Raw genomic sequence first — 60000 nt, 5'->3', positions numbered from 1 at the left:
TAAAGTGTTACCTAATCTTGTTTTCCCTTTGAATTTATTTTTTCAAAAGGATTTAAAAAGCAATTTTGATTCCCAAGTAAATGCATCTTGATTAAAAACATTTAGAATTTGTCCTGCAAGAACAGACTGAAGAAGAGCATTGTTTTTCGCAGCGTAGCGATGATCGACGTAACAAACGGCTGTAATTAAAGGCTTCTTAAGCTGAAAGGTCAGCCTGCGGTTTAATCAGATCTCTCGAGTTTCATTGGAGAGGACAGGTACGGAGCGCAGCTCTCAAACACACAACGGCTCTGTTGTTACGGGCCTCTATGTTCTGCCAGCTCCGTCTCAGAGAAGTCATGCCAGCTCTACATCAGATGAACTGAGGAAGGATTGTGAGTGAGTGTAAGGAGGGACGTTAATCCTTCAGAGACTCGCACACACACAGCTCTTCTTACACTGACGTGCACGTCATGAATAAGACTTTGTGCCCAGCGGACACAATGCCGGCTCTACAATCGGTGGTGTGGGGGTTGAAATCTGGGTCACAGATAAATGAGAAACGGGGCCCCGAGCGGCTCCTCCTCCTCCAGCGGTCTCCCCTGCTTTTGTTTGTTTTGATTGTGTTCCCGGCCGTCGGTGGGGGTTTCAGCAGGAGGAGAGAGGGGCTTCAGTGTCGAGTTAGTCGGGTTCCTGCTCGCTGTTTTCACAGAAAAAGCCAAAGAGAGCCTCTGGCATCTGCGGTACAGCTCTCCACGGACTTCCAGCACACAGACGTTTCGAATTAAAACACACACGGAATCAAGCGTGCAGCATTAAACATTACAGTTCTCCACTGAGAAAGTGAGGTTGTGGAATGAGTCTGAAGCAACAGAAACACAGTGCTGAATATACAAATATCTTACTCTTAAATCAAGATGCATTTATGACTTCAGATATTAAGTCTTGTATTCTGGGGGGGGGGGGGGGGGTATCTGCCAATGGAGTAAGAAAAATAAACTTAATTCAAAAATTCGCAAATATTTATTCTTGTTCTAAGCAAAAGCTCACTTAATTTTGACACATTTTTAAAGTAATTTTGTTTCTCCAGTAAATGTATCTTGATTGTTGTTTATATATTTGTACTGGAAAACAACAACAACAACAAAAAAATACTAAGCAAGAAAATCTGTCACTTTATTTTAAGGTCCGATTCTCGCTATTAACAAACCATTACTACTGTATGACTTTTGCTTTAATAAACTAGTGTAATTTGCTGCTTATTAATAGTTAATAAGGTAGTTGTGAAGTTTAGGTATTGGGTAGGATTAGGGATGTAGAATATGATCATGCAGAATATGTGCTTTATTAGTATTAATAAACAGGCAATATGTTAATAATAGGCATGCTAATAAGCAACTAGTTAATAGTGATAATTGGTCATTTATATGTGTGTGTGTGTGTGTGTGTGTGTGTGTGTGTGTGTATACTATACATACACATGCATACAGTGCACAGACACAAGTGGAAATTTCTCCAATTGACAGCAAAAATACTTACATAGATACTACATTTTGGATTAATGAGTACTATAAAGTTGTTATGAAAGGATTTTGCACCAATGATTTCATCTACCAACAATATGTGCTGCTGATCATTGCTGTAGCTTTTATTGATTTAATTAATTTATCTAGTCAAACCTGGTAGGAAAACTGTGTTCATGGGATTTGGACATAAATATCCCTGTTTTTCAGATAAATTAACTTAAGACAAGTCTCCATCATACATTTCAGCAAGACTTTTATTTTCTTAATTATTCCAAAATGTATAAATAAATTCATTTTCTGTACAAACGCTTTAAGAATATTAAACCAGAAGCACACTCTTTGCAAGTACACAAACATAACTACGAGTTTCCGTCCGTTCAGATGCATTAACATTCAAGTAGCTGCTATAAACATCAACAGCTTAATTATCTTTAACTAACTTGCTCTGCAAGATTCTCTTCAGATGCAATGACAGTAATTGACCTAAAAGAGAAGACGGACCACAGAAGAAGACTATGTTTTATGTTTCAGTCAGTGTTTGCATTCACATACTTGCGTAGAGTGTGCTTCTGCTCTTTGTAACATTACTAATAATTCATTATATGCAAAAACTAAAGATCGGTAACTTTTTACTTTAAGCCTTACGGTATAATGCATTATAAAGGTATTCATAATGTACATTGTACTGCGTTAGATCTTTTCATAAATAACTGTAACCAAAGTTAAAATGCATTGTACTTTCTAATGGTGTAACAATGCATTTTAATGCATTATAACTGTGGTTGCAATTATTCAAGAGATGCATTACAAGGCTTAATGTAACTATATTTATAATGCATTATATATATATGATTTATTTAAGTTATGTATAAATTGATTGTGTATGTATGGAGAAGTTTGTTTCTAGATTCAATATAAAGACAGTCGTCAGGCACTTGGTGTTGATTTCCAGCATACATGAACACTAGAGATACTCGAGTCAAATGTGATGGTGTGCATGCTGTCAAACGCTCATATCCAAGACCTGATAGTTCAGAGGACGAGGTCAAACCAATAAAACTGGCGTGTGAGAGAGAACGAGAGCGTTTAACAGCTTCTGAAGGGCCTCTCCACCTAAATGAAGCACTTGATCCACAAACCGGCTCCTTTATGTGCTTGCGCACTGCAAATATTTGAAGTAAGATGCGAGTACAATGACTGGCCGCTGTGCAAACCCTCGACATGCGTCCACTGTTTGCCTTGAGACACTTCAAGTGGTACTGAGATGAAACAACACGGAAGAAAGACAGAGTCCGGGTTCGTTAACTGATGAAAGCTGATGATGAGGACAAACACTGCTGTGCAGCTGCTTCAAAAAGGACTAAATGTGACCCTGGAGCACAAACGCAGTCATAAGTAGCACAGGTATATTTGTAGCAATAGACAACAATACATTGTATGGGTCACAATTATACATTTTTCTTTTATGCCAAAATCATTAGGATATTAAGTAAAGATCATGTTCCATGAAGATATTTTGTAAGTTTCCTACCATAAATATATCAAAACTTATTTTTTTATTAGTAATATGCATTGCCAAGAACTTCATTTGGACATCTTTAAAGATGAGTTTCTCAATATTTAGATTTTTTTGCACCCTCAGATTCCAGATTTTCAAATAGTTGCATCGATGTAACAAACCACACATCAATAGAAAGCTCATGTATTTAAAAAAATGCAGACTGGTTTTGTGGTCCAGGGTCACAAATGTTCAATCCGCCACACTTTAAAGTGTGAACGCCCAAGCGAATGCAATGCACAGCAAAACCACGTGTTGAGAAAGAGTCAAAGCGCTTGTAAACGACATCAACGCATCAGTTGGTTTCGCCTCGTAATCCTCGTCCTCGTATGCATCGTCTGTGCCATCGTGGTCCACGGAGACGCTGTTGTCTCCTATCGAACACAGTTTGACCATATTCTGTTTGACCACCTCACAAAACGGCCTCTCCAGACCGTCGCAGACGCATTGGTTCAGCAGCACCCCATTGGGCTTTAACAGCAGCTCCTCGATGGTGGACCTGCACCGGGACGAACACTTCCTCCCGTTAAACAGCTGTCCGCAGTGGGAGAGATATGCGGTGAGGGATGACTGACAGCTGGCTCGTCTTCACATCGCTGGCGCGCTTCGGTGCACCCGATCCCATCGGCATCACCCGGATGCGTCCGCGGCAGACAGGGCTCGACGGCTCGTTTGGCCCGCAGGCACTCGGGGTCGACCCCGCAGTCACAGGTCTCTAGAAACGGGCCGTTCGCGGTCTGGTTGAGGCGGATGAGCGCGCTGATGCAGTGGCTCGGACACTGGCGTCTGCTTCCGCGGATGATCCCATCGCATGCCGTCAAATACTGGTTATAGGCGAGCTCACAATCGCGTTCTTCATGACATCGCATCAGCGCCTGCCAGCAAACCATCTGCGCCTCCAGCATCATCACAAACGAGAGGAATGCGACGGGAACGATGCTGCTCTCCATTTTGCCCGCGAACTCAGATTAGGTGCATGCTTGCATCGATCCGTGAAAGCACAACATGGTGCGTCACAGAAAAGCATGCATTTACTCCACAATGAAGCTTTTCAGATCGAAAGTTCAGCAGTTATCCGTGCAATCAGTTCAGTTCGCTGCTATCCGGTTGCATCCTGAGTGCATTTCAAATGTTAATCCTCTTTATGCCTAAGAATCCTCCTGCGTTTGGGGTTTGCATGTTATTTGGAGTGTGTTTTCTGCTCTCGGAGTCCTGTTGCATGCTGCATGTCTTTGTCCCTCCGGCTCTTTCACGCTCGAGACCCCTCCTCCCCCAAAACTCCCTCCACTCCTCTCTTCATTACGCATTCTGTTGTTCTACTGGTCGCGTACGGGGGATTGCATAGTTACACCATTTTTGGCAAAGCTCACCTCCTGTACAGGATAAATAAAATGTTTATGAATTTCATGAAGCCGGCGAGCTGTGTGGTCTCTCTTTCTGCATTAAATTACAAAACCCCATCAGCGCAAGAGAGAGAGAGAAAAAAAGAGATGCATTCCTCTACTAGAAGCTCAACATCTGCAAACCGCTTCGTCAATTTAGAGCGCAGAAAAACAAATCTGTTTCTCTTTAGCACGAACCCAAGAACAAGCCCCTGTATAAACCGGTGGGTTTCGAGCCTCCTTTGGGGTGTTTTAATCGCGCCCTGATGGAAAAGAAAAGAGCCACAAAAGTGTTTTCTGGACCGTTTCACCCTCTTTGTGTCCGACTGGCCATGCAGCAGCCCGGAGGCCCATCAATAGAGAGACTTTCCACAACAATATATTTTACTGCCCTGTCCTTTCATAGCGCACTTGAGATCAGCGATTCTCTACTTTTCAAATGGAAACAGCTCTGATTGGAGCGAAAAAACTATGCAAAACTGCAACCATCCACATAGTCTTGTAGACTGGGGCTAGTTGTCACACAAAGTGTGAGCCACAAGTCCAGCAGCAAATGCTTGTTATCTACGTTAAAATTTGTGTCTAGTGTAGAAATGTCTTAATCTCCAAATTACAATATTCTTGTAAAGATACACCATACCAGAATCAGTGAGGTGAAATACACTAAAGCACACATGGGTAGTTGACATGATAAACTGCATCTAAAATGGTTTTAAAAACATCTGTTTATAATTGTTGTATGAATGCTGCTATGCATGCATTTTTTAATGAGAGAATGCATGCTAATTAAATTGTCATTTGACCCTCTAACACTAACACACTCTAGTCTATCTATAAAAAAGTTGGTTTGTTGGTGTTGATTGCTTCTGTTGTCCTCATTTGTAAGTTGCTTTGGATAAAAGTGCCTAGTAAATGACTAAATGTAATGTAATGCATGACTGCTGAAAAGTGATTAAATTGTTAAGCACCTTAAGGCAAGACGCCCCAGGTGAGTAGGTTAAAAAAAATGTCAAAACAACCTTTAATTGTAATTGTTTTATAATTGAAATCTACAAAGAGATAAATAGATAAAATTACAGATAAACACAAGTCTATTTTGAATGTTTTCTTATTACTAGCCTGAAACAACACGTTACGAAAAGCCAAATAAATCAAGTCACCATCAGTGCATGAAAAAAAAGGTTTGCCTTAAAGAAACGGCATTTACCTAAACTCAACAACTGTTTGCAAAATGCTCATTTGTTGTCAACTACCCACCTATATAAAGCTGAAAGTGTGTTGGTGACTCGTGTCCAGTGTCTCCATCTAGCGGTCAGAAACAGTACTGCGGCGGCTGCACTGCGAGAACATCACACACAGGCTGAAATTACATCACAATCTTTGTACAAATATATTTATTACAGTTTCAACAGTCAAAAATCAGCAAGGTCTGGAAATTACAGAGGAATAATTACATAAATGCCTCACATTGGTAATTACGTTACTTATGCAGTCCAGAGCGGAAACATCTATCAAGGGCATAAGTACAGTAAAACAAACGACAAAAAACTTTCTTGCCATTAATAAAGACAAAAAATATAGAATAATCTAACGGGTTAAATAAGATTAACAGGAAAGTCAGTTTAACCCTTCACATTTATTGGCTACCAGCTCTGTCCTGTAGATCAGAGATGGAAATATTGCTTTATGTTTACAGCTTATATTCAAAAACCAAATCCCTGCATGGCTTCACTCGAACGAACACAGAATCAGAATAAAACCCTTCATCCAGACGCGCACCTCAGCAGCACAGCATTTCAAATCATTGTTTTGAGTCTCCATAAGAGGGAACAACCAGAAAGAAAAAGGTCGACATCTGCATCACGACGACACCGAACCACCTGCACAAAACGGCACCACTCAATGAAAGGTCAAAGGTCAAGGGTCAAATGTGATGGTGTGTGTGCGCATGTTTAGGGGCATCTGGGTTCTACCTCCATTCCTGCTCCCATAAGCCCTTCAAGACTCCTCAAAGTCATAAACACCTTCAGACCGGAGCAGGGATGGCTTGGATGGGATCTCCGGAAACACGTCACATTTCACCCCAAAGTCAAGAAATTACACTTGCATAATGGATATGAAGGATATTTCAGGACCATTAAAGGGACAGTTCACCCAAAAATTAAAAATGTGTCATCATTTACTCACCGTCACGTCGTTCCAAACCTGTATGAATTTCTTTAATCTGTTGAACACAAAAGAAGATATTTTGAAGAATGGTGGTTACCAATCATTCGCCGGTACCCATCGACTTACATAGGGCCCTTAAAGCAGACGAAATCCAGTCATAAAAACATAATTTACTGTGTAACAGAATGTCATGGAATTTGCCAAATACATCACAAGTAGGAACATCAAAAGAAACTTAAAGGTCTTCACAGCAACCCGTCAAAATAAAAGTTCGGTTGACAGAAATATTACTTAATGTAATGCTAGTCCTACTTCTTAAAAATTATTATAAAATTTTTTTTTTGCTGTTTCATATTGTAAGTTTCATGATTTCAATTAATTAGACATGCTTTTTGATGAATACATTTTAATTTAAACATTAAAATAGAGCAAAAAACAAAAAACTAAATCCAGATAATTTTTTATGAAAAAACGGAATTTGTGAAAAAACAAAACAGATTTCACAGGGCCCTACTTGCATAGTATTTTTTCTCCATACTTTGGAATTCAATGGCTACCGGCAACTGTTTGCTTACCAACATTCTTCAAAATATCATCATCTGTGTTCAACAGAATAATGTTGGTACGCATACATTTGACGGTACCCATTGACTTCCATAGTATTTTTTTTTCCCATACTATGTAAATCAATGGGTACCGTCAACTGTTTGCTTACCAACATTCTTTAAAATATCTTTTTTTTTTGTGTTAAACAGAATAATGTTGGTAAGCAAACAGTTGACGGTACCCATTGACTTCCATAGTATTTTTTTTTCCATACTATGGAAGTCAATGGCTACCGTCAACTGTTTGCTTACCAACATTCTTTAAAATATCTCTTTTTTGTGTTAAACAGAATAATGTTGGTAAGCAAACAGTTGACGGTACCCATTTTGTTCATTGATATTTTTTTTTTAATGATTTTTTGTTAAATGGCTACCGGCAACTGTTTGCTTACCAACATTCCTTAAAATTTGTTTGGAAAACATGAGGGAGAATAAATAAGATAATTGTAATTTTTGGGTGAACTATCCCTTCAAGATTAATAATTTATGCAAAATATAATTTTGTGAAATGTGACCCGATCGTGTTTTTGTGAGATTCTCGTATAGTTGATGAAACACACATGACATTTAAACTCCTAGAACGATATCAGCATCATGAAACAAACACTGCCCTACATGTCACACTGGATATATGAATATGGATGTTAGTCGTCAGACACGGTATGTGTGTGTGTGTGTGTGTGTCTGTGTGTGTGTGTGTGTGTGTGTGTGTGTGTGTGTGTGTGTGTGAGAGTGTGTGTGTTTGTGTGGAGGAGATACAGGGATAAGGAGAGAAGAAACACTTCCAGGAGTGAGGATGCAGTGAGATCACATGACGCAGCACTTCTCCGCCGAGCTCTTCAGGTCCTCCAGTGTGGCCTGAGCTTTGTCCTTCAGGTGGCCCATGTCCACGTTCTGGATGTTGGTCAGGTGACCCAGAACAGACTGCTTCTGTTCCTCCTCCTGGTTGTCTTCGGCGATCATCTTGGCCAGTTCGGTGGGGAGCTCGACGTCGTCTGCCGCCGCCTGGATCTGAGTCTCATCCAGCTCATTCTGAGAGACAGAAAACCAAGGAAAAGGGGAAAAATCAATGACATGTGTGTCAAACTTCACCCTGAAATCAGAAGAACAATAGATCACATGAAGAAAGTGAAGCCTGCTGCTGTAAGGTTTTTTTACATTTACAATTTGCAGGTATTTTTTTATTTCATTCGTTCATTTTTCATGCATTCAACATAAAATATCACTACTATCTGACAGATTTCAGTGAAACAGGTGTCATGAGAAATTACAGAAAAAATATACAGTATGCTCTTGCAAAACCATAAACACTCTTTGCATGATTTTCTGTGTTCAAGTCATCAAAAATGGGAAACACCTTTGGGATTCTTGTGTTGTGACATTATTTTTAAGGTTATTTTCATGCCATTTTCATTATAGTCATCATCTTGTATTGTGTATACAATTATTATTTTAATTAAAATCAGCATAAATTAAAATAAAAATCAGAATCAGTTCATTACATCAATTACTATGTATACACATTTCACAATTAAAATAACATTAATTTTTTTTTGCATTATTATGATGATAGTTTTCTACTGAATACTGGAAAATTGGTTGTTAATTATGATTTAAAATCAACACATTAAATACAGTACATCAAATACTAAAATAGTGTATGAACATTTTAAAATGTAAATAATATTTCATTATTTTTTTGCATTACAGTAATTATATTTTTTTTATCTCATCACAGTACACTACTGATTATTACAAAATGTGTTATTACGATTTTTTTAAATCATACTTTAGATCAAAATCAACTAATTAAAAAATACTGCAATAATGTATAAGCATTTAAAAATTTAAATAATACTTAATTTTTTGAACTGATATGTATTGTATTTATTGATGTGATGATAATTTAGTTTCTCACAGTACAATACATAATTTTGGGGAATGGGTTTAAGTATTATTTAAATTCAGAAAACATGAATTTGATATATCAAATATTACCATGATGCATAATCATTTAAAAATGAAAATAATAAATCATTCTTTTTTTTTTTGCATGAATGAAAATTAGATTTTTTTTATTAAAGTACAGTACTGAGTTTTAGGGAATGGGTTATTAGTAATGATAAAAACAAATTATCATTAAAAAAACTAATTAAATTAAGTGCATCATGTATTACCATGACGTGTGTTATACATTTTTAATTAAAGTAATATTTCAGTAAAAAGATTCAGTTTTTCTCATTACGGAACACTACTGAGTATTAGAAAATGGCTTATTAATTGTGATAAAAAATAATATTACAATGCAATTAAATTTTTGGGGGGTGAAATGTGTCCGTTCCAATGCAATTCAGCCCAGTGTGTTTCACACAGACGAGCGAGGTGTTCGTTCTCTGTGCTTTATAAGTTTTAATTGTGTGGGCAGATAACGGCAGACAGAGAGTGTGATTAATTGTTACCTTTGGCAACCTGTATTTGTCTCTAAAGTGAGACCTGACTGTCGCCCTCTCCGCCTTCTTCTGGGCAAAACTGGCGTCTCGCTCTTGCCTGAGGAGAAACGAGAACAGAGGCACGTCAAACACACACACACACACACACACACACACACACACACACACAAGAGAAACGTCAAAAAAAAAAAAAAAAAAAACACACACACACACACACTAATGTGAGGATCAACTGGGTTATTCAAGGATCTTTTGATCATTTATCCACCTACGCAAGTCTTCCATGTCAATCACAAACTAATAAGCATCTCTATATTTCCATCTGTCAGATTTCAGCGATTGCTTCTCAGCTGAGATGTTTTAGGAGTCATTTTTAGGATGCTTATTTGAATAATGATCACATAAGACCTTCCTAACATTTGACAGAAAGGCCATAATGTGTCTGAAAAAGATTTACGAGTGACGCCGTTTTCTGGTTAAAAATAATCTCCATCATAACAACTTTCTGCACATTTTAGCACGAACTAAAACAAGCTCATGTCCACACAGAGAGAGATTCATGTAACGTCGTTCTCAAGGATTAAACTGCTTTCCTCTGAATCTCACGGAATAAATACCTTCAAAGAGAGCATTAAATGACAACACTTCAGGCTGACTGGATTTCTAGTGTTATTTGCCACACGTGTGGTGGACTGAAGAACTGCTTACAACAACAACAACCTCTTATCCATTACAGAAAGCTGAAAATGGTTAAAATAAATGTGCAATTGTGCTCTGATAAAAGCTATAGTAAAATTTAGTATATTCAGCTATTGCATATTTACTTAAGAATTTGATTTAAATATATATTTGATATTAAAGTTCCTTTCTATGTTAAAAAACTGCATGACAGGTTGAGGACAGTGTTATTTTAGTATTATTGATATAGGGTTTTTTTTAATATTTAATTATTTTTAAAATATTCATTTTCAGTGATTTGTAAACATTTACTATTTTTTTTAATATGTCTATATATCCTTTATTGAATTTTAATTCACTTATGTAGTTTTACTTTTTTTAGTACTTCAACAAAATGAATATATGAAACAAAAAATAAATACATTAACTAATTTTGTTTAAATATTTTATTTCAGTTTTTGTTCATTTTTTGTTTATTATTCAAAAATATATTTTTTTTTACCTAAACAAACTAAAATTTAAGAAAAATGACAACACAACAAAATTACTAAAAATGAAATAAAGAACAGAAAATATAAAAATAAAATGTGATTCAAAATATTAACAAACTAAATCTCCAGGGCTTAAGCAAAGGTCATGACAGAATGAACGCATTTAGTAGGCTATAAAAGACATACAGTGAGTGAACAACAACCAGCACATTTGCTGTTCAGTCCCTTTTGCATGTTTGTATTGAGCCATGAACCTTCCTTTAATGCTGACTCCAGAGGGATCTTCTCTATGTTAAGTGTACTTGAAGCTGCTTAGGAGAAAAGCATCTGCTAAATGAGTCCTTACTAGAGAAGAAGAGTAGGAGCGAGAGCGGGAGGGGAATATCTCGGGGATTTAGACTCGCTCTGACAGTCGGGTGATGCTCATCCACGCGGTTCACTATAACAAATGACTAGTTAAAATAATCCCCGTTTCAATAAGCGGCAAAAACCTGTGAGAAGTTCACGCTGGTTTGGCTGATTCAAGAGATTAAACACACGACTCCCATCGAAGTCAACAGTGTTAAACTATCCGTTCACGTAAAATCTGCTCTCTGAAGACTCGAGTTGGATTGCAGCATGTGGATGAGCTCGGCACAGCCATCTGAAGTCTGTGAAATCTGAATTCTCCAAATATGGCAGTCATGCAAACCGTGTCAACACGGCCACCTGTTCATGCATTGGCTGTTATGAGCTGATGTCTAAAGACAAAGCGTGTGAAGAACGCTAGAAATGCTTTGGATGCATTACTTCATCATGTTAAGATGGTTCTAATGGCCTCGTTTTTTGGTTTTTCCCATGAGCCTTAGATGGTTTTCCTGCATGGGCAGGTGTGATTTTGAATGAAATTGGAGTGAAATACTAATTAAAATCATTTTACCTGAGGCATACTTACAGAATAAGCAGATTTTAATGACGCGTACAGCAGAGTACTGAGTCTATATATATATGTGTGTGTGTCACTACCATAAATGGTTACTTTATTTTAAGCCATCCTTAGTATTTATACATTTAAATACTGAGTACCTTTTTTTTTTTGTTACTTATTTTTTATTTTGAATGTTCTTCAGATCTCCTTTTACCTCAATTACTTGCACACAGAAACAATATCCTTTACAGGGGATCATAACATTCACGCATGTATGATCAATTCCACAGAAAAATGTCCAAAAATACAAGGAAAAGAAGAAATAAGAGTACTGAGTACTATTAAATAGCTACATGTACTTACTACTGTATATGGTTAAGAGGTTTGGATTAGTGTTACTTGCATGTAACTATGCACAATTTATTGTTGTTATAATAGTAAATACATGTAAAGTGTAACAAGGACACCTTAGAATAAAGTGTTACCCAAATATTACTATGGTATCCTTTAAAGTACCTTGTACAATCATAGAAACAATTCATACCACATAATATCATAATGTCATGTTTTGTATCCCGGTTTACATGCTTAATAACACATTAATATACTACTAATTATCAGTAACGTTACTGTTTTAGAATAAGCAATTAAAGAGCAGAATTTAGCTACTCGTCTGAATCACTATTCGTGATGAAAAGATTCTGATTTACACATGCAAATTCTCCTGAACTCTAATGTGGAAAATTATTCATATCTGACCGAGCAGGGATCTCCCTGAGCGAAATGAGCAGCTGCGCGCGCAAACACCCAACGAAGCGCGAAAAATACGCGCGCGCCTCTCCAAACGTCCACCTCACGAGAACATTCCCGACATATCACCAAATCAACACATTTCTGAGGGAAAAATCCGGTAGGTGTGCTTACTTTTCCTCCTCTAGCTGTTGTTGGTACTGCTCAAACTCTTCTTGTGTCATTCCTTTCGCGGCCGCGTCGGATTTGTCTCCGTCAGATTTATCTTCTGTCAGACCTCCTGTCAGATTCTTCAGCTGACCGCCGACAACGTGTTTCACCATGAAAGCCATCGTTTAATAGTATAACGTTCCTTAATATTCTTCCTTACTTGCCCAGAACTGTTAATTCCAGTTAGGTCAATAATAAGGTCTCCTTCTCCGCGATCGCCTCACAGAAACTCAGCTGAGGTAAAGTGAAGTGGATTCGTCTCTTCTTCTGAGTCACAGACAGCAGCGGTTTGACTCTAACATCCGCCCAATCCCGTGTTTCCTCAACCGACTCTCTTCCCGCCCAATCCCACGAACCGCCGGATTAAGCGCGCCTTTTTTTTTTTCGCGGGCGCGCGTGACTTGTCAAAACGCATCGCGCGACGGTTTGCGCGCCTCCAAGTCAGTAAGGGATGACAGTAAGCGAGCAGAAAGGATTCAGAGCATCTCTGCAGCATCCATCTGGAGGGCGAGCGAATCCTGTGCAGGGGAAGTGAGAATGTGTGAAATGAAATAAAACATTCATATCGAAAAGTTAAGTTCAGTTGGAGCGTTGTCGCCAACGGTTTCGTTTATTTGGAAAATGACAAAATTTTTGTAAAAGGAGAAGCCATCCATGCGTATAAAACTGTCAGCATCACCTCCACATGGATGCAATAATAAAGAAAAGGAACAAAGATGAGACGCATTTTACAGTCAAACATGCATTCTACAACAAAAGTGAGTGAGATGTAAGCACTTTAAATCTTTTTAGCTCATAGTCTCTTTGTTTACACATGTACACAAATATGCACTTGCATACACTATTTGTTCAGTTTATTTATAAAGCGGTATTAAAACAACACAGCAATGACCTAAGTGCTACAATAATGATATTATTCCTCATAAAAGAAAACAACAATATCAAAACACTAATAAAACTGTGCATACCAACCCGAGCTCTAGTGTTGGGCGATATGCTTAATTGTCATATTGTCTTATCGTCAGATATTATCATGCTTATTTATTTAATTATTTAGCCTATTTACTTAGTTTCATTGCTGGAAAGTGAACCAACTCCAGCGGAAGGCTAAAAATAGCTGGATGTTCTTAGTACGACTGAATTTGTATTTAACGTGAAAACAATTTAATAGAAACTTCGTAAGTTACTAATTATAATGCCTACATTTCCTAATTTATTCAAAATGCAGCTACTGAAAACGAGCAAAAACATTTACATTGCCAAAGAACATTGACTTCAGTTTAGCGCGAGTAAAAACGCTTAAAAAAATACTTCCATTACAATCAGTGAAGCTATCTAAATTGTATGATGAATAAATCTCTTATACATATATCACACATAATTCTGCCCTTTGTTTATGATGGAGGTGGGAATTCGCAAGTCAGAATTAAGTAATTGTGCGCTGAACAACAAAACTAAAATGCCATTTTAGCGATGACTCATCTGAATGCCTCTGATTGGTCATTGCATTCATAAGCTCAACATAATCACGCGTGATTGGTTATAACGCGCAACACTGTAAAAATGCGGAAAAATAAATGTAATGAAACAAATAAGCCCTAATATTAATTATAGTATTACTAGTCTGATAATAATAATAATAATTGTCCTGCTATCGTCAAAGGCATCGGCCACAGGCGATATCTCTATCGATGATACACGATACTATCGTCTTATCGGCACAACCCTACTGATCTCATGACAGTTTGTACATATTTTATGAGGTGGCTAATTCATACGACTTCACACTTACAAATTCGTACAATTTTTGCTAAATCGTAGGTATTTTAAGTATTTTTACGTATTTTATCGTACGAATGACCTACACCTAACCCCACCCCTAAACCTACCCATCACTGGAGTCTAGACAAATCGTACAAAATCGTACGAGTGAGGTCGTACGAATTCTTACGAAGTAGCCACCTTGTAAAGACTTATGAATTTAGTCGTGAGATAGCGTTGGCATATCTCAAATACAATGTAATCCACTTTGAATAAAGCATCTTCCAATGGCATGTAAATGTGAAAACTCGTTATATGCATGCATGATATAAATACAGCCTCTAAAAACAAATCATACATCTCTGTGCATCGTGATAATGTCTCTATTTTTGCCTCTTTCTCACTTTCTCTCTCTCTGACACCCCCCTCCTTCGGGACTGAATCATTCCCGATCTGCTCCACTAACAAACTGTTCTGTCGCTCTCGCTGAGGGCAAAGACTATATCACGTACACATTTATCTGTGCTCCATAACAAGAACCTAAAAAGTCTGTGTTTGGAGCTCTTTAGTCTTTTACTGTTGGCAACCGCTCTGATATTAACCAGGGAAATGATGTGCAGCATTTTTGTTCTCAAATCAGCCAATTGTTCTCATGGATTTGCATGCATATCGAAAGACAAAAATGTTATGTTTACAGTATGTCGGTGACACATAGCCTAATTATGCATGCTTTTTCAAACCAGAGGCAAAGAAAATGTCTATTTTGGCATATATGATAAATATGCATCAGAACAAAGCTAAGTAAAAATTTGGCTTTGGCAAGAAAATAAAGGTTAAAATTAGTAGAAATATATAAGCGTGCTAATTTGAGCATTGGGATGCTGTATGACACAAATAAAATTAGATAATGCCATTTTCATAATAATAATAAAAAAAAGGTCCTTAATGTAATGCAAAATACAGTTCCATGGCCCGTGAAAAACATTTATGGATGGTAAATTTCATCTGCCACTGGCAAGCTTGGTAAAAAGTTCATTTTGGACCCTGTATGCATGACTTCACAGGAAGTCAATAAACCTCATCATCACCCAGTTAACAGCCAGCAGCGCTGGCCAGACTATGTGTACATGGGAGCAAGCATTCATGCAGCCATTATATAATAAAACAACACAGATGCATCCTCAATAGACTACAGCTGGTTCAGTGTCTGTGTTAAAGCAGAGCTGAGGGTTTGTTGTTTGTGAATATGAGGGTGAATGATGTTAGTAGGGTGAGGACAGTCAGTCAAATGCTGATTTGGGGAGTCAATGGCACTGAATCAACTGAATTTCAGTGGGTTTTGTGATGCATGCAATCTGAGCACCTCAATAAACTCCCACTTTAGTAAAAACTAAATATTTCAGTCCTGTCCCAATAAACACAAACTCACCCACAACCTTCATAATTCTAATTCAAACATCATTTAAAGCTGATCTTGCATAAGCAAGCAGGCTTCCACCAGTCCAGCACATCCAGTTGCATCTAAAAATCCATCACAACAAAGCCAAATCATCTCCACATGGTTCAGCGCGCAGAGCAGAGGAGCACAGCCGTGACCTTTGCTGTGCACATGCTCTCCGGCGAAAGAACAGCAGCTGTTCAGGTGCTGAGAATATGACAGAACAAATCCATCACGCCCTTCATTTACCTAATGGATGCCGACAGATGTAAACAACATTTACCAGGGTGTAAATGACGATTAAAGCAATCAGTTATCCCGAGTGAAAATTCTCTTATTTACTCACCAGTTTGGTATAAACTTGTAGGACTTTTTTACATTTGTGGTGAATCAAAGGTTTATTTTGGCTTATATAATATGCATCCAAGGTCTAAAAGTAATACTCACCAAATGCAAGTGATGCTTTACATTACTTTAATGCTTTATATAATGCAAGTTAAACTAATGAAACCGTATAATACGGCGTTGCGCGCCTTCAGACAACTTTTTCCATTTATTATCAAGAACTACTGCAGAGGCTTGTTTTTTCTTCCTCACATGTAACATGGAATATTCATCATCCAAATTGGATATAAATGGTAATAAAATCAATCAAATAATGGCAGTGTCATACTGACAAAAATGTTTTTCCTAACATATTAATCAAATCAAGCTTTTTGTGAAGCACAACACACACACACAAAAAAACATTTTTGGATTTCTTTAACAGTTTCCCAGCATTTTTCCACTGACATCTCTTAGTTTTGCTCATTAGGATGTTGGAGTGTAGGAACACAAATATTTATAACACAGTTTGCTTGGAACACATCCAGCATCTCTACAACTTCTTTACTATTGCTGGCTCATCCAGTGGATGAGTAATGATACATTCATGTCCTATAAATGGGAAGATGTAACAGCAAGAGGGAAAAATGGTCCACACATGATGCACAAAGGACAATTCAGTCTCCATGGAGATGCCCATTAATTACCTGTGAATAAACGCAGCATCCTGCGAGCAGCAGAAGGAGAGTTGTGCAATCCAGCAAAGGACTGGTCTAGACTAGCCTGTGATGATCTCATTCTCTCTCTCTTTCTTTCTCCCTCCCCATCCTGCATCCTTCATCTTTTCTTTTTCTGTCATGTATGCGCTATCCTTCCTCTCTCTCCCTCTCTCTCTTACCTCCTTCTATTATCAGAGGCTTGCAGGACTGCTGGCAGTAGCTAAATGGGTTGCAAATAGCGGAAAATTCTCTTTCAGCCAACTTCCTGTGGACAATCAGCGCAGAGCGAGCACAAGGGCATCTAGGAGCGTTGACAGGGCAAAGCCAGGTGACACAGGAACACGGTGAGGGACGTAAAGAAGCAGTAAACAGAGAGAAGGTAAAATTAAGGACTCTAATGAAGGAGAAGATCAGATGTGTCACTGTGGATGTTTGCTTCTCTTGGGCTTTTCACACTTTTAAGTCGTTTTTAATTTAATCCCGGGATATCTTGTTCCACACTGTTCATACTTTACCTCCGGGATAGTCATTAAAGTTTTGACACAGTATCATTTACATACTTAAAAGATTAATAGCATTGATTTTAGAAGAGAAGCATGCAATAAGCATGTGGCCTGTTTAGCACGAGCCATGGAAATGACATACATTTAAAACAATTAAATTATTCTGGTTCAACCAAGAATTTGCTTAAACTGAGTTTGTTTCTTCATCAGATTTGTAGAAATGTAGCATTGCATCAGTGTCTCAGCAATGAATGCTCTGGTGTGAATGGGTGCCGTCAGAATGAGAGTCCAAACAGCTGATAAAAACATCACAATAATCCACAAGTAATCCACACCACTCCAGTCCATCAGTTAACATCTGGAGAAGACAAAAGATGAAACAAATCCATCAAGACGTTTTTTTAACTAAGAGTCCATAATCCATAATAACACTTCCTCCAGTGAAAAAAAACAGTCTGATCTGAATCAGGAGAGAAATCTGCACAGACCGAGCACTGTTTACAAGCCAAAACAGCTCTAAACAAGAACAACAGCTCTTTTTCACTGGAGGAAGGAGATGTCTTGATGGATGTGTTTCATCTTTTGTCTTCTCCAGATGTTCACTGATGGACTGGAGTGCTGTGGATTACTTGTGAATTATTGTAATGTTTTTATCAGCTGTTTGGACTCTCATTCTGACGGCACCCATTCACTGCAGAGGATGGCCTGTGGGTGCAAAATTACTAGCATGATTAAGGGTTAAATGTACAATCAGAGTGAAAAACCTCCCAGAATCCTCTCTCAAACCTAAATAGAGTTTTGTTTTCATGATCTTGATTTACTTTTACGACTAAAGATGTCTTGAAATGAGGCATCACACACAAATCCAATCCAGAAGCCCAATAATTAGATCTGTCCTCTGATATAGAGGAGTCGGTGTTTGTTCACTGCTGATGCTGAAATTTAAGATGATTCATGTTTGGAAAAGATGAGTCAGACTACTGCATGCACATTTAAACATGATTCTTCTCTATTTAAAGGAAAGAAAACCTCATTCTGGAGTGAAGAACATCTTTTAATCCCACTGCTTCACCTGACAATACTTTATTTTCTCTGAAACCTAAAATCACGGTTGTTTCCACACCATCCACACACGTCCTTTCCTCTGAGAGAGTCAGCAGGCCTCAAACAGGCCAGAGACCTGTCTGAAGCAGACCAGTACTACAGGCCAGCCCATCTATCTGACAGGATGCCTAAAGGTGTTAGTGTTGTGTGGGAAGAAAGTCGCATCAAAGTGCCTCTCGCACACACGTGACTAATCTCACGTCTGGGTCATTCTTGACTTCGCAGATTACAGGAACTGCCATCCAACATGCAATGCATCCGTTGCCATGGCTGCATCAGTCTAAGGGACTGCTTATGTAAACACAGACAGTTTAGCTCTAACTCAAGACCAGTGTGACGTTCATAGTAGATGAAGATGTGCGTTCCTTACAGCCGAGGGATGAGCTTGAGTTTCAGGAATACAGCGTAAAGGGGTGGCTGCCAGTCATGATAGATTGGAATATGTGCAATATTATTTTTGACCCCACAACAAATAAATGCAACAAGACAAAGATGCTTAAAAGTAATTAAATGCATTAAAATATAAATAAAGGAATAGTTCACCCTAAAATGAAAATGTGCTGCAAATATCCTCACCCTCAGGCCATCCGAGATCAGGATGAGTTTGTTTGTTCATCAGATTTGGAGAAATGTGTCACTGCATCAGCGTCTCAGCAATGGATGCTCTGCAGTGAATGGGTGCCGTCAGAATGAGAAGTCCAAACAGCTGATAAAAACATCACAATAATCCACAAGTAATCCACAGCACTCCAGTCCATCAGTGAACATCTGGAGAAGACAAAAGATGAAACACATCCAGCATTAAGATGTTTTTAACTCAAATACATAGAGTCTATAATCCATAATAACACTTCCTCCAGTTAAAAAGTGCATCTGATGTTGTCTCTCACATCAAAATCCAGCCACATATTTGTTTCGAGCTGTTTAAACGCTGCTTGATCTGTGCAGATTTCTCTCCTTATTCACACCAGAACACTTTTTCACTGGAGGAAGTGTTATTATGGATTATGGACTCTATGTATTTGGGTTAAAAACGTCTTAATGCTGGATTTGTTTCAGCTTTTTGTCTTCTCTAGATGTTCACTGATGGACTGGAGTGCTGTGGATTACTTGTGGATTATTGTGATGTTTTTATCAGCTGTTTGGACTCTCATTCTGACGGCACCCATTCACTTCTGTGGATGTTTTGTTGTGGAATTGATTGATTTGTACATTTCTACAAACCTGATGAAGAAACAAACTCATCCTAATCACGGATGGCCTGAGGGTGAGGATATTTTCATCAAATCTCATCAAAACTATTCCTTAAAATATATCACTTATTCCAGTTTCCCACAGCATTGCAAACCATGCATCTCTGGAAGGAGTATGCATTTATTTCACTTTGCTATAGCAGTATGCATCTGTATTACTTGAGCGTCTCTGCTCTCCCATTGCGTCAATTCTCAACCTACTGATCAGCTCTCATTGAAAATGAATGGTTTCCAGATGCTTTGACGCAGGAAGCTGCTGTCACTCTAAACGTCCCTTTTAGACTTACTGGGGAAATTTGTAATTTAACACACCAGCACTTGTGCGTTTGCAAAGCTGTTCTGAAATTCGCCTGGAACTCTGCCTCCTTTGAGATGTTTATTTTGGTTTACTCTCATTTGAATCCCTGCTGTTGGTGAAAATATCATGAAACCCTTGAAGCGCTGTTCACCTCCAGGTCTGCAAGAGAGGCGAGACGTCTTTTTGGGATTCTGTCAGCGCTGAGCCCTCGGTTCTATTTCAGCAGCACACAGAGAACAACAACGACAGGAGCAAAGATAATTGACAGCTTTCAGAACCAATCTTACTCATATTCACACCCGCCCACTCCCTCCGACACGTTCTCTAACAAAACAGCATCGTGCTCACAGCTACACATTAATACACTGCATGCATTTCTGTTGATTTAAACATAACAAATCTAAACAATGACAAAATGATGTTCTCAGCAGAAACCTGACCACCAAAAAGATGCAACTGATTTAAAAGAAGAAAGAAAGAAAAGCAGCATAATTATCATAAATAGGGCTGGCCAGTATATATTGTGTGATGGCCGAAATCTGTTTATGCCGTAAAACATAAATTTCAGTCTTTTGTTTGTGATATAAGTTTTTGCATAATGTGAAGGTGCATTATAAATGTATGATAAATATCTCTGGTTTGGGACTATCAATTTCAAAAACACTAGATGAAAATAAGAAAATAAGGCACATGATTGTTTAAATATGACTCACATTAACGTTGACCTGTAGCAAACATAACTACATTGTGATTGATATACCATTACATACTGTATACTCTTGATTTTGTTCTTTGCATATCTAAATGTGTGCTAGTCTATAATGGCCAGCTGTAAATGCTTTTTGATCTATAATAGCCAACCCTAAATGCATTTGAGTCTATAATGGCCAACCCCAAATGCATGTTGGTCTATAATGGCCAATCCAACATGCATTTGAGTCTATAATGGCCAGCCCTAAATGCATGTTGGTCCATAATGGCCAACCCTAAATGCATGTTGGTCCATAATGGCCAACCCTAAATGCATGTTGGTCTATAATGGCCAATCCAACATGCATTTGAGTCTATAATGGCCAATCCAACATGCATTTGAGTCTATAATGGCCAACCCTAAATGCATTTGAGTCTATAATGGCCAACCCTAAATGCATGCTGGTCTATAATGGCCAATCCAACATGCATTTGAGTCTATAATGGCCAATCCAACATGCATTTGAGTCTATAATGGCCAACCCTAAATGCATTTGAATCTATAATGGCCAATCCAACATGCATTTGAGTCTATAATTGCCAACCCTAAATGCATTTTGAACTATAATGGACAACCCTAAATGCATGCTGGTCTATAATGGCCAATCCAACATGCATTTGAGTCTATAATGGCCAATCCTAAATGCATTTGAGTCTATAATGGCCAACCCTAAATGCATTTGAGTCTATAATGGCCAACCCTAAATGCATGCTGGTCTATAATGGCCAATCCAACATGCATTTGAGTCTATGATGGCCAACCCTAAATGCATTTGATTCTTTGTTTGTAATGGCTAAATGTATGTTGATGTTTGTTTGTAATTGCAACATGCATTTGAGTCTATAATTGCCAACCCTAAATGCATTTTGAACTATAATGGACAACTCTAAATGCATGTTGGTCTGGAATGGCCAACCCTAAATACATTGCAGTGCAGAAAACAAAATACAAATTGCAAAAAACAAAATACGTCCTTCGTAAGATGATTCCAGAGTACACGTGTGTGTGTGAGAGGAAGAGGAGCTCTCATGTCTCGAAGCCTCAACATCTCAGTGAGTAACATGTCTGTGACAGTAAGGCCATCATCTGCAGAATAAATTCACAAAGACAGATCAGTGCATGCTAAAGCAGACAAATCACAGTATGCACAGGAAAAGTGGGTCATATGTATGTGCAATGTAAGGAAAATGCTGGATTTTTGAATCAGCAGAATGAGGCGAGGCTTGCGGGCTTTAGTGCAAAGACTCACTGGAACCATCCAGTTATTAAATGCTTTAGGTAGAATGCAACTACTGCACAAAATCTGATGAATCCACTATCCTTCATTAATGTTATCATGAGAAACTAACACACAAAAAAACAAAACAAATACAAACAACATATAATATGCTTTATATGCAAGAGATTAATACAATATTATTGCTAACTTCATTATATGTTTGTTATATGTAAGGTTGATTAAAGTTAGTTGTCTGAGTAAGGGTCTGATCTTTAACATATGGGTTGACAAATAAAACCCTGCAGCTGAACGTCTGCTGAAAGGAGCAGCATATGTATAAATATATATATATATATATTTCAGAGAATAAATCCTCCTTTAATTTAGTTTTTCTCAAGAGCAGCAGGAATCATGTAATTGCTTAGTAAAACTCTCAATATGAGTCACGAATGCATGTGAATATAAGTTTTCTTTCCACAAGAGATCACAAGGTCTTTTTTAGCACAGCAATGCTCCAGGGATCAGGGAATGATTCAGACCTCTTACTCAGGCGTGTTTTTAAAGGAATAGTTCACCCCAAAATATAAATCCTGTCATCATTTACTCGTCATCATGTCATTTCAGACCTCCATCTGTGGAACATAAAAAATGTTTAGCAGGAGATATTTTCCAATGTTAGTTATTTCAGTGATAAAAACGCATTCAGCGTTGATTTGCATAAGTTTTTACTCAAAAATATATGTTTTCAACAGTTTTAAAATACAAATACAGGGTAAATTATCCAATTCTTGGATGAAACATTTTTTTGCATGATGAATTGTGCACGGTAAGATTGTTTACACGGCAGAGCTGGCACAGAAACGCTTCTGAAGTGGCATTTAAACTGCTGCTCAGTGGTGGCAGACGTCCATTTATATGCATTTCCTATTGCATAATAAAAAAACAACTTTATGCTTTTATATTAGGGGCTGAGGTGGGTCAGAGCAGGCTTTTATTATGTCTTTACTTGTGTTATGCCAAAATTTTCCCAAATTCCCTTTTTTCCCCCAAATTCCTTTTTCTGGATTCCATTTTTTAGACTCTATTTTAATGGTTACATTAAAAAAAAATAATTAAAAAGCATGTCTAATTAATTGAAACCATTAAATGGTTTAACAGCAATTTATAAAAAATAAATAAATAATAATAGTTAAATTAAGGCCCTAGAAATAAGTTTTTTCCCTCAAATTCAGTTTTATTTTTATCAAATTCTGAAAAACTGTGTTTTCCATTAATTTTCTGGATTCCATTTTAATAGTTTAATAAAATTTTAATAATCAAAAGCATGTCTAATTAATTTATAAAGATTAATCAGATTTTTATAAATAATTTATATATATATATATATATATATATATATATATATATATATTTTTTTTTTTTTTTTTTTTTTCTCAGAAATACTGTAAAGTTTCTGGTAAATAAATTCTGATAAAAAAAATAATAATCTGGTAAATATTCCTTAAATATTGTTTTAATAATATTTATTATTATTATTATTATTATTATTATTATTATTATTAGTAGTACTACCATTACATTAACTAATATATTTCTGTCAAGTTAAATCAAACCTTTATTTTGATGGGTTGCTGCGGAATACATTTGTTTGTATATAATATACAATAGTTTCCATAAAAGAAAAGGTAAAATGCTCATGAAGTGAATTCTTAAAGTACTCGTAAAACCGTTTAAAAGCAGGGTATTGCGATACTTTTTAGTGCAACACTGCTGTGTAAAGATGTCTTCTGAAGCATCACTGCAGCTCTATTTCAGTTTCAGCTCTAACAAAAGAGCAGGAACGGGTCAAAAGAACAGCATCTCTGTGCTGGTGAGGCTCCCAGGGGCCCGGGGCCCCTCGCGCCGCTCGATCTCTGCAGGCGCTGGGTGAGGGTCACACGGACGCCGAGGCTGAATGTCAACGAGAATATGCAAATCCACCATGACATCTGATGTAGGAAACATGTTCTCCCTGACTCCAAGAGCCTTGATATTTCACAAAGTCAAACCGGACGAAGCAGCGGCCGCCCCGGGGAATTAAGACTGGATTGTTATTAAGAATGGATTATTAGACGAAGCAGACGCACACACTTGGCCCACACACCTTGACTGTCTCCAGCCTCGAGCGTCTGCAGGAACAGAGGAACAAGCAGAGAGTGTGAAGCGACTGAAGGGTCAAGCTGTGACGCTTTCCACAGGAGCCAATATGGCAGATGCCACTGTAAATATATACTGTAGAATGCTATAAATACTATTAGCACTTTAATGGAAACAAATACAATGAATAAGGGGCCTATATAACATAATAATAATACATTATTTCAAATGATGTGTGTGTTTATATATGTTTTCCTGATGCTAGTGAGCCTGTATTACTGAGAGGGCAGAGGGGTCAGAGGTCAGAAACGGGGCAGAAGTGAAGGTCAGGCTGAAGGTGTTTTGGTTCGGATGACGTCTTCAGTTCGTCCCGAGAGGATTTGCAATAAATCCGCCGCCTGGAGTGTGTGTGGGATTGAGCTTGTGTGGTGTATTTCTCATTTCATGACACGCAGGGAGGCAGGCTAATAACAGCGCAAACGCTGACGTCAGTGGTGTGATACTGTATGAGTGTGTGTGTGTGTGTGTGTGTGTGTGTGTGTGTGTGTGTGAGCGAGCCGCTCAAAGGCTGATGGAGTTTTTGTCTCCAAGGTCGAGTGCCCTGCTAAACTCAAAGCTGCGACCCTAGAGACATGAACTACAGCTAATGTGAGAATAAAACACAACAGATCTGAGAACATCCATCAGGAGGCATGTGATGCAGGGCAGAACGCATGGACTGAATTGCAGAAGCGAGTCATTAAAATATAATTTACAGTATAATATGAAATTTTGGAAAATTTTGGCTGTGCAATTAATCCAGTGTTATTATAGACTAGTGTCTGTAATATTAAAGCTCAAAAGACCGCTGTGAGATGTGCTACGAGACATGCTTCATGAAATTACCACCATTTTTGATAAAACAAAAAAAATCTGAAATCCAGAATTTCTTGAAAAAAAATATCATAGGGCCCTATTATTGTAAAAATTGTATTAAATTATTTTAGGTTTATAAATTCAATAGTTAAACCAATAATTCTGATTTGGGAAAAGATAAATCTCATAAGGTCCTGTAAATATAAGTCTTGTTTTAATAAATTGTTATTAAATAAGTTATACAAAAAATATGTTTCACAATTCCATGTTTTGAAAAATAAATAAATAAATAAATAAATAAATAAATAAATAAATAAATAAATAAATATATATTATTATTATTATTTATTATAATTATTATTCAGGGAAGAATAAAAAGAATTGTCCCTAAAACAAGTATTTTTGTTTATGATGTAATTGAATTAGGTATGTTTTTGTTTCCTAACATTAAATTTAAACAGAAAAACAAAAAAACTAGGGTGAAAAAAAAACTTTTTGTAAACTTTAATAAATTGTAGTTGATTTGTAAGTTTCATTATTTAATTTAATTAGAGATGCAGTTTAATCAGTAAACATTATTTTAACCAATACAGCATCCATAAAAAATTTAAATGGACAAAAATATATATATATATTTAATTAAATTAAATTAATTTCACATGGCCTGAAAAATGTCATATTTGATTTGTTAATCTGTATAAGTTTTATGATTTAATTAAAATTTTTTTGATCACAAAAACATAATTGAACCATTAAAACGGAATCAAGACAAATTAAAACAGACATTTGAAAAAAATAAAAACAGATAGCATAGAGCTCTAATAATGCACAAACGCACTCAAGGAGATTCCCATTCTGTACCGATACGAAGAGAGCAATTAGTCTTATACTTCAGAGAAAACAACCACATTACAGAAGCCCATGACACACAGCTGAAGAAAGCAAAGCTACCATTAACATCATAACACTGTCAAACGTGATTCAGCGCAGACGTGACTGCATCCTCGCTCCTCCAGACCAAAGGTCAGAGGTCAGAGCACAGATCAAACACCTCGAGGAGCTGGAGGACGAAATAAAAGCGTGTTTTCAGGATACAAACAGAAGGAAGGGTATATGTGACGCTGGGCAGGGCAGACATCCGTGACGGAAATGCAAATTTGGCTGTCTGAGCACACAGCCCTGAATAGACACTAATTGTGGTGGAAGCATCGGCTGAGATGCCGGCGTATTTTTAGGGCGGCTCACAGTAGTGTGTGTGTGTGTGTGTGTGTTTGCAAATATAAAGCAACGAAAGAGCCTTCGGTCACAGATCATGATCTGAAAACTACATCAGACTCTTTAAATAGAGTTTCAGACGGACTGCAGGTAGAACGATTACTGCTTTCACTGTTTGTTGGTAGGAGATTTAAGACTTCCTCAGTGAGCACGTTCTAGAAACAAACCTGAGTGACACAATTCCACCGTCATCTGTTCTCGAGCATATTGTAATTATTACTGATGGCGAACGCTGGCTAATGGCAGACGCAAAGACGTTTGAGACACCAGCACAAACCACTTCAGAAGGAGTTTAAGCTCAGATTTCGGTTTCTTAAAGCTTATTAAGAGAAGCTTCTTCCACAAGATGAGGTTAATGAAGATGTAGGTGGCTGTCGGGATTAAACCGACTTATTAACGAGCCTCACAGAAAATAAACAACAGAAGAAAGAGGCGAAGTTTGTCTATAAAAACACTTCAAAAACTTCATCTTTACAACATACTGGAATAAAAATGTATAGCCTGAATGCACTGTAAGTCACGTTGGATAAAAGCATCTGCTAAATTTAAAATAAAATAAAATAAAATAAAATAAAATAAAATAAAATAAAATAAAATAAAATAAAATAAAATTACTACAGCACCTATTTAACATTTACGTTGCATTTTTATTAAATTTATTATTTTAAAATATTATTTAACATTTCTTTAAATTAAAAAAAAATATCTAACATTTACATTTTATTTTCTGCATGTGAATTTATTTGTCTGTTCACAATGTAAAATTAGTGAAGGACTTAAGTATTCTGTTAAATTTGTTAGTTATTTCTCTAGTAATTAACATAAACATTTTTAGTATTTTAGTAATATTTAGTATTTTACTATTCTATATTATTATTAGTATTATAGTATTTATTAATATTTTTAATTGCACTTTTATTTTTGTATTTTCAGTTTTCATTTTAATGTTATTTTAGGATCTAGTAATTCTTATATATATATATTTAGTTTGTTTAATTTGTGTTTTATTTGACTTTAAGTAATTTTAGTACTTGAACAAACCCCAACTTATCTCAGTTAGTCGCAACTAAAAATTTTATGATTTTTTTTATTTAATAAAGCCAAGAAAATTATGTGAAATAAATATATGTTAAGGCAGCATTTCTAATTTTACATTTACATTCTTAGCAGACACTTTTATCCAAAGCAACTTACAAATGAGGACAACTGAAGCAATCAAAACCAACAAAAAGAGAAATAATATGCCAGTGCTATGACAGTTTTAATTCTAATTCTAAATAATTTCTAATTCTCAATTTTTAATTGATTTTTTTGTCTAATATTTATATTTTAGTTTATGATTTGATGCTGAATATGATGCAGTAAAATATGATAAATAAGGTAATAAATTCCTTCATTCATTCACTGGATTCTCTATAAAATCAGCCCATTTTCTAAAGGAACTTTACCTTATTTTTTGATACAGATTTTATGAGGTTCGTCAGTAAAATTCCCTTTTGTTGCGTTACCAGTTCATAACCCTCGCCTGAATGCAGACGATAATGAAACGATAATTAACAATATGAGTTTGACGAGTTTGTTCAGTGATGAATGTTATTAGATGATTGAAAACGGACCTTTAATCTCAACACAACACACTCACATCCAGCAGAAACATGATCATGATGTATTACAGCACAAACGGACTCAAGGTCAGCGGCACAAGCGCTTGAGTTTGTGTCTCAAATGCTGTCGGCAATTCAATACTAAATATGGGAGTTCATTTAAAGGTTAATGAATATGAAAAGGCTGATGCAGGAGCGCAGACGTGTGTGTGTGTGTGTGTCAGTGTAAGTGTGTGAGTGTGTTTGTGTGTGTGAGTGTGTCAGTGTAAGTGTGAGTGAGTGTGTGATTGTGTGTGTGTCAGTGTAAGTGTGTGTGTGTATGAGTGTGTGAGTGAGAGTGTGTGTGTGTGTGTGAGTGCGTGAGAGAGAGTCCGTGCATGTGTGAGTGAGAGAGAGTGTGTGTAAGTGCATGTGTGTGCGTGTGAGTGAGAGTGAGTGTGTGTGTGTGTGTGTGTGTGTGTCATTGTAAGTGTGTGTGTGTGAGCGTGTGTCAGTGTAAGTGTGTGTGTGTGTGCATGTAAGTGCATGTGTGTGTGAGTCTGTGAGAGAGAGAGAGCGTGCGTGTGTGTGTGTGTGTGTGTGTGTGTGTGTGCGTGCGAGTGTGTGAGAGAGAGTCCGTGCATGTGTGTGTGCGAGTGTGTGTGTGTGTGTGCGTCAGCTGAACTCAGAGTCGCTGCAGGTCAGACTTACATAAGTGGCCCAGAGTCAGAGTCACATCAGGGTCGAACACACCAACAACACAAACCCACAGACCTGGAACAAACCAACCAATCACAGACTCCAGAAACAAGGCATTCGGTGATCTGAGTCCAGTGGGACGCTCCGAGGAGCCGCATGACGCTTTCACTCGAGACGAAATCACAGTGACAGTGAAGGAGTCATTCTTCACAAATCTCCAGCTCCTCTGAAGCACCTGCATCTCAAAGCAACGCCAAACACGCTTCTCAAACACACAGACGCTCGGGGACTTAACGAGATTACATCCCATTCCAACTGATATTCAGCAGCCCGATGCTAATTAAAACCAGACTGGACGAGCGTCAAACACTCAAATCATACCAGCAGCATCCTGCAGAACATACTCATAATGCATAACATTAGAAAAGATCCAATACTGTTGTCAACTCACCCGCCTACATCAGTTCAGCAAGTCATTTCAGCAGTGCTGTTATTGTGATGTAAAGCTAAAACTATTAAAAGTATATTAAAAATCTAAGATAAAAAACAAGCGTAAATATTTTAAATGATAAAATGTGAAATTATTTAAAATTTGAATAAAAAGTATAAACGTTAAAGACTTTTTTTACTTAAAAAAAATTGTTTTAGATTTTTTTTTTTTTTTAAATAAATGCTTTAACAGCTAAAAATAAATTAGGGTTAAGGTTAAAGTACAAAAATGACAAACTAAAATAAAAATAAATTAAAGCTAAATAGAAATTAATAAAAAACTAATGAAAATGACAAAAGTGCAAAACAAAATTACTAAACCTTAAACTAAAACTGAAAATATAAAAATACATGAGAAATATTTTGCAGAAAACAAAATAAAAATAAAAGAGTAAGAGGAAAACCTTAGACTTAATTTTTAAAATTAGACTAATTTAAAAATAGAAATTGGAATTAAATTACAACTTAGAGAGGTTTCCTCCACAATTAACTAAACTAAGTTTGAGGTGAAGTACTAGAAGTCAAATAGGAATAAAATAAATTCAAGCTAAATAGAAATAAAAAAGGGAAAAGCACAAAAAAAATTACCTAAAGCAAAATAATAATAATAATAATAAAAAAGTTAAATCAAAATATACAAAAGTACTATAACTGTATTTAGAATGCAAAACTTATATAAAGTGATCACCAAAGAAAATACTCAAAATACTCCGTACCTTTTGACAAAGCGTGGCTAATTTTGCTAAAACATTAATTCTAATTATATTCAGTCGAGTTTCATCCACGTAAACATATTTGTAAATTAAAGGCCTCACTTCTTTTATGTTGTAAATAATCCTGAGTTTATGACAAATTCATATGCAAAAAATTTAATATAAACATTAGATGAAAATCTTAAAATTAAACTTACAAATGATTTAAAATTAGAAATGTGACTAATATAACTGAAGAGCACTAAAACTACGAAGCAGAAATGGAGACAGCTAAATATATATGACTATTAAAAATTAATAAAACCTAAACTAAAATAAAAGTGAAAACTAAAAATATTATTAAATACTACTATAGTATATCAATGAAGATACTAAATAATAATGACCAAACAAACAAAAGTGCTGATTAAAATGATTTGTTTACTTAAATGCATGTGTTCTTGTTTTTCCAGACGCTTGCTCCAAAGATGCCAAGCCCACCCACAGTGACGAGGTCACTTCCTGCTGCAGGCTCCGCCCCCCCAGTGACCACACACTCCATGCTGGTCAGATGGAATGATTTATTCATAATCATGGAAGAATATTAAAACAATGAACACTGAAAGCACTGACACGTTACTCAAGGCCTCTCTGAGCATGCATGAGTCCAACTGACGCTCACTTCTTAAATAGATTTTAATATAAAACAGTTGTGATGGACTGACCCTCCCAGTCCACTAGAGGGAGTGTGTGTGTGTGTGTGTGTGTGTGTGTGTGTGTGTGTGTGTGTGTGAGAGAGAGAGATAGCAGACACATGAGCTCAGCTGGGATGTGTGTGTGTGTGTGTGTGTGTGTTTCCCAGCTCATCATGCTAGTGAACACAAACCCCGTCTCGTCACAGATGACAAATCAACAAATACAAAAATACAAAAAAAAGACCCATTTAAAAAAAAGACAAGAATAAAAAGATGTCAGAGGAACACAGGCACTGCTCCGTCAACTGCAGCAGGCACTTCGACACACACACACACACACACACACACACACACACACACACACACACACACACACACAGAGAGAATGACAGCGATGGATCTCATGAAGAACACGCGCAGCTCAGAATTCACCACAAAATCAAAATGAAAAAAATTCTTGCTTTAAAAGGAGCATTCAGATTTTTTGCATAATGCCAATTAATGATCTCTTATTTCTGTAATGCAAACAAATCAAATTTAATTCACTCTAATGCAAAAAGTAAAACAATTCTGGAAGCTTGTTTCTGCCACAACATTAAAAACATTAAGTGACTATAAATGTTTATCTCGCAATTAAGAACTTTTTCAGATATGAACTCAGAATTGCGAGATTAAGTTTTTCTGTGGCAGGAACAAAAAAAAAAAAAAAAAAAAAAAAGGCAATTAGCAGAATTTGCAGGATGTAAACTTGGATTTGCGAGAAACTCAGAAATCTCAGAACTGCAAGAAAATGTCAGAATTTTGAGATTAAGAAGTTGCATTTACCTTTTTTTTTATACCAAGACCAAAAAAAAAAAAAAAAAAAAAAAAAAATAGAATCCTAAGAAATTAAAAAACTCTAAATTGTGAGATAAAAGTAAAATTTACCTTTATTTAATTATTTTTATTTCATGGTGGAAACAGGCTTTCATAAAAAAAAAATACTACCATTGTTTACATCGTTTTATATGATGTAAAAAATTATACATTTTTGTTCCTACTTTTGAAGGAAAAAAAAACAAACAAAAACATTTTGTATAATCATTTTTACATTAAATTCATGAAAATTGCATTTTTTACTAATATTTTATGCTATTTGAAACTTAATTTAAATCTTTGTAACACAATGTTTTTATTAAGAATACAGTAATCATCGAGAATAATGAGAACTACAAAAGACAATCCGGACATATCCCATTATTATACTGAAAATAAAGAAAAAAAAACAAACTTGTTATTGATTCCAAAAACACTTAATGTTCTGACAAACAGGCTTTGTTATTTTTAATGCAAAACACAACTTTAAGTTTTTTTATTTTGATTTTGGTGTGAAACATGACTTGCGTGTTTTCACGAGACAGCAGCGGAGGAAAAGACCAGCCTTCCTCACTGATGCCACGAGCAGAACGGAGAACCAAAGGAGAAGACACACACACACACACACACACACACACACACACACACACACACACACACACACACACACACACGTCAGTGTGTTCCTCCGGTCACGAGAGAGCGTCCAGATCAACAGTCCAGAGAGTGAGGAGCACCGTGAGCTTGTTAGTGATGTTCCTCACAGGTGCAGCTCTTTGGCTCTGATGTGCTGCAGCTTCTCACGCAGCAGACGGAACGAGGGGCGTCCGGCGGCGTCCAGCGTCCAGCACTGCTTCATCAGGTCATAGACGGCGGCCGGACAGCCGTCAGGAGCCTCCATCTTATAGCCCTTCTCCACCCGCGGCACCACCTCCTTCAGCGGCTGCAGAGAGACACAGACAGAGCTGAGACTGCCCTCTGCTGGACACACGCAGAGACACAGACAGCACACACGACTCTAACACTCGAAACTAAAAAAGTTACAGAAGTATCTCTTATAACATTCAAGAAATTAAAACATCATATCCGTGTCCCTGCAGCACAGAAGCAGTCATCAGTAGCACAGGTATATTTGTAGCAATAGACAACAATACATTGTATGAGTCACAATTATACATTTTTCTTTTATGACAAAAATCATTAGGATATTAAGATAAGATCATGTTCCTTGAAGATATTTAGTACATTTCCTACCGTAAATATATCAAAACTTAATTTTTGATTAGTAATATGCATTGCTAAGAACTTCATTTGAACAACTTTAAAGATGATTTTCTCAATATTTAGATTTTTTTGCTCCCTCAGATTCCAGATTTTCAAATAGTTGTATCTCAGACAAATATTGTCCTTTCATAACAAACCAATGGACAAACCAACCAGGTTCTGAGAGACCTTGCTCGGGTAAAAAAATCCTAAAAAATGACCCTCACTTAATAAGAATAACATGCTGAAGTGTTGTGAATTACATTAAGACAATTTTTTATAGGCTTTATAGACACATAAGTTGTAAATGACTCTTGAAGGACACTGTTTGAAGAATTGATCTTCCAGAATCTGGCAGTAAGTTTTAGGAGCTCATTTTTAGTCAATCCTGCAAAGACAGACTTTGCATGATAGGAGACGGAATAAAAATGAGCTCCTAAAACTTACTATATATATATATGAAATCAAAACAATGAAATCTTACAATTCTGGGGTACGGGACCCGGCCGAAAGAGTAAATCTCCCACAGCAGAACGCCGTAACTCCACACGTCAGATTTAGTGGAAAACTTCTGTGAAAACACAAGAGAAAATCTACTGATGACATGAAACTAGTGCTGAAGAGATTCTCTGATAATAACAATCTTTTCCCATCACTGAATGATGCAAAAAAAGTTCACAAACTACAACAAAAGTGAATCATTCACATGCTTTAAAAGCAAAATATGATCTTCCTGCACAATCCACATCCGTCAGGAACGCTGCTTCCAGAAACAAGCTTCAGTATTACTGTGAGTTTCTCTTGAAGCACGCAGAGGTGTACCTTCTCTCGCAGCGCCTCGGGCGAGGTCCACTTGACGGGCAGCTTGGCCGTGTCCTGAGTGGACGATGCCTCTTTGGTCAGTCCGAAGTCGCTGACTTTGGCGATGTTATCATCGGACACCAGAACATTACGAGCCGCCAGATCTCTGTGCACGAAGTTATTGGCCTCCAGATACTCCATAGCCTCGCAGACGTCACTGCGACACGGACACAAACACACTCCTGGTCACTGTCCGTTCCAGTGTGGTCAAAACTAATGAAGTCAAACACTTAGATATCAAACATATTGCTGCCGAATACAATGAACAAAAATCAGCCGGCTACATAATAACTGGTCGTGATTTAGAGCTGTTTGTGTACAAAATAGAGCTGATTCTGGATAAACTGAGACTTTTTTTTGTTAATGGAGGTTGCAGTTCTCTCACAATTAGGAAGAAATTGTTTTTAGAAATGTAAACAAAATCTCATGGAATTTATGAATGGAATGATTCATTGACTCACTCAAGATTCACTCGTTTCATTTATCTGTTGAATGAGTGATTTTGAGTGAATTGATATTTAAGAGTCACTTTTTGCCAGCTAAAAATAAAAGATGTGCAGACATGAATTTATAGGTGGATTCGGATTCTGGAATTGGAATTGACTTTCATTTCCCAACTCTACTCAAAACCCTGATGGACAGACACACAGCTGCGTTTACTCACAGAGAAAACTTGAGCAGACACTCGCCGCCCAACACGGTCCGGCCCCGAGAGCGCAGGTAATCCACCAGACTGCCCTGCTCAACACACACACACACACACACACACACACACACACACACACACACACACACACACACACACACACACACACACACACACCAGGCGTCTCAGATTGTATCAGTTAAACAGAATTTCTCAGCATCACTGATTAAATGTCTGTTAAATAACCCTCATAACACATTCAGGTCTTTTTTTAACCTTGAATAGATATAAAAATGGCTAAAAATGCATAGTTTATAGTACAGAAATTAACTTTACAAATGCTTTAAGACCCTCAGAATACACAATTTTTATTTTATTTATTTTTTCTAATCTTTTTTTTTAATGCATAGTTGATGTATAACCATATTGACAAAATGTTATGCATTTTGTGTGCGGGTCATTTTGACCCGGGTATCTATGGAGCACCATTAGTGTCAAAAATACTTTCTGTTAAATTGTTTATGAAGTTATATTAGTGCAAAAAAATTCTGTAAAATATATTTTTCCCATATCTCACACACTTTTAGGACTGAATTTTGTTGATGAACATATATATACATACATATGCATATATATATACATATATATATATATATGTGATTTTTTGCAGTCATAATTTCAAAGGAAATTAAAAATTATTGATTTATTTTTTTACTGATTTTTTTAGTAGTGTTATTTTTTTTTTTATAAGCCTATGTACTTATAAATTTATAAATATAAATTATATATATATATTTTTTTTACATTTTTATGCATTTAGCAGACGCTCTTATCCAAAGCAACTTACAGTGCATTCACCTAACCTTTTGCGCTGCTAACGCAGACGCTCTACCACTGAGCCACAGGAACACATTTTGATTCTATTTGGTTTTATTTTTGTTATTTTTATATTATAATAAATTTTTTTTTTTAATTTTGAATTTTATATATTCAAATAAATTTTTTTTATTAATATTGAATTTTATACATACATATATATATATAGGCTGTGTATATATATATGTATATATATTACACACACATATATATATAGATAATATGTTATGTTTATATATTATATATATATATATAATATAAAATGCAAGAATATAATGATAAATGTTTACATGTAATATTTCAAAATATTTATATATATATATATAATAAATATACACATATATATATATATATATATTATATATCATTTATAGCCCTTTTATATTATGCATCATAGTTCTCATGTGAAATTTGAAAGAATTGTAATTTTTTTCACTAATAAAACAAGGCTAAATGAAATAAAAACATGTTAACATAACATTCAAAACTTATTTCTTCAAACTTATTACTCAATTCACTCAGTAATAAGAACTTGCTGATCACATACAATATGAATTTAGTTGAAAAACATTAAATATAATGCAGGACATTTAACTATAAACAAGCCCAAAATACACCGGGACTCTTATTTTGAAATGTTTCTGCGTTACTACTTCCAGCTGCACACACAAAAAATTTAATAATTAACATTATGACAATTCATCAACAGTAGATCATAAGCAATCTATGGCATTAACGAGTTCATGATGTAACTTTTAACAGCAAAACTGAGAGAAACGGCACTGACCTTGGCCATGTATTCAGTCACGATGAACAAACTGCCTCGTTCCTCCACGATCACCCCTAATAACTGCACCAGGTTAGTGTGTCTCAGCTGACTGCAACACACACACACACACACACACACACACACACACACACAGATTGAAAGCACTGACAGCCAATACGAATCCATCAGACTTTAAAAACTCTGCAAATGTGTTTTGTCAAGTAAAATATTTGCTCCATCAGGCTTATAAAATATAATTTGCTAATTAATTCACATGCATTCTTTTATATACAAAGTGGTGTATATAATGGTATCACATTTTCCACAACAATACTCAACATTGATAATAATCAGAAATGTTTCTTAAGCAGCAAATCATCATATTAGAATGATTTCTGAAGATCATGTGACACTGAAGACTGGAGTAATGATGCTGAAAATACAGCTGCACATCACAGAAATAAATTACAGTTTAACAGAGATTCACATAGAAAACAGCTGTTTTACATTGTAATAATATTTCACTGTTTTTACTGTATTTTTCATCAAGATAATTTGTATACTCTTTTCCATAATTGGAGCTCTATTCCTTTAAAAATAGATGTCAAGCTACTGCAAATGGACAAATACTGTATATGACCAATAGAAAGGCAGCATAAAAACAGTCCGCGTTCTGCATTATTAAAGACGATACCAGAGCATTGTGTCATATGGACTGATAATACAGGTATTTAACTTTAGTGATATTAATGTGATGTTTAAATTATTTACTCTTTGCCATATAGTAAATATGTATGGAGTGTGTATGGAGCACCATTAGGGTCAAAAATACTAATTATTTATGAAGTTATATTAGTGCCAAAAACTTTTGTAAAATATATTGTCAGCATCTCTCTCACACTTTTAGAATGAATTTTGTTGTTGAACATGAATACATATGCCTACTGACAAACCACTGCCGCATGAAAAATTGATTGTTTTAATGTTATGTTATTTACAGTTATTCTGACATTTACTTAAAAATCAGTCAAGATTTGACAGCAGGAAATAAACGTGAAGCACCAGCTGAAGATGGACGTTTGCACACCTGTACTTTTGTTTTTCATTAAGTTTTGAAGTCCAGGTGAAGGTCAGTCTGATCATCTGTACTCACGTCATGACTGAAGCTTCAGCGAGGAAGGCCTGAGCCGTGGCGTCGTGTTTGATGCACTTCACCGCCACCTTCGTCCCTCGGTAATCTCCCACCATCACATCTGAACACACACACACACACACACAGATTACACACTGATTCATCGTCCTCAAACACAGCGTCACGGATCTTCACACACCTCCGAACTCTCCTTTGCCGATGGTCTGTATGAGTTTGAGATCTTTCCTGTTCATGGCCCATCCACCTGTGAAGACAAACAGAGATGAAACCGCTTTCACTTCTGCTTTATTTCTCTCTCTGAGTCCTGAACATCTGCTTACTGACGGATCTGAGCGGCTTCAGACAAATAATACTACAATAATTATAATAGAAATAATACTACAATATACTACAATAGAAATAATACATAAGTAAAACTATTAACTAGTTACTGGAAATAAACTAAACAAAAACTAAAATTTAACTAGAGTTAAAAATGAAATAATGTATTTTTAATAATAAATTAAACCCAAATAGTAATTTTTCATATCAAAAAAAAAAAAAAAATACAAATAACAAAAGCACAATAAAAAAAATACATAAGAAAGAAAACCGAAAGTATAAAAACAAAAAATTACTTTAAAATAAATAAAAACTATATCATCATATAAATAATAATTAAATAAAATTATTAACCTGAAATAAAATAAACAAAAATTAAAACTTAAATAATGAATTATAAATTAAAAATGAATTATTTTTACATTAAACTTATATAGTACAATTTCAAAGAATAGTATATCAATAATACAAAAATAAAAGTACTAACTGGAAATTAAATAAATTTAAACTAAAACTGAAATAATAAATTAATAATAAATGAAACCTAAATGGTAATATCTCAAACAAAACAAAATGAGAAAAAGCACATAAAAACCATTACTAAAATTTTAACTAGAATTAAACTGGAACCTGAAAGTATAAATAAAAACTACTTCAGAATATTAACAAATCTATAATAGTAAATAAATAATTCTAAAATATGCTTGTAGAAGATATGACACCCACTCCTGGAGAACTCGTCCTGCGCCGCCACTGTTCCCTCCATCAGCTTGGGTTTGATGAGCCGCGTGCAAAGACCGTCAGCGTCTTTGGTGTAATGCTGCACACACACACACACACACACACACACACACACACACACACACACACACACATTAATATGCATTATCAATAGTCATGTTGCACACAGCAGTAGTTATGAACTGTGCTCAGGGGTCAGAGCAGCTGTTGGACCACTTCCTGTGAAAGAGGAAATGCACAGAGACTGTGGGCCCAAAATAAGGAGAACAGAGGGAAGAGTGAATGCAGCAGCCCGAGGGAGCAGAGCATGCTGGGATAGCGGTCACACTAGTCTCATGACACTCTGTTGAGATGTTTCCGGTACAAACATAAGATGACTTTCTGAGTTGATGTAGAATCAGCTTTCATTCCACTAACAATAAACATCCATCAAATCAAATCTAGAATAAAACTAATGAGCAGCTGTGATGGGTTTTTGTCTTTTATTCTTTATATATATATATATATATATATATATATATATATATATATATATATATATATATATATATATATATTTTTTTTTTTTTTTTTTTCTTAAAAAATTTTTGTTTGCTCAATGAAAAGCAAAAAAAAAAAAAAAAAGTTACAAAAATTCTCACTTGTGTTTTTTTATGATATTGTAAATATGTATTTTTTCCTCCTAAGAAGTTACAAAAAGTTTTTTTAGCTTTTTTTTTAAAACTATAATTTTAAAATAATTGCCCTCTTTATGGTTCAAAGTAAGAAAATGTTACTTTTCTTAATTTAAAAAAAAAATATATTTTTTGTAAGCATTTTTTTTTTTTTTTTTAGCTCTTTGTTACTTTGCGAAATGCAAAATTAAACTATTTCTATTTGGTCACATCTACACTGCATCACTAATCATCACTGCTGACTGTTTAATACCCTGGACAACAGAATAATTCTCTTCATAAACTCTTGTTTAGATGATCATGTGAGTTTCACAGAAATTCAGGAGCCACTAGAGGGCAGAACAAACTCTTAAGAAATCAAATTCATGAACACACACACAGGTTTGCTCTTGTTTACAGTGATTTCACAAGATGTGCGTGTGACGTTGATTCAGGAGCAGCTTGTTATGACACGCCATCAAGAGAAACAATGATGAGAATGAGAAACAAGACAAGAGAATGTGAGGAATGCTTTAAAACACATACACACACAAAAACTCACAAACTTGCACTCGCACGCACACATGCATGCTCACACACAAACATGCTTGCACACTCACGCACACATGCACGCGCTCACACACATGCTCACGCACACAAGCTCACAAACTCACACACACTCACACATGCACGCTCATACACATACAATCCCACGCATGCACACACACGCCCACACACTTGTACACACACATGCTCGCATGCATGCTCATCCATGCTCATGCACACACACTCACGCTCATGCACACACATGCATGCTCTCTCTCACACTCACACACACACACACACACACACACTCATTCACACACACACACATGCATGCTCTCTCTCTCTCACACACACACACACACACACACACACACATACTCGCATGCTCTCCCACATGCATGCTCTCTCTCTCTCTCTCACACACACACACACACTCGCACGCTCTCCCACATGCACGCTCTCTCTCTCACACACACACACACACACACACGCATGCTCTCTCTCTCTCTCACACACACACACTCGCACGCTCTCCCACATGCACGCTCTCTCTCTCACACACACACACACACACTCGCACGCTCTCCCACATGCATGCTCTCTCTCTCTCACACACACACACATGCATGCTCTCTCTCTCTCTCACACACACACACACACACTCGCACGCTCTCCCACATGCATGCTCTCTCTCTCACACACACACACACACATATGCATGCTCTCTCTCACACACACACACACATGCATGCTCTCTCTCTCTCTCACACACACACACACACACACTCGCACGCTCTCCCACATGCACGCTCTCTCTCTCACACACACACACACACACACACACACGCATGCTCTCTCTCTCTCTCACACACACACACTCGCACGCTCTCCCACATGCATGCTCTCTCTCTCTCTCTCTCTCACACACCTCCACCAGCTGCATGAGGTTGTCGAAGTACTCCTCCTCATCGATGGACAGTTTGCCGCTGTGATAGATGATGCGGTAGTGCTCCACCTTGCTGTCGCAGCTCACACACAGCGTGTAGTCTCCGGGGTAATTCGTGCTCTCGCGCACCAGGAACAGCCCCGTCTCCGGCGGATACAGCAGCCGCTCCGCCTGCTCACGCGTGATCTTACCGTGAAACCATCTGACAAACAATCAGAAAACACTCAGATCCAGATATCTTTCTGGCCTTCATATCCCTTGTGTACAGTATAGAGAGACTTCAGCTGAGACAGAATCATGTCAAACTCAAGTGTCATCCAGTCAGATACGAGTCTAACCCAGCAGACATTCAGTCTGTATTATCTGACATTCTTCTGATTTTTAAGTAACTCTCATTCTGCAGATATGCTCTTGTGTTAAAGTGATTTATTTCAACAATATATGATCAGTGGTATTGTTAACTAAAACTAATAAATATAGTATTTTACTGAATTTAAGCTGAAATAAAACTATTTATAAAATTACATTAAAATATATATATATTTTTTAAATTAAAATAAATTAGAAAAAAAAAAAAAGAAATGGCGCATTGGCAACAAACTGATTTTAAATACATTTTAGTACTAAAGTCACTAAAACTGAAATAAAAATTATGCAAGCTTGATAGAAACATAAACATAAAAAAAATGCATTATTTTTAAGTGAAAACACACACTCTCTTCTCTCTCTCTCTCTCTCTCTCTATAGATTTGTTTTCAGATTTCAGCACTAAACCTCATGCAGAAAAGCTCAGTCATTTGATTCTTGGGTTTTGGCTCCACAATATCAAGAAAAATGCACAGATTAGTGAGTATTTTAATGAGTGTAGCTAAACTGATGTTTCCTGCAGAGGTCAGAGGTCATTATCAGAGACCGCAGGGTCACATGAGTGTGTGTGTGTGTGTGTGTGTGTGAGAGAGAAGGGCTGTTACTGAAATCAAATCATGCAAACCGAGTCAGTCACACAGAATGAAGATCGTTCAAATCTAATCAGGTTAGAAAACAACAAGTCGTGTTTGGGCGGAATCAGCAGACGCCGAGGATTGTGGGTCGTGAGCACTGTGCTGAACACACACCCTTCGTGCAAAAAATGCAGAAGAACAGCCCTCAGGAATGCACTCGACACAGAGCCTCCATAATGACAGTTTTTATGGTCTGTAGGAGACTAATAAGATGATCATACATGAGTTTTGTGTCTGGGAATAATGTACTGTAGGACTCATTTAAGATCATCAGACCCTGTATTAATCAAATTAATTAAAATGACTGGTAAGACTTCATCTGTATCTGAGAAATGTCTTTATAGTGTATATCCATGCATGTGTGTGTGTGTGTGTGTGTGTGAGATTCGGGCGTGTCTCCAGCAGCAGAAGCACAGACAGACTCCAGCTCATCTACACTCACACATTCTCAAGACCTTCTAGAATAAAACCACCATCAGCTGAAGCACAGACCACCATTACCCACAATTCAGCAGGGCTCGAGTGCTCAGTGATGGTGACTGGGTCTGGAGTTATTGATCTGAAGGCTGACAGACTGAATGAAGATCATGAACTCACGGCATCAGACTGAGCTTTCCTCCGGACTTGACTCCTTCTCTCTTCTGGACGTAGTTTGCTGGAATCATTCCCTCTCGGCCAACAGAGTTCTTCGCTTTGTACCAGTTTGGGTCCTGAATCAATCAATCGATCAATCAATCAATCAATCAATCAGAACATGAGCACGACAACAACCAAGCAGACTCATAATTAATTCATATAAACAAATAAAAATCACATTATGTTCACTGCAACAGTCATGTTGTTACACCAATGTAATAAACAAATAATGCATTTAGTATTATTTTATTTAATGCCATATCAGCAGAAAATATTTTCATTGCACTCAAAGTAAAAATAACAAATATAATTTTTTTTTTTTAATTTTTAAATGTATTAATATATTAATAAAGTGATCTGGCACAGTTTGAAAGCATTTCAAAAAAATATCAATTACAGTTATGAGAATTGTGATAATTGAAAATTGTCAATGCAAAAAATCTGTAAAAAAAATAATAAATAAAAAGCAATAAATAACTTTAACCTTGAAAAATCAATATGAATAATTTAAATAAATAATATATAATAAATTAAGTAAAAATAAATACAAATATTATATATATATATATATATATATATATATATATATATATATATATATATATATATATATATATATATATATATATATATATATATATATATATATATATACACACACACACACACACACACACACACACACACATGAATATTTTATTAAATTAATAATCTAAAAAACTTTGTATACAACTTTTTGATTAAAGATTTTATAAAACTAAATACAGAAATTTGTCAATATTTTTCTTATAACAATAAAAGCAAAAATAGCACTCTCAGTTTAATATTCGATAGAAAAAATATAATTTTCTCAGAAGTCTTTTTTTTATTTTTTATGTCCATTAATGACACTTCTGATAAATAATGCATAGTAAATAAGAGGCGTGTCCTTCAGAGACATTAAGGGTCCATGTGACATCAGCAGGGGTTTGCCGATTGGCCGTTACCTTGGTTACGCCGATGATGGTCAGCAGGTCTCCTTTGCAGAAGGGCAGGTCCTGCTCTGTGCTGCCCTGGAAATTATACTTGGCCACACACTCGGAGCCCGGCGTCCACGAGGCCTGAGAGACAACCAACAATTCACTCCACACTCTAACATGCACTACACAGAAAACAAACTAAGATTTAACTAAGATATTATTTAGTTTGCAAAAAAAGATGATTTCAGAACCATTAAACACATTCTCATTACTGTAATGAGGTTTTATTTAAAATACTACTTTTTATCATGCAAATTAAAGTTATGTATATAAATAAAGCTATCTGGCACAATTTGGCATTTAAAAATTACATAATAAAGGCATTTATCAATTACAGTCATGAGAATTGTGATAACTGAAAATTAAATAAAAATATATAATTGTGTAATAATAAAAAGCAAAAAATAACTTTAACCTTGAAAAATCAATATAATTTAAATAAACAAATAAATAATAAATATTTTTACATAAATACCAAATTGTAAAAAAAGGGTTTATTTATAAATAAATAATTATAAATAAAACTAAATAAATACTTATTAAAATAATAAATTAATTAATCAATCAATCTGCCCACCTAAAAACAGATTTCATCTACTTCATGAAAGTAAAATATAATTTTAATATTTATTAAATAATAAACAGGCACATCCTAAAAATAAGATTCATTTACCTCCTGCAAAATATTTTTTGATTAAATAAATGCACAAACAAATAAACAAATCCCTAAAAATAGGGGGTTATTTACCTCATGCAAATTAATAATAAATAAATATATAAATTAATTAATTAAAATAAATTGTTTTTAATTATATACACACAAAAATAAAAAAATAAAAAAATAAGCAAATAAATAACCCACCCTAAAAAAACAGGATTTATTAAACTTCTGTAAATATAATGTGCTGTGTGTGTACCTGTAGAGCAGACATGCTGAGGACGGATGCTGGAGTCTCCGAGTGTCAGACGAGAACCATCAGAGCTGAAGAGACAAACACACACACATCCAGTCACTCAGAGCACGTGTGTGTGTGAGAGAGAGACATTTACTGCAGTAAACATCATCACTGACAGTGAAGAACATCACGACGGCCCTCACACCGACAGGAACAGGAAGTGAAAACCAGAAAAAAAACCTCTGAGAACAGAACTGACACTGATTTTCCAGCAAACTGCCGAGTAGGAGGAGTGTGTGTGTGTGTGTGTGTGTGTGTGTGTGTGTATGTTTATCTAAATCATCAACACACATTAATCTACAGCAACAAACATAATTATATCATAACAGTCAGAAGATGAAAGAGCTTTATTCTTATTCTGAGCGAGGGACTGAACATTATGACTAACAAATCAATCAATCAATCAATGGAGATCAAATACTGATTAGATCACAAGTTAGTAAGAACAAGAATAAACTATTAAAAATTGTTTTGGTAATTTAAATTAATAAAGCTTAAAAAAAATAGCAACAAGAAAAAATAAATAAATAGAAATGTTGAAACTAACTGAAAGTTAAAACTGAAAAAATTAAAACAAAATAGAAATATGTAGACTATACACACACACACACACACACACATATATATATATATATAGATAGATAGATAGATAGATATAAGTTAATAAAATGACAAAAGCAAATAAAAAAAAAAAAAAAAAACTAAAATGGCCCTAAATTGGAAAAAAAAAAATATAATAAAATATAATTAAACATATAAAGACTAAAATCTAAAAAACAAATGTAAATTAGAAATGTTGCCTTGGTAAATAACGGTAATGTTTAAGTACTAAAATTACTAAAACTTACAGAAAAATAAAGCTAAACAGAAATATTTAGAAAAAAAAAAAAGCTAATAAAAATGATGAAAGCCTGTCTAAATGTACATGAGAAATGTTACCTTGGCAACTAACTGAATTAAGTACTAAAATTAAAACTAAATAGAAATTTTTAGAAAAAAAAAAAATACAAAAGCAAAGGGACAAAATTACGAAAACCTGAATTTAAATTAAAACGAAATAAAAGCTAATTATTCAAAACAGAAATAAACACCATAATAATATATAAACAATACGAGCGTAATGAGAAGGAGCTGGAGACTGTGATCAGACGTGAATCAGATTCACTGAATGGCTGTGAAATATTAATAACATTACCCACTTCTGAACAATGACAAACACTGTACAGTCTGTAACAGTACATCACAGGTATTTACTGCAAAACTGACCATTAAAAAGCAGCATAAAATATCACAAACAAGTCCTGTTGCGTTCCAAGTCTTCTGAAGACATACAATAATATCTTTAAGCGAAGAACAGCGTAGTCCTCTCACAAATCAATCGCTCAGCCTCGGAAGACTTGGAATATTAATATTTTCTGAATACTTTATGACTGTAGCTGTATCTGCCTGTTTTACCCTGTGTATATAATATAATATAAAAATATAATATAATACAAAAATATAATATCATATAATTAGTTATGGTTGAAATGAAGGCGATAAAGCAGTGAAACTAAAAACTATGACTTTAAAGCCTGGTTTCACAGACAAGGCTTAGACTAAGCCAGGATTAAGCCATAGTTCAATTTGGAGATTTAAGTCATTTTTATAAACGTGTTTTAGAAAAAACTTTGCTGGTGTGCATCTTGAGACAAAACAAAGGCATTAATCTATTTTAAGATCAATCAAGTTTCTTTCAGCTGAAACAGCTCAGACTTACATGTTAGTCTGGGACTAGACTTAAACCTTGTCTGTGAACCCAGGGGAACGAGTCGTAGACGAGAGAATGTGAGAATGTGAAATATGTAAATGTGACCTTACGGAGCATGCAAATGATGAGTTAACGGTCAACAGAGCAGAAACACACGTTCTCTTCAGTCTGAGTTACTCTGAATCAAACCTGAATATTCAGAAAGATCAGCTCTCAATACCGGCAAGAAAACAGCACGCCTGGCTGAGTGTAACACACACACACACACACACACACAGCATCTGAGGAGAGAGAGAGAGAGAGAAACACATCATTCATAACGCAGAAGATCTGATGAGCGCTTCATCCTCATCGCAAAACACTGCTATTTATATCAGAGTGTGTGTGTGTGTGCGTGTGTGTGCGCGCTCACTGGCATACATTAGTGCATCTCTGTGATGGAGAGAGAGAGATGTAGAGAAAGGGCGCAGAGGATTTCCCTAAATAGACACGAGGAGAAAATCATCTATTGAGCTGGGATATAAAGAGCAGATGCAGAATGAGAGAGAGATCAGAGAACCCAGTAATTAAAAAGTATCAGTTTTATTTTAGCATCTATTACAGTATCTATGAGAGCTGAGATACTATTATAGTTTTTATAAATATTTGGAACTGATTTTTATTTTATATCTTGCATTTTAATTTTAATTTAACTAAGGTTTTAGCAATTTTGTTTCCTTTTTTTTGTCACTTTTATTATTTTTTATTTATTTTCATTTTTACAATTAATATATTAGGGCTGTCAATTTAACAACTTAATATTTATGAAAATAAATAAATAATGCAATTAAAATATTTTAAAGCATTTAACGCACTGGCCCCGCCCCCAGACCTGTACGTCATCTTACATTTCATACAGTTGAGTTTTGACAAATATGATGCAGGACAACAGCTCCATAGATGCAGTTGTGCCGTAAAATTCAAGATACTGGTGCAAAAAAAATGCCCTGTATGAGTTTTTCTCATATTTATAACATACGAGAAGCACTTTCACACGAGCAGCATTACACGAGTGCTGATTTTGTCCCGAAGTTTAAATGTGATTTTATATAACAGTTCAGTAAATAAGAAGTGTTATATTTTAAACACAATATTATGGGTTTTTGCTTAATTTTGCAAAGAACATATTACCTTTAAAGCCATAGCAGATATGCTGCATGTCTCCGGGCAACACAGCTGTGTTTAGTTTCTGAATGAATCTGCATTTTGAACGAATCGTGTGAATCAATGATTCAAAGATCCATTCATAAAGAGAGCCGTTTAGTGAATTCCTGAATGAATCAGACGTTTGAACGAATCAATGAAGACATTAACCGCCACCTGCTGGCAGATTTAGTTTCTTATTTAGAGAATAATTTAATTAAAAAAAAAAAAAACATTAAAGGGAATATTAACCCAATCATCCTTTATGGTCCATAGTTAATGTAAGGTCGTTGCAGCCTAAATGAACATAAATTTTATGTTGAATCAAATAAAATACCTAAAGCTACTATTTGTAATGTCTACTTGATACTTACTCATTTAACACAAAAATAGCTTTAAATAATCTTTTGTGGGTATTTTCACAGTCAAATTCATTTTGTGTTTAATTAGATTAATTAATCGAAACAATGCAATTAATTCCATTAAAAAATAGAATTGACTGACAGCCAGTTATTAGCATTTTACACAGTATAAAATGTTATGAATAATAGAAAAAAAAAAGATAGAAATGATGGAAGAAAAATGATGGGTTCTAAAGCAACCGGACACAAAACAGAATAAAACGCAACTTTTTTAAAATGAGCACTTAAGAAAAAAGCAAAAGATGCTTATGTGATGTAAATGTACAGACTGTCAATTAAACCAAATTATAAATAATTACATTCGATGTGTTCTCTCAGTATTATATGGCGTGATGTTAGCAGCAGTTTTCAGCAGATATGAATAATGAAGCTGAACTCCAGACACACTGAACACTAAATAATTAAACAAGCTCAATATTCACACACACACACACACACACACACACACACACACACACACACACACACACACACACACACACACACACACACACACACACACACACACACACACACACACACAGTGAGCAGCTACACATTAGTTTGGGTCGCACTCGAACACGTCTTTATTATGAATGTTGGTTTAATGTGAAAGCGTTATTAAATACACCAGACTCGATCCAGTGATTTACACGATCAGAAAAATTACATTTGCTGTATAACACAGAATGCCACAAAGTTAGCACAATTTGGATGAATAAATCAAAAGTAGGGTTGTACACTTAATAAATATAATAATATACAAACATAAAAATAACCAAAATAGGATAATTATTTAAATATACAGAAATGCAAAGGTTTTCACTACAACGCTCTAAAATATAAGTTCATGTTAAAATATTTTTTTTGAATAACGTATAATGTAAATTATTACAAAAATATGGTTTATAATTATATAAATTATTATGTAGCTTATTTAAGATAGACATGCAGGAAAAGCCTGCTATGATATGCACTGAGCCAAACACTTCAACACAGGAACGATCCTCAAACTAATTATGCACATTATGGTGCTTGTGCTCTTATTTCACAGACAGAAGCCACCTTTAAACTCTGATTCTCATTCACCACTGACTCACAGGAAAAACATCTCAGCTGCAAGAAGCCGTGCAAAGATCACGCATTCAGATCAGACACTCAGACTGGATTATCAACATCTAAACTGGTGCATCAGGTTAAAGATGAAACCCAAGAAGGTCAGAGAAGGTATCGGTTTGTCTGTCCCGAGAAGCTTCGAATAAAGCCATGACACTGGAGATCATGAAAAACATCTAATAAAAGCAGATCTGAGATCTCCAGTTAAAGGAATAGTTTACAGAAAAATGAAAATGCACTCACCCTCAGTTCATCCGAGATTAGGATGAGTTTGTTTGTTCATCATATTTGTAGAAATGTAGCACTGCATCAGTGTCTCAGCAATGGATGCTCTGCAGTGAATGGGTGCCGTCAGAATGAGAGTCCAAACAGCTGATAAAAACATCACAAGTAATCCACAAGTAATCCACAGCACTCCAGTCCATCAGTGAACATCTGGAGAAGACAAAAGATGAAACAAATCCAGCATTAAGACGTTTTTAACTCAAATACATAGAGTCTATAACCCATAATAACACTTCCTCCAGTGAAAAAGTGCATCTGCTGTTGTCTCTCACATCAAAATCCGGCCACATATTTGTTTAGAGCTGTTTAAAAAAACTCTGCTTGATCTGTGCAGACTTTCTCTCCTGATTCACACCAGAACACTTTTTCACTGGAGGAAGTGTTATTATGGATTATAGACTCTATGTATTTTTTTTTTAAAACGTCTTAATGCTGGATTTGTTTCAGCTTTTGTCTTCTCCAGATGTTAACTGATGGACTGGAGTGCTGTGGATTACTTGTGGATTATTGTGATGTTTTTATCAGCTGTTTGGACTCTCATTCTGACGGCACCCATTCACTGCAGAGCATCCATTGCTGAGACACTGATGCAGTGCTACATTTCTGATGAAGAAACAAACTCATCCTGATCTTGAATGGCCTGAGGGTGAGGATATTTTTTGCAAATGTTCATTTTTAAGCAAACCATCCTACACAAAAAACCTAACCCCAACAACAACAGAAAAAAGATCAAACTGCAGAACCCAGAGAGATCCAGCAAACATCTCAAAGCATCAGGATGGGTCTCAGATACACGAATCAATCAGCTCCCGAGATCTTCATTACAAACTCACAGGACAAAATCAATCCCGATCTGTTTGCCTTTTAACCGTGAGACTCAAAAGCAAACCCGTTTCTCTCAAACGCAGCAGCTTGAACGTGTTTAAACATGAGATGATGACAAACTTCAGCGTACGCGTGAAGAGTCAGCAGAGAAACACGCAGGAGAAACTACAACACACAACCCTCACTGCACAGACATTCAAGAACAGAAACACGTCCATCAGCTGAGAGACGGAAGTGACCTTCAGCGGTCAGTCACGGACCGTTATCTTCAGCTGATTAATTCAAATGAACGGCTGGATCATCTCAGGACATTTGAATAGAGCAGCTCTGTATGAACACGCTTCAGTGTGAGCGAAAATACGAGAACCGCCCATGCAAATGAGCGGAGATCATGACATCATCGCTGGAAATAAAACACTGACCGCAACGCTGACGCTTTCAGTGCAGGTGCTCGTGATTCTACTTCCTGTTCACACACCTGTGACGATCCCTAGAGGACCGCATGATGACTTCTGCTTTCTGTCTGTTCATCAGAAACATGCAAACTAAAAAAAAAAAATCAACACAAAACTAGAGCAAAACCTGTATACAACCAGTATAAAACCAGTACCAAACCAGCACAAAATCTGTGCAAAACCAACAAAATCAGAAAAAAAAAAGGTAAAAAAAAGTGCAAAACTAGAACAAATCCAGAATGAAATCAGCACAAAAACAGAACCAAATCAGCACAAAATCTGTGCAAAACCAACAAAATCAGCATTTTTTTAAGTGCAAAACTAGCACAATCCAGCATAAAACCAAAAACAAACAAGCACAAAATCAGAACTAAACTGGCATAAAATCAGAACCAAATCAAAATCAGCTCCAAAACAGAACCAAATCAGCACAAAATCAGATTGAAATCAGCACAAAATCAGAACCAAATCAAAATCAGCACCAAATCAGAACAAAATCAAAATCAGCACCAAATCAGCACAAAATCTGTGCAAAACCAACAAAATCAGAAAAAAAGGTACAAAAAGTGCAAAACTAGCACAAATCCAGCACAAAATCAGAACGAAATCAGCACAAAAACAGAACCAAATCAAAATCAGCACCAAATCAGCACAAAATCTGTGCAAAACCAACAAAATCAGCATTTTTTTTTTTAAAGTGCAAAACTAGCACAATCCAGCATAAAACCAAAAACAAACAAGCACAAAATCAGAACTAAACTGGCATAAAATCAGAACCAAATCAAAATCAGCTCCAAAACAGAACCAAATCAGCACAAAATCAGATTGAAATCAGCACAAAATCTGTGCAAAACCAACACGATACCAGCACAAACAGGTGATTCTAATTAATGAACTTAGCAACACTGACGCTATTATAAAACTGAATTGAATGAGCACTGAACTGAACTGATCTGAATAAATACAGTCTTCTGTAGAGCTGTTTTCCTGCTAAAATCAAATTCGTTTCATAATTAGTTATGCAACACTGCTATTTTCCTGTTTATTACTGTGAAGCTGTATTTGTATAATGCTTTATAGAAATAAATGTGACTTGAATGCAAAATTGATCCTGAATCACAGCAATGGGGATTTCTATATTAATTTGATTCAATATTCATAACTACATATTTGAAAATATGTTCATGCTGCTCTTTGAACATTATGAAGGAATGGAATTAACATCATAAAGCACATTTAAATCTACTGCAACAGATAATAATCATAATTATTTTTTTAAATGATCAATAATTAAACTAGGAATTTATTTTAACATATTGAAATTATGAAAAACAAATTGTGTTATAATATTAATCATAAATAACTTTTGTGCCATTTCTATATGACTAATCAAATTTAAGATAATTAGCATAACTGATCATCTGTTTTTAGTGCAGATGAGGATGTATACATAAAATCATCTATATTCATAACTTTATATTTGTATGCATGCTGCTTCTCGAACATTATATAAAAAACAGATGTTTTAGATTTTAAAAACGGTGTTCCAGTTCATTTCTCATTAACAAAACATGCAAAATGATTGAAAGTGAATTTCCCCTTCTTCCCTGCGTTTACTGCCGCTTCTCAGAAAAGAGACGGTTCCGCCAGAAATCAAAGTGTTCACGTTCCAAACCTCAAACACTTTCTCACTTTCTTCGGTCGAAGACACCAGAAGATCTTTTCAAGAACGTAAAAACAATTCCACCGTATGAGCAAAAAACACTGAGGTGAAATATCTTCTTTGGTGTTTAGAAGAAAGAAAATCATACAGGTTTGAACATAAGGGCGAGTAAATGCTGATTTTTCTGTTCATTCACTAAAACAATGTGTCTGAATGAAAGCAGTGAAGAAACTCATCATGCAACAGCACTGACCAAAAACCACTGAGTGAGTGTGTGTGTGTGTGTGTCAGTATGAGAGAGCGTGAGAGTGTGAGTCAGTGAGTGATTGTGTGTGTGTGTGTGTGAGAGAGAGAGACAGAGTCAATGTGTGTGTGTGAGCAAGTGTGTGTATTTGTGTGTGTGTGACTGAAGACTCTCTCCAGAGCAGTATGGTTGTCCATGCGCTCAGCAGATGGAGGCGTCCGGTGCGTTCATGCCCGGTCATCAGTCCACAATGCTGCTATTCTACTGGACACACACACACACACACACACGTGCATGCACTCTCTCTCTCTCACACACACACACAGAGCCGCAGAAGCGCGCTCATGGCTGTCCGCCAAAACACTGATGTACCAATCAATAGCCAACAAAACACTGCTGTGTGCTCATGCTTATAACATGTTTGTGCACATGTGAAGTGCAATGCAATGTGTAAATATCACACTTTCAGCACCATAACATACATCTAAATATTGCACTACAGCAGTACATCTTTACACCTAAATTAAATAAGCAGAGGTGGCAGTAACTGATTACATGTAATCTGGATTACGTTACCAGATTCTTAAAATGATGCACTTGTTATTAGATTATATTAAGTAATCAGATTACAGTTACTTTTTATTGATTACATGATTATTTACACAATAGCAATAAATTATTCATAATTTATTGATTCTACCCAATTCCTCCTTAAATCTTTTAAACTCTACCTTTCTTAATCTGGCTACTGTTTATACATTCAGAAGGTTTTCTAGAGTCGTGGACATTCACACAAAGACTAGACCGGTGGCTGTAATTACACAGAAAATTGAGATGGCACACAGTATTTCACCACTGGATTTACATATACGGTCACATGACATGCAAACAAATACAAGATCATCCTATTAAAATCAATGTGGTAAACAAGTTTGGTCAAAAGCAATCCGAAAGAAATCAGATTAAATTACCTGAAATGTAAGGTAACTGGATTATGTTACGAACTACAATTTTTGTCATGTCATTTGGAATAAGTAACCAATTACAATTTGTAAGTAATCTATCCAGCTCTGTAAACAAGTAAATCTGCTCTGAAGTAATGTGCATTGTGTAAAGGGCTATATACATAAAATGTGACCTTTGATCGCAGTAATTCATATCATATCTCAGCAGCAGGACGCTGGCGATAATCTGATCACAAGCAGCGCAGGTTCAATCTCATGAAGATGAGTGACCCAAAAACTCAAGACATGAGAAAATCTCTCACAGCGCTGGGAAAATCAATCCCAAAACACTCGCCCAATAACTGACAGAATCTCACCTTTATACTTCAAAGAAATGACACGAGTGGAGTATAGCATAATATACAAACATGTTCAACACAAGTCCAGCTTCAATCTGCATTTAACGTGTCAGAAACATATAAACATGCCACTCATTCCTGTAGAGCGTGGAAAGCAACACAAGGGTCATGGGATCGATTTGCAGGGAATGCATGGACTGGTCACATGTGTGCCTTCAATGATCTTTAGACAAAAGTGTTTATCAAATGCATAAATATAAAAGCAAATATAGATGCTATAGCAGACATTAGTGTAAACAGTCTTCCTCTACAGTTTCTCTCTTATTCTGGAGCAACAGATTGTAGAATTTTGATGTAGACCATTAATGTGGCATTTCTTTTTAAGTTTATTCATTTTTATTACAACAGCATTATCAACACAGATGTGTTTTTGATTACGGTCTCTGGATTTATAAAGGCTGATGCATCACTGCAGATGTTTATATGATTGCAGACCACAATAATCTTGTGTGAAGAACATCATCAGCTCACGACACGACCAACAACAGTGAAGTCAATGTTAAATCTCCTCGGCATCAGCACAGATTTAACACAATCACCAGAACAATACAGCACAAGAGCTCCAACGTCCCTCAAATCCAATCAGGTTCAATGAAGTCACTCTCATAATGGTAAAAATACCACCGCTGGAACTTTTCTCTTCACTAATATCACATTTCTTCATTATGTTTAAAGTCTCTGTATCTTTCAGGCTGCATCCTCACTCTTAAAAATAAAACTTCTTTATTGGCGTCGATGGTTGTGTGAAGAACCTTTAACATCCATTGATTCTCTTCATTGGACAGAAGGCTCTTGTGATCATTTATAAGTTCTTCACACAAAGTTCTTTCATTGAAGACTCTTTGAGGAGCCTAAAATGGCTCTTTTAAGGCATTTCTGTTAAAACCACCTTTTGCATCCTTTATTTTTAAGATCTCACATTAATCCGAATGAATTCTAAATATTTCATTTTAAAACACTCTGCATCATCATATGTTTTCAAGCCCCAAACAAAACCACAATTCATGCATTAACATGCAGAGCAGGACAGTAAATTAAAAAAAGAATTATATAAGTATAGATAGATAGATAGATAGATAGATAACAGAAACGTCCATGACTTTTAAGGTGAGACATAACATTTTTTTTTTTTATTTTTTTTTTTTTAAATATGCATTGACCAATTTTGAGTTTTGAGGTGTATTTGCTTCCATAACATGTCCTTTTCAAACTAATGGAAAGAAAACATCCAAAAAACTCTTTAAGTGTTTGTTTTATTGCACTTTATAGATTTTTAATTGCAATTTAACAGACTAAATTTTCTGTCAACTTTGCATGAACATAAAATGAAAATTCTATAAAGTAAGTTTGAACTTTCGTGTTTTGCATCTAAAAGTAAACAGCATTTAGAGATCTGATGTGTGATCTAACATCTAAACAGCTTTTTAAGCAGCAAAACATCAACAACAGCCATTTTTCCAAGCAACAGCAGCTCAAAACGGAAAGATGACGTCACATCAATGAACCAAACAGATCAGATCCGACTGAACCGGCCTGCTGAGATCCACCTGTCAATCACACGGAGCGCTGAAGGCCGCAGGGGTTCGAACGCACACTAACGGAGTTCAATCAATGAGCTCGACATCAGCTGAGCATCAGAGTCCCTCTGAAAACACTGGAGCTCCACAAACAAAGTTTCTGATGATGAGGAGGAGGAGACCAAAGACACTGTCACTGATAAAACTCAAAGAGTCTTGCTTTCAAACACATTTTAGATGTTCCTCACAAGGAGATCAAAATAGTGTTCAGATTCAAAGATCATAGGGTTTCCACAGTCATGATTCCTGCAACAACAACTCAAATCAATCCATCTATATCTATATATCTATATATATATATATATATATATATATCTATATATATATATATATATATATATATATATATATATATATATATATATATATATATATATTCTATATATAGATATATATCTATCTATCTAGAGATATATCTATCTATCTAGAGATATATATATTTTTTTTTTAGGAAAGAATGTAAAGGTATGAATTTTGTTTGTTCATGCATTGGTCAATTTTGTGTTTTTAGGTCTATTTTGCTTCCATAACATGTCTTTATAGACCAGTGGAAAGAAAACATCCAGAATTAACTTAAAGGGTATGTTTTATTGAACTTTATACATTTACGTTTAAAATTTTTTTTTTTTAACTGTAATTCATAACTTTAAAAAGTTTTTTCTCCACTTCAGCAGCACTTACAAACACCAAAACTTACAGTTTTATTCCTCTCTATATTCTGAAGGTTTTTACTGAGGGGTTTGTTCATAAATCATTCGCACTAATTTATAGAACTGATCTATATATTTTATTCATAAAAACATGGCGAAAATGCATTTATTTAAAGGCTGTGAGTTTTTTCTCCACTTCAGCAGCACTTACACACACCAAAACTTACAGTTTTATTCCTCTCTATATTCTGAAGGTTTTTACTGAGGGGTTTGTTCTTGTAACATCCACACACTGATTTATACATAATTTTATTCCTAAAAACATAGCGAAAATGTGTTTATTTTTGTATTTTCTGATTTGGGGAGAGACAAAAAGAGAAATCCAAAATCCCTTCAGTAAAAATCTTTAACTCGAATTCATCAACAAAATCAAACAAACATTTGGAACCTGGCTTTATCTGATGTCCAGATGCAAATCAGTGCACGTCTACTTAGAAAACAAATATACTGTGATTAATCTACTGAGGAAAGCAAGGTGATATCTATTAGTTAGGCTAATATCTCTGCTCCATTCACCTGTTGTGTCTTGCCTTAAATATTTATGCTTTCCAAGCCTTGAAAAAAAAGCATGCTTTGGTTTGGCAAGGCTGTGGAAACCCTGCTGAATGAGCAAGTGTCTGGCGTTTCCAAAAGCTCGTCCCAGAATCCTCTTGCTCATCCGGGTCAGGTCTCTTGGCACTCGGGCATCCGGCGGCAGACGCGACAGACGGTCTCCTTGCATGCTGCTGTCTGGCTCTTTAAACTCCTACGTCGTTTCACGGCACGCTCGTTTGCATCGTCAGCACACTAAACACAGGACTATGGCATTTCCAAGGTGTTCTTTACAGTATCTTGGAGTGCCATGCAAATATCATGGCATATAAACATTGTATAGATATGGTTACACCATGTTTTTTGGTTTATTTAGGGAAAATTCTAGTAAACTGAGGCACTTTTCGCCATTGAAATCATTGGGTGAAATTATTCTTAATGATAATATGGTAACATTATAAACGACATATATTAATATTTCCATGTTTTCTGGACAGATACTAGTGTAAATATATTTTTGCATGGAAATTCCATGCTGTATATCTACAACAATCATTCAGAAATGTCAAAGCACCAAAGTGTACCACTGTAAACAATGAATGTCATCATCCAAAGTAAAGCAGATGCAACACCAACATCAGCTCCAGAAGAAGAGAAATCAGATCTCCAGCTGTATGTTTTTATGCAAATGAGTCGTGCATGATAAATACATGTGATGTTGAGATGCTGAGAGAACCACACATGCAAAACTCCACATGCACATCACCTGTGATCAGCAGCTTTATTTCATGCTTCTGGAACTTCACATGCAAGCGGCAGAAATGCAGTGTGTGTGTGAAATCACTAATGCATGAGCACAAACACACAACGAGCAAAAGGGAGAACACGGGCGATCAGCTGACAGCAATCGGTCAATAATCAATGTGAAACGCGATCGGATGATAGATGCATTAAACGCATCGAAGAACGGAGACTCACCCAGCGAATATCGCGCATGAGCGTCTGCTTCTCTCCTGAGGGTTTAGGCTCCGGTTTGTTCCGAGCATGCAGCTGTTGTGGGTTTGAGATCAGACAGTCCTATTTGGGCCTGTAGATGAAGAGGAAATGAAATGAGCTGAAAATGTCGCTGCGCTTCGACGCGGCGCTCGAGATCCTAGCGCTTCCACTCCGGTTCGCTGCAGCTCCGGTGACGTCACGCGTGAGACGCGCTGCACTGCTGCGGAACAGAGGTTTTTTTTTGTGTGTGTGTTCGTGCGAAAATCTGGAAATCGTCCCATAAACAAACGAAATCAAAGTAATATCATTATCACCGTCCCCCCCCCCCATTAAAAAGAGAGCTATAAAGCATGTCAAAAACTAATGAAATTAATTATTTAATGTATAATTTATTTATTTATTTCCTGGCTGTACCCAGTTCTGGGTGTTTGTTCTGTAATCTGCATTATTTATATTTCATATAATCATCATCATCTCCCATTTAGCTCTATATGACACAGTGACGTCATATTTTAATTAAACAATTTAATAATTTATTTCAGAAAGTAATGATCAATATCAATTATGCATTATGTAGAAAACGACGCTACAGTCACACTAATAGGGTGAGAATTGTTTTACATTCATAGCAAAAAAACTTGTGTATAAATTGTATTTATTTGTTTACTTCGCCTTGTATGCTTACTATAATGTATACATATTTTTTAAAAATTTGATTAGATATTCATATTGATTTAATAGTATTTCTGTAAAATATAATGTTAAAGTGCTGTGGCTGTACTTACATGATCTGAAACTTCATTGAATCAAACAACTCTAAAGATTTTCTATTAAATATATAATTATAACATTCATAGCTAAAGAACCTGTAAATAAATAGCATTTATTTGTAATTGTACGTGCTTACTGTAATTTGTTTATATTATTAAACATTTGATATTCATGCTGATTTAACAGTATTTCTGTATTTACATTCTGTTTAATATATTAATAAATACTGTGGCTATAGTTACATAATCTGAAACTTCACTGGATAAATAACTCTGATAGACCTTAAATCATTCTCATTCTTAACTCTAAACATTTTCTATTAATTACTTAATAAAAGTACATATTCATTCAAATAAGCGAAACCTATCAGAGGCTCACTGGTCACGTGGTATTGAACGAACGCGGAAGTAGCGCTGAAGTGGAATCGCTCGACTCTCCAAACGCTCTTGGGCTCCAGCGCCGCCTCTGCGCAGTGCGCATGCGCGAAAGCTCCACGCCACACCGCGGCGTCACCGAAACGCTTCACATCTGAATAGAAATTGATAACTTTCAGAACATGACGGAGTTCAGTAATGTAGCGTGTCAAAGTTCGACAGTGGCCTCTCAATAAAATGAGAGGTTAGATCACAGATTGATGTTCGAGATGTTTGCGACACCTGCTGGTTACGGAGAGGAACAGCAGCGCGACTCTGAGATTTATTACAAACACTGATCAAACTCTACCAGTTCAGGAGTTAAAGAACAGAAGTGGGGTCAAGATCACACACACACACACACACACACACACACACACACACACACACACACACACACACACACACACACACACACACACACACACACACACAAAGGAATAAATACACACCGATTCAGACCAGACCACAGAAGATCATATTGGTCTAGAAACCGGCATTTATTCAGTATTCATTTCAACAATCAAGTTTTAACTGCATTTTTTCAACTTTCCCAAACAACAACAACAATAAAAACACTTGAAATGAGCTAGGATTATAGTCCAGCTAACAAAAATCTTCTAAAACGTTTTGCCAGCGTTCTCATGAAGTTATAAAAACGCTATTTTGAATGCTGTGAACGTTCAAATGTCCATTATTTATGTCTATTTCTGGTTATGCAAATATATACAGTACAGGTCAAAAGTTTGGAAACATTACTATTTTTAATGTTTTTGAAAGAAGTTTCTTCTGCTCATCAAGCCTGCATTTATTTGATCAAAAATACAGAATTTTTTTTTAATATTGTGATATATTATTACAACTTAAAATAATTGTTTTAAAATGTATTATACTTTAAATTATCATTTATTTCTGTGATGCAAAGCTGAATTTTTAGGATCATTATCACATGATATATAATCACATGATATATAATGATATATAATGATTTAGAAATCATTCTAATATGATGATTCATTATCAAAGTTGGAAACAGTTCTGCTGCTTAATATTTTTTCAGAACATGTGATACTTTTTTAGGATACTTTGATGAATAAAAAGTAAAAAAAAAAAAAAAAAAAAAAAAAAAAGAAGCTATATTTTTTAAAATATAAATATTTTGTAATAACAATATACACTACTGGTCAGTAATTTGGGGTCAGTCCTTTTTTTGATTCTTTTTTTTTTAAATAAAATCAATACTTTTATTCAGCAAGGATGTGTTAAATTGATAAAAAGTGATAGTAAAGAAAATATATTATTAGAATATATATTATTAGAATTGTTTTTTTGTTTTTTTTTGAATAAATGCAGTTCTTTTTAACCTTTTATTCATCAAATATATTAGACAGCAGAACTGTTTCCCAACACTCATAATAAATCAGAATATTAGAATGATTTCTAAATGATCATGTGATAGACTGGATGTTACATGTGACACTGAAGGCTGGAGTAATGATGCTGAAAATTCAGCTTTGCATCACAGGAATAAATTATTTTTTAAAGTATATTCAAATAGAAAACTATTATTTTTTAAGTTGTAATAATATTTCACAATATTACTGTTTTTTTTTCTGTATTTTTGATCAAATAAATGCAGGCTTGACGAGCAGAAGAGACTTCTTTCAAAAACATTAAAAATAGTAATGTTTTGACCTGTACTGTGTATATATAAAAAACATTCCATTTTGGTAACATTATGGAAACGTTACTTTTGAATGTTTTTTCTGAACGTTAACGTCTAAAAATTACATTTACATTTAGTCATTTAGCAGACGCTTTTATGCAAATGAGTTCAGTGAACGTTCAACAAAATGTTTCAGAAAAAAAGTTTCCCCAACAATGTATTAAATGAGGTTTTTGTGACCAAATACATTTTTTTTTATTTTTTTTGTTTTTTTTGTTGCATTGTGACATACATGCACAGGCTAAATTTAT

The 60000-nt window shown here is 35.7% G+C and overlaps 2 protein-coding genes and 1 pseudogene across 2 annotated transcripts; all 3 read right to left on the bottom strand.

Moving 5' to 3' along the window:
- Positions 1–3131: 3131 nt before the first annotated feature.
- LOC109109837 lies at positions 3132–6969 on the bottom strand (annotated as a pseudogene).
- A 621-nt stretch (positions 6970–7590) lies between these two features.
- On the bottom strand, positions 7591–13186 carry LOC109109843 (complexin-3-like). Its single transcript, XM_042744570.1, has 3 exons — positions 12670–13186; positions 9679–9766; positions 7591–8251 (listed from the first exon to the last, which is right to left on the bottom strand). Exons 1-3 carry the CDS (start codon positions 12825–12827, stop codon positions 8027–8029), a joined length of 471 nt encoding a protein of 156 aa, XP_042600504.1. The 5' UTR covers positions 12828–13186; the 3' UTR covers positions 7591–8026.
- Positions 13187–30365: 17179 nt separating this feature from the next.
- LOC109110399 (tyrosine-protein kinase CSK) lies at positions 30366–57010 on the bottom strand. Its single transcript, XM_042744569.1, has 13 exons — positions 56822–57010; positions 43703–43767; positions 42753–42866; positions 41728–41840; positions 40112–40331; positions 37970–38063; positions 37101–37166; positions 36923–37022; positions 35788–35878; positions 34143–34216; positions 33440–33635; positions 33102–33188; positions 30366–32297 (listed from the first exon to the last, which is right to left on the bottom strand). The coding sequence occupies exons 2-13, from the start codon at positions 43715–43717 to the stop codon at positions 32115–32117; spliced, it is 1353 nt and encodes a 450-aa protein (XP_042600503.1). The 5' UTR covers positions 43718–43767; positions 56822–57010; the 3' UTR covers positions 30366–32114.
- Between the last annotated feature and the right edge of the window lie 2990 nt (positions 57011–60000).

Source organism: Cyprinus carpio, chromosome B18 (assembly GCF_018340385.1).
Source record: "Cyprinus carpio isolate SPL01 chromosome B18, ASM1834038v1, whole genome shotgun sequence".
In the NCBI taxonomy this organism is placed as follows: Eukaryota; Metazoa; Chordata; class Actinopteri; order Cypriniformes; family Cyprinidae; genus Cyprinus; species Cyprinus carpio.
This window is presented reverse-complemented; position numbering and strand designations above follow the sequence as displayed.

Excerpts from the sequence above, each read along its gene's own strand:
- LOC109110399 (XM_042744569.1), bottom strand. Across the intron at positions 41,841-42,752 it reads CCATCATCGGCGTAACCAAG|GACCCAAACTGGTACAAAGC; the intron begins GTAACGGCCAAT and ends TGATTGATTCAG. Across the intron at positions 34,217-35,787 it reads TGACTGAATACATGGCCAAG|GGCAGTCTGGTGGATTACCT; the intron begins GTCAGTGCCGTT and ends TGTGTTGAGCAG.
- LOC109109843 (XM_042744570.1), bottom strand. The coding sequence starts at position 12,827 with ATGGCTTTCATGGTGAAACACGTTGTCGGCGGTCAGCTGAAGAATCTG. Across the intron at positions 9,767-12,669 it reads CAACAGCTAGAGGAGGAAAA|GCAAGAGCGAGACGCCAGTT; the intron begins GTAAGCACACCT and ends GTTTCTCCTCAG. Across the intron at positions 8,252-9,678 it reads ACAAATACAGGTTGCCAAAG|AATGAGCTGGATGAGACTCA; the intron begins GTAACAATTAAT and ends TCTGTCTCTCAG.